The 68,425-nt window shown below is 38.0% G+C and overlaps 3 protein-coding genes and 2 long non-coding RNA genes across 6 annotated transcripts; 3 read left to right on the forward strand and 2 right to left on the reverse strand.

The window, feature by feature from the left end:
• Window positions 1–166: 166 nt before the first annotated feature.
• Window positions 167–3,975, forward strand: LOC131330106 (uncharacterized). 2 transcript variants are annotated; one of them, XR_009200957.1, is made up of 5 exons: window positions 167–581; window positions 1,374–1,663; window positions 2,175–2,211; window positions 2,476–2,593; window positions 2,737–3,975. It is a non-coding gene; the product is annotated as an uncharacterized LOC131330106 (long non-coding RNA). The 2 variants fall into 2 exon arrangements; XR_009200956.1 differs by having other exon boundaries at window positions 2,476–2,521; window positions 2,659–3,975.
• A 15,231-nt stretch (window positions 3,976–19,206) lies between these two features.
• On the reverse strand, window positions 19,207–23,546 carry LOC131330110 (uncharacterized). The gene is made up of 2 exons (XR_009200965.1): window positions 23,296–23,546; window positions 19,207–21,817 (listed from the first exon to the last, which is right to left on the reverse strand). It is a non-coding gene; the product is annotated as an uncharacterized LOC131330110 (long non-coding RNA).
• A 1,203-nt stretch (window positions 23,547–24,749) lies between these two features.
• Window positions 24,750–28,702, forward strand: LOC131330081 (ras-related protein YPT3). Its single transcript, XM_058363583.1, has 2 exons — window positions 24,750–25,221; window positions 27,927–28,702. The coding sequence occupies exons 1-2, from the start codon at window positions 25,001–25,003 to the stop codon at window positions 28,360–28,362; spliced, it is 657 nt and encodes a 218-aa protein (XP_058219566.1). The 5' UTR covers window positions 24,750–25,000; the 3' UTR covers window positions 28,363–28,702.
• Window positions 28,703–29,020: 318 nt separating this feature from the next.
• Window positions 29,021–35,702, reverse strand: LOC131330070 (chaperone protein dnaJ C76, chloroplastic). The gene is made up of 9 exons (XM_058363564.1): window positions 35,282–35,702; window positions 34,304–34,432; window positions 34,075–34,204; window positions 33,612–33,732; window positions 32,594–32,675; window positions 32,034–32,087; window positions 31,372–31,410; window positions 30,240–30,339; window positions 29,021–29,348 (listed from the first exon to the last, which is right to left on the reverse strand). Exons 1-9 carry the CDS (start codon window positions 35,507–35,509, stop codon window positions 29,218–29,220), a joined length of 1,014 nt encoding a protein of 337 aa, XP_058219547.1. The 5' UTR covers window positions 35,510–35,702; the 3' UTR covers window positions 29,021–29,217.
• Window positions 35,703–46,142: 10,440 nt separating this feature from the next.
• Window positions 46,143–57,297, forward strand: LOC131330063 (uncharacterized). The gene is made up of 5 exons (XM_058363550.1): window positions 46,143–46,380; window positions 48,106–49,975; window positions 50,112–51,802; window positions 53,528–53,589; window positions 54,998–57,297. The coding sequence occupies exon 5, from the start codon at window positions 55,008–55,010 to the stop codon at window positions 56,136–56,138; it is 1,131 nt and encodes a 376-aa protein (XP_058219533.1). The 5' UTR covers window positions 46,143–46,380; window positions 48,106–49,975; window positions 50,112–51,802; window positions 53,528–53,589; window positions 54,998–55,007; the 3' UTR covers window positions 56,139–57,297.
• Window positions 57,298–68,425: the final 11,128 nt, after the last annotated feature.

A 68,425-nucleotide genomic window follows, 5' to 3' on the forward strand; every position in this document is an offset into this window, starting at 1 on the left:
TAGTGTCTAAAATCGTAATTTCCCATGGGCTTGGGGGTAGTGGAGCACATGCTGCCACGTAGCCAGCTTCCCCGCCCTCTTTTTTCTCTCCCACACAATCCACGCGCACATACATACGCGGATTCAACGGAGAGAGAGAGAGAGTGAGAGAGGAGGCCGGGATGAGGAAGAGTAACGATCGCCAACCACCACCGAGCCTTCCACCGACGGCGACGACCACCACCGCTACTGGCCCACCACCACCACAGGCGACCACCGGCGCACCCCTCCCCTTTCGCCCACGTCTCTGTTTTTTGCCCCCACACAACACCCACAACCCAGTCGTCGTCGTCGTCCAACACCCACAACCCAAATCCGTTTCAGTCTACGTTCACGATTTGTGGTGGGTTTTCCGATTTCAGTGGGTTTATTGAGTTGTATTTGGTCGAGTTGTATTTGTCGACTGATTTTCAAACCCTAAAGTCTCGTCTCTTCAGATTCTTAGCTTAATATCGGTTTTGTTGCGCTATGGTTATGTAGAAAAGCTGGCTTGATTCGGAGTTCCTTCATTTCAATTTGATCTCTTCGTATTTCTGCTCAAGGTAATTATTTTGTTCATTGCTAATTTTCAGTTCATGGCCTTGAGATATCAAGCTAGCTCTTTTCGGTGGATCTTGAAGCTTCGATCATTCTGAACCGTTACAAACTCTACTTTTTTATGCTTAGGTTTTGTTTTTCTGCTTTAACTTTTGAGATTTAAGCTGATTCATTTAGATTTAGATGTTAAACTTGACTATTTAAGAGCCTCAGATCCAGAGCAGGGCCGTCCCTCAGGGAAGACGAGCGCCTCGGGCCCCCAAATTTCTTTTTAAATTAGGGCTCCATTTCATAGGTTGTTATACTAGGTATATAACACAAAATCCCATTATGTTAGTGCAATTACTATTTTGTCGCTGATGATGTAAGAAAATTCATATTTAAGTGATACTTTGCATTCTTGTAATGATCAATCCTTTCGAAAACTTAATCTACCTGATTATAAGTTTTCCTTATTTCAAATTGATTTATTGTTTATTTTGTTTGCTCATAAAAGTACATAAGGGGCCCCAACCTTCAAGTTCGCTTAGGGCCCCCAAAATGTCAAGGATGGCCCTGCAAAGATCTTCTGTTGTTTCTCGCCAGTGTAGAGCTTGAACAACGATTCTTTCTTCTAAATGTTGTTTCTATTTTACTGATTTAATTTGATTGGATTTTGTAATTTGCCATTTTTTTTAATGCACATGTACACCTATAAACTCACATAATTATACATAGAGTTAGCAATTGAAATACTTGTATGTGATTATCTGGGTCAACACAGAACAAACCAATAATTTTTGGGCACAATTTTTCAGGGAATTCTCGGCATATACTCCTCCGATGAGGAACACGGATGGGTGTCATCAGTTCTCAGTCTTTGCGTTCTGAGCCTCTGTGGTGCATTTAGTTTCAGCTGCAAATTATGTGCCAGCTGAAGATATCCTACTTAACTGCGGGGCTTCTTTGCAAGCTAAAGATACCGATAATCGCCAATGGACTTCAGATATTGGGTCAAACATTTTTTCTGCAGTTGGGAGTTCATCTGTTTCTACTGTTGCTACCCAAGTCCCTCCGGTTCCTCAATATGCCCCTGGGCTTCATCAAGGTTCGATTTCTAGCCCCATCGATTGACACCTACTATAGCATCGATTTTTGCCTGCCCGTTAGCCTAAAAATTAGATCTTTATATAGCTTAATAAAACCTCAAATCATACCATCTATAAATTCAGTTCTATTGTGGGTGTATCTCCAAACTTGGAGGGATAAAGTTTTCTATTTCTATTTTGTTTATTGATCTAATACTAATTGATGTGAACAAGACAAATCATACAAAGTGAACTTAGGCCTGATACGACACGCGGCAAGATAGAATCAGTTGCGAGAGCCAACTCAGCCTAAGAGGCTTTATGATGGACCGGAGGTTTGTAATCGTCGCACCGGCTAAGAGAGCTAGAGACGAGGAGTAAGACTGTAGGAAGACGTCGCTTTTAGAGCTCTTTAAGAAACCAATTGCTAAAAGTAAAAATCAAAAATTCGGTCTGCCGACACTTTTTGGCTACCAATTTTTTTCCCTTAACCTCTTTCTCTAACTATATCTCTACTTCTTTCTATCTCAGATATGGGAATTCTACTCCATGGTCAGGTTTCGTTGACGTAAGATCTCTAATTTTTCCTTTTTATTCAGCTTCTTGAATTTCTAGAGTTCTCATAAATCTGATTCATTTGGGGGCTATATATGACACTCCTACTATTCAGGCTTATCTGTTCGTATAATACCAAGATTAAATGTAAAGCTGATGTTGCTAAGGTTGTAGCATTTTGGTTGGAGCTTGGCAAGGATAAGAAGTGGGGAGAGTTTGAAATTGGGGGAATTGAGGGCTTATCACCCGGTAATGCTTTCGTATTTGTCTCCTGCAGGTTTCAAGGAACAACAAAAGAGCCATACCATGTGAACTGAATAAAGGTTAGAAAATACCTATTGTAATTAATTGGTTGTTCCTTGTGTCAATGTTGCTTTATTTGTTTTGGAAGAAAAGTACTACTTGGCTACCATACATAATTGCTTAAGATGACCTTATTTGGCAATATTTATTGCAGCAGAAAGATGGACTCAATGTTAGAGCACATGTGGAACATTCAATGAATTCAAGAAAAAAATTTCCCAAGGGCTAATATAAGGTATTACTTCTGGTTTGGCTAACAAGAAAAAAACTTCACTTTGGAATTACTTCCTAGCAAATAAACATTTATGTCATTGCAATTGCGGTCCATTCATGGGTGAGCAGATTATTTGGGGTATTGTATGTTATGTTGTTTGTCATGTTCTATTTCACTCCACCCCTTTCATTTACATGTTGAGTATTTCATATTTGAGAATAGGTTTGATGGGGGAAAAAACTAAGATAATTTTTGGTGATAGGGCTCCATTGGATGGTACAAATGCTTGGCATAATCATAGTCCTAGAGAGCTTCTTTAGTACTAACTCATTTAGGGCTCGGCATAGGAATGTTAGTAAGGATAATTGCACGATTCATATTTGACAATAGGTCTGATGGGGGAAAAAATTAAGATAATTTTTGGTGATAGGGCTCCATTGGATGGTACAAATGCTTGGCATAATCATAGTCCTAGAGAGCTCCTTTAGTACTGACTCATTTAGGGCTCGGCATAGGAATGTTAGTAAGGATAATTGCACGATAGTGCAGAATTGAACTTGTTTACAAGTTCGAGTATGTGAGTGCAATTGCTACTTATGTTAAAATTATTACCATTGTGCAAGGCATTAGTCCTGGATTGAAATGATTTTTTTTTAAACTTAAACATGGTGGTTTAAGGTAGGAGGACAAGAAACGCATCCAGGGAAAAGAGTTGAACATCTGCTCTCATACTTGTAGAAGCTGCAAACAACCAATAGTTATTTCATTTTATTTGCTTCTCTTTTTCTTGTTCAATATTTTTGCTATTTCCTGGTATCCCCTCTATGGAATGGATGCTGATTGTAGTTGTATGAGTTGATTTTACAGCGATTTAGTAGAATGAAGAAAATTCTGACCAACCATCTCGAATTGGCCTCGAAAGACTTTTTCATAGACTGAATTCTGTCGGCATCATTACTTTTAAATTAGGAAATTTTCGGTCTACCTAATTTTTGGCTTCCTAAAATCTTCAACTAAAAAAAGCTAATATTGTGAATGTGAAGGACTACAACTTTGGAATGATTATCTAGGGGGAGTTTTTCCTTTTTCTTTCTTCTAGCCCATCTTTCCTTGATTTACATCATGTTGCTTGTGCTATTTGTAAGAAATTGGTAGATAATTAGAAGTATGTTGATGTGTGTTGAATGAGTCTGTCTTTTGTTTTAAATATGAGGACTTGAGGAGTCAATTGTTAATATTTTGGCTATCAGTATTCTAGAACCTAAGAAAATATCATTATGTATCGAATTGCATAAGGTCAACTACCATGCTACACATACTGCTTTATATATGGGTCACAAGAATTAATTTAGGTATCTGAGCTCAATGGTGGTGATGTTGATGTCAAAAGTCAAGGTGTTCAGCCATCTAATCTCAGTTATCATGTAACACATACGATTGTCACAAGGAATGAAGACCTATTCTCTAGGTGCATGTACATAACCTTGAGCTAGAAATTGCAGAAATGCTAAGTTCAGAGGAGACGATTGACATGTATATTTAATGTGGAAGCAAATTTTACTTCCAAGTCTAGACAAACTAGGATTAGTTTTAGGGTTTCAATTTTATGCTTACGGACTGTATTTTGACTATTTATATGCGTAATTTTCAATTTTTGGACTAGATTCAAATTTTTGCTCACAAACTTTGATTTCTTGGTCAAGGTTTTTTGCTCGCAGAGTTTGATTTCCAGATTCAGAATTTTTGGATTAGGGTTTTGATCAGGCTTTGATTTTTAGTTAGGGTTTTGATTTTTGGTTTTAGTTTTTAATTTTTGGTTATTATTTTTACTGTATTTATGTGCATGCATGTCTAGATTAGTAGTTGAATGGCATATATTGTTGGCTACTATTGGCTATGATGTGAATTTCAATTTTTTTTTCGCTGTGATGTTTAAAAATCTGAGCCAAAAGGCATAGAGTGCAATTTGAATGCAGTTTGTAATGCAATTTGATGAATGCAATTTTTAGTAGACTTTGAATGCAGTTTTAGTGCACATTGTTATGGAAATACAACTGTTGCTGTGTGTGTGGGTGTCCAAACTGCAGTTTTATTGGAGATCTTAGGCTGTTGCTGTGTGTGTGAGTGTTCAAACTGCAGTCTCTGTCGCAATAATGATTGTCTGAGCTCGCAAATGGGCTACTTCCAGTTTTTAACTATATTTCTATGTGTGTTGAGTTTGGCAACTATGTGCAATGTTGGACACAATTTTTTTCCCTCCCAAAAAGAGGTCCCTTTTTTTTAAAAATTGGCCTTGAGAATGGACCCTTACTCAAGGATAGATAGAAGTATTGATTTTGAAAGATGGGTGCATTGGAAATCCTGTGAGGGTCAGTTAAGGAATGGTACGAAGTTGGAGATAAATTAAAAGACATATCTAGCCTATATCAAAACTCTCTTAAACGGACATGCATTCGTGCTGTGCACGAAGGTGCACCTAGTATATATATATAGGAACCGAATTTTGGGATGAAACCTTAATAGTTAACAGTTCAATCCCGAAAATTCCTCCCCCAATCCTTCCCCCATAAATTCCCTCCTCCCCATCATCTTGTTCCACGAAAAACCCCTCTCCCTGCCACACCCAGATCCAATCCTACCTCGGCATCCGATCATGTCCGTCCCTTAGCACTGGACTGTCATCTTCATCCTCTCCGACGGTCCCGGCGCTATCGCCGGCGTTCCTCTTCCTCGGCATCTTCAGAAGTCATGAAAAGCAGCAACCACATAAGCCAAGAACCATCCAGAAAATTAATATCGCAGCATCAACAAGGCGTGGCGTTGAAAACTTATTTGATGGAGGCGAGGTCCGGAGTTTTGGGAAATCTGCAACACAGTAACGCTTTTGATGGGGGATTTTGATAGTTGGAGCATTGGCGGCGCGGACGAAAACAGTGTACGCCGAAATGAGAACAATGGTTTTGTTTAAATGGTTCTGGCCGAGATTTGATCCAAACCCAGTTATGGTGGATTAAAAACATGGGCTATTCATGTTTTTCATGTTTTTTTTAATTAATTTTTTCATTGTTTATCAATTAATTTAACCATGTGTGTTCATGAATAACAAAATGGTGTATTCATGAAAAATATGATTGATTAATGTAGTCATGTTTTTTATGGTTGATTAAAAACATGGTGTATTCATGTTTTTATGTTTTTTTTTATTAATTTAGTCATATTTTCATGGTTTATCGATTAATTTAACCATGTGTTTTCATGAATAAAACATAGTGTATTCATGTTTACAAAAAATGAAGGATTTGAAAATTCACGAAATTAAAGAGAGAAAAATGGTTTAGAATATATTCATTAAGAAATTGAAATTTTCAAAATTTTTCCATTCATGTCCATTAATCATCCCATAATTTTAGGTAACATAATTACTATAATCCCACTAATTTAGGAAGAAAATATATACCTACATATGAATATCTTATTAAAAGGGTAATATAGGTAATTCACCATCTGAAAGGATAAAAACATAAATGCTCAAAAAGGGCGGGATGAATTCTAACATGATATGGATAAAGAGGATGAATATTTAAATATCAATTTATGGAATTTTGTTTAGAATTTTCCATAACATTATTTTATTCTCTCTTATTGGGGTAATTTTAAAATTGTGATAGTTCAAGGGACAAGATGTTATTAAGCCTTTCAATTGCTACTCGGAATAGTGACCGGCCATTTAAATATCGTGATTAAATTCTAGGTTGCTTGCCTATTATGCATGCAATTTGTGGAAATTTGTAAATGTCGCAACTAACAAATACTATTTACATTCATTTTTTTTGATAGGCTACTATTTACATTCATGAGAAGTTTTAGTTTATATCTTTTGTAAATGTCGTGCTTATTTACTTATTGTCGCACTCTGCACGATAAGTCATGTCCGTTGGTTTTCAAGTGAAAAGAAATTGTGGGGTTTTCAGCTGGCATGTGTAACAAGCTCCATCAGTTCATTAAACAAAACCCATTAGCAAATTATTCTAAAGTAAATGTGGCAAATGGGCGGGTTTGAGCGGGTTGAAACGGGTCACGGGTCGAATATGGGCGGATCAAATACAAGTCAAGTCAAACCCGAACTGACCCGTTTTCCATAAAAAAAAAAAAAAAAGAAGCCGAGTTGGCTTGAAAATGTCAAAATTCGTAAAAAATATATACTCCTATATACTAGTAGGAGATAAGGTTAACCTCAAAGAATCCTAATCAATTTTTCTTGTATCTATTAAATTTTTTTTAATTTGTTTGTTTTGCGTTAAATTGTTGTGACTTATTGATTCGTCTCGTCTGGAGGAATCAGAAAAGTAAAAAATAATGATCGAAACTCATAATTTTTTTGAATAAAGCCAAAAAAATTATGAGTTTCGATCAAATTTTTTTTCACTTTTTCGATTCCTCTTGATAAGACAAATTAATAAAAACTGAACGAATTGATCAAGTCCATATCGATATCCGAGTGAGTTGATTTTTCAATAAGAATTTCTTACAAATATGTTTTAAACAAATTAAACAACTCCGATTATTAGTGTATTTGGGTCAAATTTTGTGTCTAAAACTCTGTCCAATTATTCACGTAATTAACTTGCTTGTGGTTTTCCAAATCAATTGAGAGAGAGAGAGAGAGAGAGAGAGAGAGAGAGAGAGAGAGAGTAATTAACTTGCTTGTGGTTTTTCAAATCAATTGAGAGAGAGAGAGAGAGAGAGAGAGAGAGAGAGAGAGAGAGAGAGAGAGAGAGAGAGAGAGAGAGAGAGAGAGAGGGTGAGTGTGTCGTTGACATGGGTTTTTTAATTGGGGTGCTGTTAAATACAACTGCAAATTTATTACATGTAGCCAATTCATAATAGGAAATTTTTGAATTTCCCTTTATGAATTGGCTACATGTAGTAAATTCGCAGTTGTATTTAGCCGGACCTTTTAATTGAGAGAGTGTGTCACTGACAAATTTTCGGAAAACAAGTTACGGGATTTTAGGAGTAAAACACATAATGGGTTTTTTAATTCAACTCATATTGAACCCATTTTCAAACTCATCTAAACCCATGTAAATATGGGTTTATATTAGTTGAACCCATATCAACCCGTTATGTAATATGGGCGGATTAGGTTGGATTATAGATGGGCGGATTGGACAGGTTAGAAAAATATGGATTGAAATTGCCACCTCTATTCTAAAGTAACGTCCAACTGAAGATGCACGCATCTCTGCCATGAATCTTACAGAATACAAAGGCATAATATCCAAATGCTGAAGAAAGGAATACATATGTTTCACCAATACAAGGATCCACTGTAAGACAATTAGACAAAGACGCAGCGGAGATTGGACTACCAACCTCCGGCCACTGTTGTTCAAGTGTAACACACACTCTAGATTTAGGTGTCTTCTAACCTATGCATGACTTGAGCACCTAGATTTGATGGAGATCATAGGCTTATATAGATGCTAGGTTAGAGACCCTATATCTCCTTAAGACCTTCAAGTTTCCTTCCATCAAAGAAACTAATAAACAAGTACAATAATGAAAGTGGGAAAGCCAAAAGCTTCTTTAAACCACCACTATATCTATAATGTAAGTGAGTACTTTCATTAATCACAATGTGACCAAGTGGGCCCTTTAAAATATTTCTTACATTCTCCCACTGGCCCACGAGACACTTGTATATTGCATTAGGCAATAAATACTTTATATGGCCATACAACTGAAAAACGCCTATAACTTAAAATTTTGAAATTCTTTTACTCCATTAGAAAATATCATACATGAATCGTAGCGGTAGTGTCATAACTAATAGACATTCCCTTCCATGTATTACATTGTATGATATTTCCCAACGAGTACCAGATAAGATATACTTTATAAATGGCTAACTAATAGTCATTTTGGGTCCTCTTTATTCATCCCGACGGATAAACTTTATACGTACTTTTTACCTTATGTGCACATGTACATTTTTATTCTCTAAGAACACTTATAGCGTGACAAAACCCAAATTGAGCAAGAAATGAGAGAAAACGTCATAAAATGAGCTAACATGTCATATTTTCACAACATGACATACACTGTTTTGCCGGCAAGAATTAGCTCAATACTTTATACTCAATGGTCACAAAAAGTGTTTTTCGAACTCTGTTTCCCTTAATGAGCTACTTTATGTCGATATACTCTATTCGGCTTTTTACTTTATATTAGAGAAGAAAATTGTAGCCGTAGTGAACTCAGTAATGGTCTCACCCTAACATCGACAACTTGAGACCCTTATTACATGGTATCTAGTTTCATGCATAGCTCCCACTAATTTCTACATTCATAGAAAATAGCAACTTATATAAGACATGATCGAGATGCATGTAAATCAACTTAAAAATTCTCGGTTCTTTATAAGTACCTCATAACCTTTATTTGTAGCCTTCTAGTACTTCATATCATGCTCACTTGGATATCGATCTAGTAAATCCTTAACCAATATCCATATAGCCCAGAAAAATGTATATGCATGCTCCCACTAACCTTATGGAGTATACTTTTTCTCTATTTATAAGCAAAATGACTATTACTACTACTTTTTTTTTCTTTCTCTTGGGCAGAACTCTTTTCTTGATGTTATCCAAGCCAAAACTATACTGGATCTTCAAAGGGTCCTTAAACCAGTAGTATAGAGAAAGAACTCCAAATGGATATTACTTTAAACATTAATCTTAAAGGGTTAAACTTCTCCCACTATTAATGTTCTAATTTTATTTTGCGCACTTGATTATGTGACTATAGATGCTTCATTCACATAGCGCAAAATCATGACCCCTGCATCGGAGAAAAGTGAATTTCTAGATAGTTAATATAAATCCTGCAACTTTTTAGCAGAATACGAGAAGCAACTTTATAAGCAGTATGGATGGCTACAACAACCAAGAAATAATGATTTTCAATTTATATGTAAACTCTAACCTTCCTGTGGGTAGAGGTGCATCATGCATGAATTTACATCACTTTATGAATAAGATAAATGATCAAAATAGTAAGAACGAATTCTCCATAGCTGTGGGCATAGGAAAAGTTTATTCTCAACTTTCAAATGATTATCTTACTCAACCTAAATCACAAAAATAACAACCTCCTCGCAAGAGTTATTTTCATGAATTAATTAACTTCAACTTTTATGCTAATCTTTATCTTAAATAAAGTAAATTCAAACCTCCCTGTGGGCAAAGGCTGCAACACACACTGAATCTACTTTACTGCAACAACATGACTAGCAAACTTCGAACATCAACACAAAATGCATAATAACGGGAGAAATTTTTGCTTTTATATGGAATTTTCCATTTGTCCCAAACAAATTAATAAAATTAATTATTCTCTTGTGGGTAAAAATAATTAATCTTACCAATTCAAGCTTAATGGTAGATGCCATATAACACCAACATAAAAAGTCTAATGGCGCCTATTCGGTCACTCTTAATATGAACACCATAATATTTTAAGATGTTGTGGCTAATCTCAAAATATTATGACATCCAAGTCACCTCAAAAGCATCAACCAAACTTTAATGGGATAAACTCACATATTCCATAATATTATCCAGTGTTTCTGCAAAAAAGCCGTGCACGTTGCGTACAGAATAAGGCTTAACATTACTCACGGTAATTCCAATAGCCCAGAATCATTTCTAAATTAGCCTTCACATAATGTACAGAAACATGGCAAACACTGCAGACAAACTTAACCTTATGTTCATGTTCCTTGTTCTCGTTCTGACACCTAAATCAGTGCATATACTAATATATTCACCAAGAACAAGAATTGTATTTCAATGGAGTCGATCATTATAATTAGTAAATTCATGCAATCAACTGATATATAGCACACATATACCGGAGAATTAATAAATAGATGATCAAACTCTTCATACTGTGGTGAATAAAATGCACTAAATTCTTTGATCTATGACATGTATGCAAAAGATCAAACTTCTGGTTGTCCACTATGCACTAACTATACCACGTGGGCACTCATCAGATTCATTATGTGCAGTACTGCATGTGATCAACACAGATCCAAGCATTATGTATAAAGCAAAAATAATACTCCCAGCCAAAATGATCACGGGCTCATGAGATGTTTTACCGATCAAAGATGCGAAACTTGTTTTCACCCGATCATGATCTATAATCTTTATGCATGAATTCTAATGTCTCCGTACTGAACAACATGAATTAGAGGGTTGCTCTTATACCACACTGTAAGACAATTAGACAAAGACGCAGCGGAGATTGGACTACCAACCTCCGGCCACTGTTGTTCAAGTGTAACACACACTCTAGATTTAGGTGTCTTCTAACCTATGCATGACTTGAGCACCTAGATTTGATGGAGATCATAGGCTTATATAGATGCTAGGTTAGGGACCCTATATCTCCTTAAGACCTTCAAGTTTCCTTCCATCAAAGAAACTAATAAACAAGTACAATAATGAAAGTGGGAAAGCCAAAAGCTTCTTTAAACCACCACTATATCTATAATGTAAGTGAGTACTTTCATTAATCACAATGTGACCAAGTGGGCCTTTTAAAATATTTCTTACATCCACAACTTGAAGTTCAACTTCAACAATTTGTAACTTCGGTTAATAATTTTCTATTTTTCATTTTGGAAGCATTGCTTAACAATTGAGCTCCTAAAATATCATACCATAACGAAAGGAGGAATGCTCAAGACAAATTCAAGGCTAACAGCTTCCGAACAACGCATCACAATAAGCTAAAGCATGTTGCACATAAATAATTTTGCAGCAAAAAGATATCAGATAGGGTGCTGTAGAGCCGTCATAAAAAAAACCTCTAGTCTTAGGGTAAAAAAGAAAAAGCTAAATAAATAAAAGAGCTTGCACTAACTGAAGTCAAAAGTTGAAGAAGCTGGAAAACGCAGTTCACAGGCCTATTTCATCTTTTATTGCCTTCTCCTATGTCTACATCTGGAAGCTGAATAGTTAAAAAAGAGCAGCAAACAGAATGGTGTATGGCATATAGAAAACCATAAAAACTGTCCCCAAACGCCATTAGTGTTCTACATAATTCATTTGACACATGCCATTAGCAGGGAAATCATAACAAAGACTTCTTATTACTGCCCACTCATTTAAGGAAACTGACACAAAAAATTCTAGTTGAGCATTGAAAACCTATTGTTCAATAGTTTCAGTGATATTCCTTTCATCAACATACTTCGGTCCACCTCGAATCCAAGTCATTTATTCAAATGGCCCAGTTACCTGTAACAAAACCATTCAGGATTACATTTGTACTCAAAGTTATAAAAGAAGAACTTCAAATTCAAGATGAGAGCAATTAGTAGACAAGTCAATGCAAAAAAATTGATTTGACTCCAAGCAGATTTGTAACACCCCAACTTTTATAAACAAATAAGACGCTAAAAAGAATTAGAAAAAAAAAAGAACAAAAACAAATAATGAGCTAACTTTTGGTGGGCCGCTTACCATTAGGATTTAAGGAGTATATCGATCGTGACTCAGGGTTTATTAAAGATTAAGGTATCTTTTTAGGTGGCAATTTTTATTAAACTCTACAAATGTCTCCCCGACCCTGTTAACAACAACGCGGTATGTTTTCTTGCAAGGCGTAAGGAATATTCCGGAAAAAATCGGATAAGATACTCAATAGATATAATAGTTGGATTTTTTTAGATTTAGTCTAGATATTATTGGATATTCCTAGATATCACTAGATAATAAAAGATTTGTTTAGATTTTATTAGATATTACTAGATAATAAAAGATTTGTTTGGATAAGATTAGAACATACTAGATCTCTTTACTTGCCTAGTATAAATAGGCATACTCCCTTCACATTCATTCCACACCACAAGCACGCACATCACACACACGGCACTAGCAAAGAAAGAAACAAAAGAGAGAGAGAAAAAAAAGAAAAGAAAGAAAGAGAGGGAGGAGGAGAAGAAATTGGTGAGTGCTCACACTCCTTTTTGTTTTTTTTTTTTTCCGGCAAGCTCACACTCCTCTTTCTCACCAAACTGTCATACACACACTTGCACTTGTAATATAAAAAGGGAAGGGGTGGGGGGGGGGGGGGGGGGTGGTAAAAATTAAGGAGAATGGGATTGGAAAACAATATATGTGTATATGCTACATATATATATGTACCACCTTATCTTTCATTCTCTTTCCTCCTAATTTGTTTCTATCTTATTCTTTCTTCTTTTTCCTTCGGCACCACCAGCAAGCACCACAAGCCGCCACGCCACCGCCGCACCACGGCACTTGCATGAGAGAGCTACTATAGTTTGTTTCCCATAGCTCTCGGCTCACTCACTCTCACACTCCTTCTCCCTCATACTACCACAATCACCCAAACCGCACCGTAAACCACCACTTCACGGGCTCATGTTTCGGCCGCCAAGAAATTGCCGTCGCCGCATCATGGCTTAGCCATGCACGGCAGCAGCAGCCGTAGCTGCTGTTCTTGTTTTTGTTGTCTTCTTCAATAGGAATATATAATATAATAATACAACAACAATAATTATGTTAATATGTAACTAGTAGCGATATAAAAAAATGTCTAGAGGGTAAAGAATAAAGAACTAAGTTGATAGCCAATTAACTAACGTTATATAACGCCTCGATTTTCGAAAGCAATATAAAATAATTTCTGAAGAAAATTTTGCTAAATAAATATAATTTTTCCAAAATAAAGGTTTAGCTATTACAACACAAGATAAATTTACTGATTAAAAAATACATTAACTTCAGAGCTGACTCTAGACTTGATACAAATCCCAAGCATACTCGATCTTCGTTTCTGATATTCTTTCATGTCGAACTGCACCATCATTAAATTTCTTTCCATTGAATCCTGCGCCCTCTGGCAAATTGATCACCAAAGCAACCGATTTACCAGGATACAGACGTATCCGTGAGTGATAAATCACCCAGTAGAATAATCCAACCCAACTATCCCTCTTACTTTACAGTTAGCAAGCAAAATATAATAATGATGCAATGAAGTAAAACAGAGAGTTTTCATAAACCAGTTATTACTATCCATTAACCCTACGTGAAATCTAAGATCTCATCCGCGAGATCTCTTCCTCCCATATCCACTAACTATGACCGTGTTATGGAAAATCCCCCCTTGCTTGTCCTGCACACGGGGTCCTAAATGAATTCACCTAGGTTATGTACCTCGCATGAATTCATTTAAGACCATAGCAGGGGGCATGATTACCCTTTGGAACGTTCCATGGCGTACCATACACGATTGGCGCCCTTTGGAACGTTCCATGTCGTACCATACTTAAGTTACTAACTATGACCGTGTCATGGGACAATCCCCCTTGCTGGCCTTGCAAGGCACAATTATCCTTTGGAACGTCCCATGGCGTACCATACGTTAGGGTCACCACAATAACATCACCGAGCCCCGCAGGTCACCCGTAGCCATGGCCAAATCACAATTCCACAATCTCACAACTTCAACACTTTACCATTTTTCCATCAACTTATCATCGTTTAGATGAAATCTATTTGCATACCACCACATGTCTCTAGGGTCCAATTTAGCATTCAAATAAAATATCGGTGCAATATAATAATCAAAACAATAACAAGCAATGGTATCGATGCAATATACAATTAATCAAATAATAATTAAAACATATAACAAGCAATGCAATCACATAACTTTTTATGAGTGGGCCGTTGCCCTTAGTCTTGTATGGCCAAGAAGTTAATAATCATGTAAGAAACTTTTATCGGAAGAAAGTTTTTATAAAAAATAATAATAATAAGTCTAGGCTTGTATTATTTTTATTTAAGAATTTAAAATAGATAAATAACCATAATAAATACAAAAAAAAAAAAAAACAGATGATAATATTAAAGGAAGTAGCATGGCCTAAAACGAATCCTACAGTCCTATACAATATGTTTTGAGTATCAAAAGTTAGATCCGGAGGGTCGCAGAAGTATTTAACGAAAGTTGCCGAAACTAAAATAAATAGATAATAAATAATCTAATAAACAAAATATGTTGAGATTAACAAAGTTTCATCTTAAGAATGTAAAGAGTCTAAAAAAAATTATTCGGGCATTAATAACATGATTTATAAGGTCACATAGTAATTTAGATTAGAAACTTTTAAAAATAAATAAATAAATAGATAATAAAAAAATATATATGAAATTAACAAGATATCATCTTGGAGGTGCAAGGAATCTAGGAAAAATAGTTTGGGTGTTAAAAACATTCTTGGGAAGGTTGCAAGGATTTTTCATTTGTAAACTTTGAATGAAAATAAGTAAAAAATATAATAAATAGAGAATAAAATAAAAAAAAATATGATATTAACAAGTTATGATCTTTGAGGGGTGAAAAGTCTAGGAAAAATAGTTCGAGTGTCAAAAATGATGTTCGGAAGGTCAAAAAGTGGTTTCGAAACAAAACAGTGAAAACCGCAAGGTTGGACCGAGTTGACCTTGCGGTCCGCAAGGTCAGAGACCTAGTTCTTGCGGCTAGAGCAACCCGAAGGTTGCGGCCGCAAGGTCGCGATTGGAATTTTTTTTTTTGTTCGTTTGGCTTCGGTTTCGAGCATGGGTTCGCATGGACTATATCTAAGGCCTAAAAATACATAATTATACATAGAGGAGTGGTTGGAATGGATTATAATACCTCGGGTTGATCAAATTGGATTGAAAACCGAAACTTTGAATTTGAAGAAGATGACTTCGGGTTTGGTCGAGGGGGGACCTTGGGGCCGAATTGGATGATGTTTAGGGATGCTTGGAGTTGTAGGAAGTGTTTGGAACGGGGGAATTGGATTTCGGTTGAACGTAGCTATGAAGCCCACTTTTCTCACTCTAACTTTCTCTCTCTAAAACTCCATAGATTGGAGCTTGGTTTTCTTCTGTTTTTCTCTTCTATTCGGACTGGTGGAGTGTGGGGAGTATTGTGGTGTGCCCGTGGGTCAAAGGAGTGAGGTATTTATAGGTGAATTTTGGTGGAGTGGGAAAGGATCGAATTTAATGGAGTTGGGTTCATGGAACTTGGCATGGACGAATTGGAACTGTTTTTGGGGCTAGAGAGGAAGTAAGGAATGGATATGAATGAATTGAATTTCGGATTTTGCTTAGTTATGAAAAAATTTCGGTTTTGGGAAATGGGGGATGAATTTGGTTTTTCTTGGAGGGTAAGGAAGAGAGAGAGAGAGTTAAGGCTGGAGAGAGAGAGAGTTGTGGGAGGGAGGGAGAGAGGTTGCAGGAGAGAGTGAGGTGAAGGAGAGAGAATGCATGCATGCTGCGTAGGAAAAAAATAATGCATGTATGTAGGAAAAAAATAAATAAATGCATGCATAAAAAAAAATTAATAGCATTAAGAAAATACTCCTAATAATATTATTAAAAAAATTGGGTCAAAAATTCGGGTCGTTACACGTTATCACATAATTATGTGGCCTAACAGGTTCCGCTAATTAATCAGTGTACGCGCGATACATTGTGTGCTTCACTGTTAAGGTGAGTTACGAATATACTCTGGCTACATATTGTTTTTCTAAATCTTGTTTTGATTGTTTTATTAAATCTTATGTTGAATAAAAATAAATTATATAAGTATATAGTTGTCACACCCTCGATTTTTAACATAAATATAAATGATTTCCATAAATAAAATCTCGCCATAATCTGTACGATAACCAAAATGAAGTAGCGTTCCCAAAATATTACATCTTTGGCTCCGAGGCCCAAATTGACGCAAGTACTGAATATTCAAGAGTTAAAGGTTACAATATTCCATAGTCAAAAGATTTACTATAAAGTTACAAATACATCTTCAAAAGAGATTTACAAAGATGCCTAAGTAACTCCTCAATCGATAGCTTTCAAAATAATGGTCACATCCAAGCATTCCAAGCATGCACGCTATTGTCCTGTGTTAGTACCTGAAAATGATAATAGGCTTGAGCTACACTAGCCCAGTAGGAAATTCTACGCTAACATTATATGCAAGAGAAATGCAAGGATGATCACAAGGAAGAACGGGATACAGACCACACAATAGGCAATAACCAAAGCTTAACAATCCAACAAACTCGGTATGAAATTTGGTATACACCTCAATCTTTAACCATTTCACTTTCCATGTGTCCAACATCGCTTCACGTTAAGTGTCATGAGCCGAAGCTCCTGCCGGGCTAATTATGGGACCCCGATATCCCCTGCCAAGCGCCCACCGAGAAGGTTGGGCCTTGAATGTTCAATATGAGCATTAGCTCCTGTCGGGCTGATTATGGGACTCCGAAATCCCCTGTCAGGCACCCACCCGTTGATGGGCCCCAAACGTTCTCGTTGTGTCGATAAGTGTCCAAGAATCTCGTACTCACATAACGTGTCATTTCAATTTAATCATAGTCCATATGGAATTCAATGTCCAATTATACCAAACAAGGGGCGAGGGTTGCAAAGATACACAACGAACTCAACGAATATGAGCAATAATGTTATGGAGTGATTTGGTGATGTTTGGAGCAAGTTAGAAGCGATCGGGGGTCAAGACAATGGAGTCGAAACAAAGAACAAAACTTGGCCTTAAGGCATTGAAGTATAGATACTGCGAATTTCAGTATCTATACAACTGGCCTTAAAAAGTTCTAGAGACCGATTGTATCGATACTGATTAATTCAGTATCGATACTTCAACAACTAAGGTCGTTCCAGAGATTTTTGTATCGATACTGAATAGAGCAGTATCGATACAAAGGGGTGTTCGAGCAGATTTTCTGCAGATTTCAAGGAATCTAACCACAACAACAACAACAACAACAACAATAGACACGATTTCAAGCAAGGAGAGCACTTCTATCACATATATTGAGAGGTAGAATCCCTACCTCGAGGCCGAAGAATGAAACCCACAAGAATTTCGAGCCCTAGCTTCCGAAAATCGAAACCGAGAGCGATACGACTCCACCGAGCTCCAACCGGTGAAATACGGACCACAATACGCGTAGAGGATGAATGTTTGAAGGTTGTGTTGAGTGGGTTTTGGGTTATTGGAGTGAAATTTGGTGAGAGAGCAAGAGAGAGGGAGAGAGCCGAGAGAGGGAGAGAGAGCCGGTGAGGGAGTAAGAGGGAAAAAAATGATTCCACGCTCTCCCACCCTCCTATATATACTCCTAAATTCACAAATCACACCTTAAATCCTTCCACAATCAATTCTATCACTTTGACCCCAAATCACATAAACACCATTATTCCTTACTTCTTTCCCAATAAACATTTAAAGTTAATTAAAATAAATACGGGTCTCTACAATAATTATGAAAAGAAAAAGATTTTTATAAAAAGACATGGGATTGATTTTCTTAAAAGGAAGTTTAATGGATATTGGTGTAACATCTAAGCGAAGAACTCTGACGAGCTATGTTTGAATTAGCGCCTATGGATTGTGAAAAGGATATGGCCGGGTATCCATTGAATTGATATCAATTCCATTGTTTTGCTGGGGTCGCTCCCCGGGCTATCAAATTACCGCCTATGATGGTCAAGATGATGGTCAAGATGATAATATGATGATTATGATAATGATTGATATATCTCTCTTTGTCTAACTTGTGGTAATTGCAACTTGAATATGATTGTTCTCTCTCTTACCATTTTGCAAGCTGATGGATTATTATGCTATGTTTTTATCCTACTTAATCCCATGTTTATTATGTGGCCTTAGTATATCGTAACTTATTGAATTGGTTTTGTGTTTAATGAAACCCTTTCAGGGAATCAAGAATAAAGAAGGTTTACTCATTGCATGTGGAAGATTGCAGTGGATATATATGGCTAAATAAAATAAAGAGTGATAATAAGTGGCACTTGTGTGTGCGAGCCAAATGATGCAATTTTAAAGTTGTTAGACAAAGTTTGTATTTGGTATTCGCTAGATAGCTCTGATTGTAATATATTTTATTTTACGGACCTGGGAGTTTCTAAATAAATATAAATTACAAATAAATAAATTTGGTTGTATGAGGTGATTTTTAATCACTGGCCATGTCACGATTTTTACCTTTTAATTTTGGGTCGTGACATGAATACTCCAGCTCAGAAATAGTCACAGAAGCAAGGTATAAGAGTACCACCAATCATTTCCTATTTCTCCAAAATGGGAACATCAGTTCCTCCAATGGATCGATAATTTATTTTCAAACTACGAAATGGAGAATCGGGTTTTAATTAGTCTCCAAAACCACTTTTCTGATAAAATACGTTGGTTTGGACCTCTCCAAAATGAAGAATTTGGGTGCAGTTGCTCAAGCCAAACTTAATAAACTTATGCATTCTTTTACATAGCACAAGTGACAAGAGTACAAGACAAAGAAAGACTTGCAACGAACCCCATTCATATAAGTTCAATTCTATAGGCATATAAACAAATTTTTTTTTTTTTTTGATAAGTAAATTTCATTAGAAAAGCTCAATACTCATACATAAAGGGGCATACCCCAGTAAACAAGAGAAAAACACCTCCCAAAATGCTAACACAGCGCAATGCCTAGGCATAAACTTGAAAATAGAAAACAGCAAGCCCAGAACAAGGCATCAGATCAACAAGAAAAAAACTAAGAGAAAATACAAGTAGGCAATCTCCAACCAACTCCTAACACATTATTAAGAGCCGTGGGTTTAACCCCCCTTCTAGTACTCAAAGAGTCCCTAATAGCATTCACTAATAGAGCAGAAACTTGGTCCACTGCAGAGGCGTGGCCTTGAAAGATCCGAAGATTCCTTTCTCTCCAAATCACATAAATTGCTGCAGCAAGAGTACTCTCATGATTAGGCACTCAAGACCCTTTCCTTTTACATTCCCAGTGAACCATTCCACCACATCTTCCAGACTACTCAGGACACCAAAAGTTGGAATCTTACCCCACACTTCATTCCAAACAATAGAAGAAAAAGAGCATCGAAAAAACAAATGGTTATGGGACTCTATATCATTCCTGCAAAGCACACATGAATCCTCCACATTCATTTCCCAGTTGCGGAGTCTATCCCTAGTACTTAGCTTGTATTGTACTGCCATCCAGAGGAGAAACGACCATTTCGGCACAATCTTACTTCCTCATACTATGTTAACCCAAGTACGAGAGGGAAATCGGTGTCGGATAGCTTCCCAAGTTGACTTTGCAGAGAAACGACCATTAGACTGAGGCAGCCACATTATGGAATCCTCCCTTGTTACATCTGATTTAAGATCAGAGGGGGTGTGATTAATAATAGCCTGAGCAACTCTATTTCTAGTTCGAGGCCGTCTCCATTCCCCTAGGAAAATGATGGACGAAACCCTGGCTCGCAAAGATCTTCCAAGATTGAAAACCACCTCACTGCCAAATCTATCATAAAGGGGTCCCATTGGATGCCAATTGTTGAGCCAAAGGAATGTCCCTTGCCCATTTCCAACCTTATACTTAATCAGCGGCTGCCCTAGCTTTCTAATACTGAATAACTTTCGAATTGTCCAGGATGCATATCATGGGGTATCCATAGACCATAAGTTTCGCCATTTAATGTAGGAATGGACCCATTTTACCCATAACGTATCTGCCTTCAAACATAAAGCCCAAAGATGTCGCATCATAGAAGCTTTATTCCAATATTTTATTTTCCTGAAGCCTAACCCTCCTTCTTTAGGACAACAAATACGCTCCTATTTGACTTTAGCAGCTGAATGCTTAAGATCAGAACCAGACCATAGAAAGGCCATTAAAGTGGCCTTAATCTCCTTCACAACTTTACTAGGGAGAATAAAGATGGAGCTCCAATATACCTGGATACTGTATAAAACTGACTGAATCAATTGAACCATTCCACCATAAGACAGTAATTTTTCAGACCCATGAATTCTATGCAAAATTTTCTCCTTGCGCACCAAACAATCACTAGATTTACTTCTTTAGGGGTGTTTTCGTCTTCTCACCTTTCCGCACCTGACAAGTTCACGCATTTTCTCTGGCAATGATTGAGACAGAGGTGTATACGTCTTCCCCTTTCTTCTTCTTCTTCTTCTTCTTCTTCTTCTCTCTCTCTCTTTCTCTCTCTCTCTCTCTTCCATCTTCGACGATTTGTATCTCTCTTTTCATCTTCAGGATTTGTACAACGTTTCCCTCTGTATTTTTCGATCGTTTGAAAGCTCGCAAAGCATCTCCAACTGCCTTAGCAATTGGAGGTTATAGCTCCTCAACAATTGGAGGTTTTAGCTCTCATAATTAGCTGAAGCACAGAAAATGAATACCCATCAAACTCGTTCAAGGTCGCGGAATAGCATGGTGCTATAGTACCTCGTTGGTCTTGGCAAGGTACTTTAGCCTCGATTGGGTCGATTTCCCCCTTCTCGACGAACTAGGTTTACTCGCACCAACAGCAGATGCAAGTAACGAAAATTCCTTGTCCAGATCCATAACTGAAAGCAGAAAAGAAGAAAGAAAAACACACCAAAAACGAGTCGAAAAAAGGTGTCGTGTGTCGTCGTGTTGTTCGCTCTGGCAAAAACAAGAGCCATTGTGTCGTCACCTTTGTTGGGTAAGTTATTCAATTTTTTTCGCATTTGTCAGGTTTACGTCAATTTTTTTTATGGATCATTGGTTCATCTCCACGAAATTAAGCCACTTGGCTTTTTTTTTTTTTGTCTTTATTTAAATTTTTTTTGCCTTGTTAGTTTTGCATCAAATGTTTGTTGATTATTGATTTGTCACGCCCTCGATTTTTAACGTAAATAAAAATAGTTTTTCATAAATAAAACTCCTTACATTATCTTACATAATACCCCAAAAAGAGTTTACCATTTCCTGGTCATTAAAGTACATATCCAACTCAAAGAGTTTGAATATATTACATCATTAAAAGAAATTGAGTTAAGGTTCTATTACATCCCAAGACATGATTTACCAAAATGTCCATGAGTCACTTATATCACATCTTTCAAAAATATGCACTTGGATGCATGCACTTTACTTCATGCTACTGCTCCGGAATCACACCTGAAAAATGAATGGTTGAGCTATACTAGCCCAGTAGAGAAATCTATACAACCATTATGTGCAAATGAGATGACCAGTAGAAAGAATAAAGGAGGCAGAATACGGTATCTGGTATCTCAAACGTGAAACCAAGCATGACTAGAAAATATCTCATTGTCGATTACGGAAGTAAAGCACATGGGCTACGCACCAAGATTCTAGTCAACCTTGATGGTCTATTATCCATACATTTTACTCACGACTACCATTGCCTCCCATCCAATCCCGAGATACCTATCCGACATTCTGACTTCACAATATACATAACAACAAACTTAAAGTGTACAAGTATATCTCTACGGTATCATGTCCGAACAACCAATCACTCCACTCAAGGATTCATTCCACTTAACCTTTCTTTTTGTTTATATGTCACCTTAGCAAACTAATATCACACATCATGAGCGAATGATCTTTCCGGGCTATTCTTGGAGTCCCGTTACTCCCCACAAGAACCTCTTTCAATGGTGGTGCTAATCCATGTCACACAGTATAGGTCTTCGTTACCACTTTCCCCTTAATACACTTCATGACTCTACCATTCGTCTCAAATACAAATAAGAGATCTCTAAACAAAACTCACGTTCACATGGAAGTAGTAAAGAAATTTCATTTCAAACAACTCACAAAATCATTATACTATCGGTTTCCCATATCGTTATACATGTGTTCACGTAATCACTAACTAACTTACTCATAACGATTCCTATCTCCCATCCTTTAGCTCATTAGATCGTACAAACTACGCTAGGGATTTATTATGCCTAGAACAAAAGGAAATGTCTCTCATGCCCACTCCTAGCACGGTCAAACCTAGAGGTGTGTCCTACATGTCTGTTTCTCGTATCGCATGGCAACACATGTTGCTTCTGTCCATCTCAATTCATTACGTTCTCTAAATTCTCGTTTCAACATCATTTAACCCTCATGGAACCCGACAACCACCTCCAAGGCCTAAACATACCAATATGCTCCCGAGCCCAAGAGCATACTTAAACAAAACCCCACAGTCGACTTGAAACCATTCCACGAACCTATCTTATTTTAGCTACAACATCGTATCGGTTTAGAATTAGGCTATGCGACCACCATCGTTAGAAAGTAGACTTTTCGTACATCAATTTTGATATATAATATGCCCCAAATGGAGTCCGGATGATAAAGTTATGTTCGTCCGAAGTTTTCCAAAAATGCAGTTTTTTCAATTCCTACCGGTAGAGAACCAAATTTTCAGGTCCCATCGGTAGAGAACCAAAACGGACCCGCCACAAGATTTCGCCTACTAGTAGGACTAAAATCCCTACCGGTAGAACTTAGGTTTTTCAGCGTGCGATTTCTAGTTTCAACAGATTTTATCCAACAACAAAAATGGAAGTTCAAACACCCTTAAACACACCAAATCAACACATAACCACATAAAGGAGGTGAGAAATCCCTACCGAATGTGTTTTGAGCATAACCTCTAAATGCCATGCGAGCCCTAACTTCGAGAACCTTGAAATCGACCGAATACTCCTCTCCGAACTCCAATCAACCGGGTACGAGCTCAAGAACACAATTTATAGGTGAAGAGGTGGGTGATCTTCATGGGTTTCAAGTTCTCGGGTGTGATTTGAGTGAGGGTGAGAAAGAGATGGCGAGAACCGTAAGAGAGGAGAGGAGTCAGGAGAGTAGAGAGAGAAATGAGTTGGGTTTTTACTCATCTACACACACACATATATATACTAACACAAACATGAATTGCACTTGCACCCCTCTACTAACAATCTCATCACATTAACTTCAAATCAAATAATCACATCATATTTCACCCATTTTTCCTCAACTTCTAACATTTATAAAACTTTTAAATAATTACGGATCTCTACATGATTCATCTCGATAAGAGAAATTGAAAAAGTAAAAATTATTGTCCAAATTTTAAATTTTTTGAATAAAGACAAAAATCAACAAAAAAAAACCCAAAATTTTCGACTTTATTATAAAAGAATTTGAGTTTGGATCATAACTTATTACTTTTTCAGTTCCTCTCATTGATACGAAACAATAATCTATAAAAATTTGATGCGAAACTAACTGATGCGATTTATTTTGTGAATAAAGACAAAATAATAAGCAAGTGACTTATTTAGCCAAAACACACTTAATCTAAAATGTAAAAATATTATGATTAAAATATTTAAAATTTTCAGATAAAATAATCCCAAATAGATAGATTTTTTGTGATTATCTTTGCTTTTATTCAAAATTCATAATTTTTAACTTTTAAATTCTACTCGTCGAGACGAGTTAGTAATTTATAAATTTCTTTTTACACAAAACTAAATACTCCTCAATAGGCTTGGCAATCGGACTCACCCCCACACCGTCCCTTGTAAGGGCGGGTTTTTCACCTCATTTTCGGGTATTGGATTGAGATCAGGGTTAAATTATTAAAACCCAACAGAGTTCGAGGTGAAAGCACCCCGCCCCCAAACCTGCCCGAATCAGCCTCGATATTACCTACACTGAAATATATTTATATATAAAATTATACTTTTATCCGAATCCATTTCTTTCGGGGAAATTTTTTTATCATTATACTTAAAATTTTATATTCTTACCCTAATATTATTATCATTATACTAAAAAAAACTTATATTTTTACCTTTATATTTTCACATCACCATTATACTAAACTAACACTTTATTTATAATTATTTTTATTTTACTTTTAGATTAAATTTTTTTTTAATTTCTTACGAAGCGGACGAGCACGGATAAACCCGTTTCTCGATCAGAACGGGAACAGAGATAGCCAAAAAATACCCACCCAGAGTTAGGGCCGTGTAATAATTTTTTGGTCGAAATCAGAGTATGCCAAATCCCACCCCACCCCACCCCACCCCATCCCGTCCCGTTACCATTCCTACTCCTTTACTGTTTATCAGGCCAAACTGGGCCAGAGTGGGTCCACAAGAGTCGCAGACATTTGACGTAAAATACTTCTAAGGCCGTTTAATCGGAAGCCGAAGAGAAACACGAAAGAATCGTGTCCCTTTAGAAAGCTCCCCAATCCAAGAATCTAGCCAACCTGACAAACAGTCGCCTAGTCCCACTACATTCACAAAAGTGAGAGAGAGAGAGAGAGAGAGAGAGAGAGAGATGTCAGGTTACAGAGGTGAAGATGAATACGATTACTTGTTCAAGTTGGTGTTGATCGGTGATTCAGGTGTGGGTAAATCGAACCTGCTGTCCAGGTTTACAAAGAACGAGTTCAATCTTGAGTCCAAGTCCACTATTGGTGTCGAGTTCGCTACCAAAAGCCACAAGCTTGATGGCAAGGTCATCAAAGCTCAAATTTGGGACACCGCTGGTCAAGAAAGGTCTCTCTCTCTCTCTCTCTCTCTCTCTCTCTCTCTCTCTCTCTCTCTCTCTCTATGAAATATTTCCTTTTTCTTATGTGGGTATCTCTATGTGTGCCTGTTTGGTTATGTTTCCATCGTGGGTTTTTTTTTGGGTACATATGTGGGTTTTTGAGGTTACCCTTAATTTTATCTTCTTCTTTTTTCCTTTAATCACTTGAATTATAGTTTTTTTGGGGGGTAAAATATGTCACTTGAATTATAGTTGTTTGGTTTGGATCGATCAGGAAACTATAAATGATGGTCTTGAAAGTTTTGACAAGCTGTAGGTTTCGATGGTCACTGAATTGTTTTCGATTTAGATTTTTGCCTTATTACTACGAGAAGGTCTGTCATTTAGTGAATCCGGTTGAAGGAATGAACTTTCAAGAAACTTGTTATTTGACTGAAGTGAATGAATATGTGTCCAATACCAATTCATCATCTTTACAACGATCGAGTAACTTGCAGGTTGTATTGAAGTTATGCCACAAGGTAAGCAACTTCCCTGCTTCCTTTTACGATAACATACTTCTTAAATTCATAGGGAACTTTTTAAGTGAGCATGAGTCTTTGTTTTATGTTTTGAAGTTCTATCGGGGAAATGATATACACAGGAAGGGTCGCTGTAGTTTTTGATTGTTGCATCGTGCATGAGGAAAAAATGTCTATAAGCACTATTGTCGACGAATGTAAACTTATGAGTGTCTGCCCATTTAGCACTATTGTTTATAGGGGTAGACTGTCAATTTGTAGGTAAGTTACACCATGGAAGGCCTTTGTTACATACCTTGCAGAACATGACTGTAACTCTATGTCATGGTAACTTTGTAGGGTTGCACTCGAACTGAGCCTGCTTAATCTTGCTTTGAGTTTGGATTGTTCTCTTCATTAGCTTAGTTCAATAAACTTCGAACTGAGCGGAGTTTGGATTGTTTTCTGTAGGCACGGCTTATTGAACTTTTGTGTGTCTCTGCCACCCTTTTTCTATTTTTCTTTGGGCAAGGACAAACAGGCAGACATTTTAGAGGAAATGTTTTCAAAATGTCTGTTCTGAACTAAGCTTACCGCATAAAGCTTGGCTAGATTTTGGACCCATGGTGATCACTCAACCAAGAAAGCAGCGTAGTAGATGTAAAGCAATTAACATACCAAGTGCCGTGAGACTCCATTGCAAGCGTTAGAGTAACGCAATAATATGCGAAGTCAAGAACAGAAAGGGGGAAACAATTTGTAGACTTCTATGCCAAAATGATTCCTTGGCCTTGAACAGGGTTAAATATAAGCTGGGTTTTTCCCTATTGAACCATGTTGTTTACTGTTTCAGTAGTGTAGCAAAGCTGAGCTTATTGGTTTTGGGTTTAAAGTTTAAACTGTGACGAAGGGGTAAGACCAGTCATGGTAAAGAGCTTGGCTTGAGGTAGTCTTATAGGATTGCTTCAGAGTTCAGAGTGGTCGTTCCATAAACATGCTAGTGGATAACCTTATAATTTTCCAGCTTGCCCCTGCCACCACCACTGCCACTCGTCCACCATGGCTGCCACCTCAGCTCCGCTAAGTCATATTTTGAATGAAAGATTGTGTTTAATAATAGGTTTGTGCCTAATTTTCCGCGTGATCCAAGGAGTGGAAAACTTTTCCGGCACATTTTTAGATCTGCAGCGAATGCTGCAAAACAGAAGAAACCGAGCCATGTTTCTGGAAAATGTGTTTTTTTTTTTGGAAATACGTTTTCACCAAAAAGACACAAATAGTGTGAAACTTTGGTTGTCTAAGGTTCTAGCCTTAGTAATCTTGGTGAGTTGGTGACAGTTTTTCACTCTCTGCCCCTTGAGGCCCTTTACCATGTTTTGGAGTCTTATACCAAGGAGTTAAGTTTGTTTTATTGCATGTCATCAGTATTGCTATTCTTTTGTATGAGAGACAGGAGGAACTCGTGCACATTTTTGTGATTTTGATGTTTCATCATCCTGTCAGTTTTTTTATGGTTGGACTTGATGCACGAAGAAAGAACTCTTCTTATTGCTACTTTAGAACCCCTTTTTTTTTAACGGCTTGCTACTTTAGAACCTATTGGCATACTTTAAGGTGTTTGGTGGATTGTGCTCCATGTTTTGGCTGAAACATTTTTTTTATCTCAGCAAAGAACCTATTATGTGCATGCACACGCGGTAGCTAGAGGAAAAGGACCTATTTTTTTTAGGATGACTGATCTTTTAATCCAGTCCATATATTGTCTTTTTCGGTAGCTAGCGTAAATGCGTCTCAGGTACATCAATTAGTAGGTATGAGAATATTAATGTTGCATCCCTGACAAATTGTTACTTTACCCATTCAAAGCAATTTACTTGAACATACTCTGTCACAGAGTATATAATCATCTGCGTTATTTCATCCACTTGGCCCTTTAATCGCTCAGAGGAAATGATTGATCAAGGCCCCCTTTGCAAGATGGAATTTGTCCAGGGCAAGACTAGAGCGATAGTCAAAACTCCTGGGCATATTCAATTCAACCTTCGCATGAGAAAACAGACTTCAAAGTTCTCCATTCTACATGCACAAAGCCTGAAGAGCCTGTAGGCATATCTGTATGACAAGTAGCAGTAGTTAACTATCAATATCGTTCTTTTGATACTTGCATTGGAATTGTCTTTTTGTTCTCTTTCTCATCTTTATTGTTCCAATAGATATCGTGCCATTACAAGTGCTTACTATAGAGGAGCTGTTGGTGCGCTCCTTGTTTACGACGTCACTCGGCATTCCACATTCCAGAATGTTGAGAGGTGGTTGAAGGAGCTGAGGGACCACACTGACCCCAACATCGTAGTAATGCTCATCGGCAACAAATCAGATCTCCGACATCTTGTGGCCGTCTCAACTGATGATGGCAAAGCACTGGCTGAGAAAGAGTCGCTCTACTTCATGGAGACGTCTGCTTTGGAAGCAACCAACGTGGAAAAAGCGTTTACAGAAGTACTTACTCAAATATACCGGATTGTCAGCAAAAAACCTGTTGAGGCCGGTGACAAGGGCGGTGCATCGGGTATTCCGTCTCAAGGGGAGACAATCAATGTCAAAGGTGACACGTCAGCGTGGAAGAAAATCGGTTGCTGCTCAAGTTAGCGTGTTGGCGTGGATGATTGTCTCTGCTCCAGATACTTGTTTCTTGTACATTAAGGAAGACCTTGCTTTACCAATTTCAGATACGAGCACACATCCATCTACTTGTAGAATGCGAAGAAAAGGAGCTTGGATGTGTTACAAATATTGTCATGAATAATTGAAAGCAACAAAGTTGTGATTTTAAGATATAATGATGGGTAATTGATCGTTCTACCCAGTATTGTTTCTTTTGCTTGAATAATTGGTCAGTATTTTTTTTTTGTGGTTGCAAAACTTACCCAGTTGAACTGCAGCTTGGCTTGTAAATATGGCGAAATTGAGGACTTCAGTTTTGTTCTAATTTGGCAGTTTTTTCTTCTTCTCAGAAACGTTTTTATGTTCTGTCAGTATATGACTGATGGAAGCCCCATATGAGAAATCATCCTACATGTTGTTTACGCTATAAAAGTTGGGAACATAATAACTCTGCTAAATATAACAACGTTTCTTTGCAATTAGATCACTGACTCATGCGTCTGGCCATGTTTAATCCTGATTCTTAGCACCCAACCAAACAAAGCATTTCCCCACTTTCTTTGGAAGAATGTACAGGTCCTATAATATAGGCTTTGTCGTCGACAAATGGAAACAATATGTACACGTGTAACAAGCCAAAGGATAGCTTCTATGTAAGTCATATTTCATTTCTTGATTCCAAAACTCGGACTAATCTCGGTTACACAATTATGAATTTATTAAGACATGCAGCTATAATATGTTGCATTCCAATAAATAATGGCCCGTCTTTAGTAAAGAGTCTTTATATACATGATATGCGCTTGATAATGGAAAACGGAGAGTCTCGGAATTTAAGCTTCAGTTTTCCTTGTCTGACACAGCCTCTGGAAGTTTAAAGGTGGGAGCTTTATCAGCACCCCGTCTTGAGTATTCTCTCCATCTTCGAGCTGCTGCTGCAGCTTTTCGCGCTCTCTCTTTCACGTCCTCCTCTGCAATCACCGTGTAAAGTTTTAGTCGAATATCGTGGAAAATTTCAAGCCACGTGTTTTAGATTTTCAGGCAGCATACTTCTTGACCCACTTAACCTTTCAGATTTTCCTAAGCTTTCTCTTGCCTTTGAAATCCCTTCTTCAGTTCAGAACTTGTTTTTCTGGTTCACTTCACGGAAAGACACAAAAAAAGAAAGCAGAAGACAGACTTGGTTGATTGTTTTCAAAACTTGTTTTCTAAGTATTTTTTTTCCTAATCCGAGTCAGCAGAGAGGGATCCCAGGACGTCAAGAATGTGCGTTTTGCCCTTTTGAAGTTCATTTTGTACTGTCGTTCTCACAACCTAAGGCATAAACGAACTTTGTGTGAAAAAGAACCCATTTCCACAAGAAACTGAATGAGCTATGAAAGTGTCATTGGTTTGTCTTTGAAACAGATCATGAAGAGTGTTCTGCAAAACCGACTCAAAACTTCAACAAAATATCAAGTATTAACCTTCAGTTTTCACTACCATCCTAACTTTGACCAAATTCAACCCTAATCAATCTTTCAAACCTCAACTTCTCCTAAACCTGTTAACAACCAAACTAAAGAATTCTTGGAAACAAATACGAGAGACAACAGAGCAAATAATTATGCTTGAAGAGAAAACCGATGTAATCACATCTAAGAAAAATGCGCACAGGAGACCCTTCCATCACAATTTGTCGAACATCAAGATAAATAAAGGGGAGTGATTTTGCCACTCCCCTTTTTGTTAATGCCACTCCCCTTTGTATCTATATAAGATGATTTGTTTCGTGAGAGAAGGGGAGTGACATTAACAAAGAGGGGAGTGGCAAAATCAATTCCCTAAATAAACTAGCATTTTATCTTTCAAACCCCTCGTACCTGTATTTTGGTACTCTCTGGGCCTGCCCCATATGTTGCTCCAATATGATTCAGTGTCATCAGAACCTTTCTGCTTCATCATCCTCAGTTTGGCTTTTTCCTGGACACGGTATAGAAGCCATCAATTTACACAGATTAGATTGACAGACCCGTCTCACAACAAGCAGCATTAAAAAATGGAAACATGATATAGACAACATCCCAAGATAGAAACTCCTTGGCGTAGGGTATGTATCTCAACTGGAATGCCATCATTTTCTTGACTTTCCTGGTTTATCCCACTTTCAGGAAATATTTCCTCTGTTAACTCAAACTTTTGGTGCTATTTACATCAGTTATCAAGCAACTTGGGCCAAGTTCCGGGATCATTGTTTTCACAGTTCCATCTCCAATGCTCTTCTTTGTCTCTTAGCAGTTGAGATTTAGTTAAATTTTGATATGTGCAACGTTTCATTTAAGAGTGGCACAATGGGTTTTAGACATCGTCTACACAAAAACAATGAAAGAAACTAAACACCATCTCATGCTGCTAGGGTATTCATCAGTCAGGCATTTTAAGAGAGAATATTTTTATCTCAGCTTTCTGTAACATTATTCAACTTAGGGAGTCCCTTCGTCTTTTTGGTTTCATTATATTTCAAGATTCTAGGTTCTGTAGATAATTACTAATATGACACTACTGTAGAATATAACTTTTCAAATTAAGCCAAAGGTGATGTATTTAAGAATAGAAAAATGCTAAAGACACAAACATAAGTGCACACACTCTCACATGGAGTGAGGGACCCATACAATCCATGTGTGTGTGTGCAAGTGTGTAATTTTTGGGCGTCTCTAGCATAGTTACGATTCTTATGAATGTACCAGTTTGGTGTGAAATAGTTTCAAGTGCTTATTTTCTTCAATTAAAATTGTCCTTTGTCATGATGATCACGTCATGAATGTTCACATTTATTGGTCAAGCATGATAAATCGGGTCATTGATTGACCAAATAAGAAGCTTGGTCAAGCAGATCAGCAGATAGACACCACAATAGACGAAAGTCCAATGAGAAGTACTCACAGATCATAAAAAAGAACTGAAATAAAATGAGGCGTAGAAGAAGATGAACGAAAATACCGAAGTCCTTACCAAGATTTTAGATTGTCTCTTTTGCCATCGAGAGCTTGCCTGCGACATTCAGAGTTGATTGATGGGAAATGATAACCAAATACAGAAAAAATGAAAAACTAAGTAACAGGTTAACCATTTGGTCTGATAGATCTTAAAACCTAAAGTAAAAAAGATTTTCATAAGAAACAAGGTATCCTGACATAAGTTTTTCCATAATTTTGCCAAGGAATGACAGCAATTACGCATGAAAAGAATTAGCACCGGCACATAATTAACTGCTACTAAAGATCTGCAGCTAGCAAACAGTCAACTAATACATTGAATTGCAGAAAGCTGTCTAGTCGAAATAGTTTTCATTGGATTGAAAACTATCATCTTGTAAAGGTCTTTTGTAGGAAGTTGTTCTACCCGAATACTTGAACCCAGTTCACTCAACCACTCAGGGCAATACAGCAACAGCATTTTTCTAGGCTCTTTATGTAAATATCAAATTTTCATACAACAAAATTCATTTTCACCACCCAAAAAGAAGAAGAAGAAGAAGAAGAAACCATTATAAGTTATAACCTTGAAATCAGAACTTCTCAGGGGAAGTAAGGCAACATGATCACACCACTCAAGTCCGAGGGTAATAATTGTCTACGCAAAAGTTCAAGTAACATCGGAGTTTGAGTGGTTACCATTCGGAAAACATCCACCGAAGCAGATCCCATGCCTGAAAGCATCAGTGCAACCTGATTGTCATTAATGGAAACCATTAAGTTTTAGCTCTATTAGTCTTAACTTGAATAAACCTGACAAACCAACAAAGCTACTAAGCACAATATTGGGGGCAACCTTTTTGTGTTTAATATATAAGAAAAACAGTCAACATACATCAGGAGAAGTTTTGAATGGTTACTTGTCCATTTTAAGTCATCGTGAAGATTTTATCTCCACAGTGGAATATCAAGCAGGAAAACTAGTACCTAATATCACAATATATAACCTGTAAAAGAAATTTCTAAGTCTATGTTAAAACTAGGGCTACCCCAATACTATCAAGCCTAATATGCATTTTGTGCCGTCGAAGTTCATTGTTTAGGAGCAATCTGGAAGATGAACCCTGAATCAGATAAATACAAGGCGACAAGTCGTGAGTTCTCTAAGCGATTAAGCAATTCACTTGGTGATTTCAGGAAAAAAAAACAAAACAATTGAAGAACATATTACAGTCCAATAGTATAGCTGTGTGCCTTACATTTACTCTTTCTACCCTTCGCATTTCATCTTCGAGCAAAGACAATTGTGGGGCAGAAGTCCAATGGATGCAATCTACTGGGCTGAAATAAAGAAGAACTAATTGTCTAAGGACATCCACTCCACAAATTTTACCAACATGCAAAAAATTCAATGGTTACTAGTTCTTCGGAAAATATAACAATCTGAAAAACATAAACCAGCTGGTGTCGTAAGCAACATAAAAACAAATGATAGAGTCAAAGAAAGATATTAAGGTATCTAAGTAATAGAGGGACCTTAGAGCCAGCACGACTATCATCTTGAATCATATCCAACGTGAATCTCAACTGCCTCTAAGGCAGCATTGCTTTGAAGATTAGGCATTTTAAGTCACAAATATGCAATAGATAACTAAGTATATTACTTAAAGATGGTACAATGACTCAGCATCCTCAAACTGATCCTCTAGCACCCTAGCATTGCACTCCAGCCAAGCAATCAAATAAGTATGTTAATACACAAATGCACAACATGTTTACTTTCTTGTCACCATCAAAACCCTAGAAGTTGATCAAAAACATTTGGGAACAAGAAGAAGGAGCCACCTAACAAATATTCTCCGCTCAAAACAGCCGGTCCTAAGGACCAAGCTAAAGGACAATGCAAAAAGAGGTGATCCAAACACTCTTCATTCCTTCTACCAAAAAATATTGAGGACAAAAATTGTAGTTAGGCCTTCTTTCAAAAGGTAGCATTAGTTGTGATTTATGAGACTATCATATGCCAAGAACCACGTAAGCACATTAACTGAAGAAGCCCAAATAATTCCAAATCCTTTTATGAGGAAGAAAAGGAGGCACAAGGTTTATCATTGGTGATTTTATTATAGAACAGCTTACAAGAGAGCTCCCTGAAGAGAAAATCCTAGAAGACTATAGTTTGATTTCCGCCCAGCTAAATACAGTATAAATCTTCTACTTCATCTAAAAAATCCTGAATACCATGACATACAACATAACGATAGACTCAGAACATACCAACTATCAATTGCTTGTTGAACTAGTTCAGGTCGCCCAGACTGACTATACACTCTGGCTCTTCCGAAGTCTTCCTCAATGCCAAATACATCTGGGGCTACACTGGCACAATTCTTACAGCCTATAGAAAAAAGCAATGATCTATTACAAATCAAAGGTACCAGATAGTTTGCTACGGAGGATGCCACTGAGGAAGATAAATTAACCGAAAAGACATAAGTAGCAAAAGAACGATCTATACAAAAATAGGGAAGATAATTAATCCCAAAAGGCGTATTCACTGGAGGCTTCTTAATATCTTAAGAAAGCTCAGTGGTAGCTCATGTGAGAATTTGTGCCTTCCCGAAAGTCATACTTTTGGCATCTAAAATGAAGATTCCTAATGATTAGATCCTAGAAGTGCTAAAAGAAACGAGTTCGAGAACATGAGTGGGGTATGAGAATAGAGGCTACTGAAACGTACCTATGCAGCTAAACTCGTCAACAAATGCATGATCCTTAGGGCAGGAATCATCCAAGAAAGGATTGATTGCAGTCAAAGCAAAACCATGAATCTCATCATAAACCATGCGCTGCACAGGATCACTGAGAACCTACACTGCTATAGTCCAGTTACCAAAGAAGCACAAGAAAGAGAACACAGATTTCGATACACAGATTTTCAAGCACTTTATTTCGAGGTGGCTTCTCACCTCATAAACATCATTGATGAACATACAGAAATTTGTGGTGTCTGGATCATTACCACTCAAGTCTGGATGGCAAGCTTTCATGCAATTGTAATAAGCTTTCTTTATCTGCTCTGGTGTGGCATCCGGAAGCTGGTAATGTTGGCCAAGCAAAGTGTAAACTTTGACAAAGATACAAGTACAGCGCAAAATCAGACATGGAAAATATGGAGACATATATACGGCTGTGCTTGGATATTGACTTGGATATGTTTGAACAGATTTTCCCACACCTTTTGTAATCCCCACATAATTCTAAGATCCAAACACAGCCTAACATCAGTAGCTAACTTGTTATATGGTCCTTTTTCTCTAGTCTCAAATCCTTACTTTCACAGTTTCCAGAGTTTCAAGGTCAAAACATCTCTAGTCACAAGATAGAGCATGAAATTTATTCACCTCACCGAATAACACCTCTCTTTCGAACCCAACATCATGACAAGGACGGGAAAGCCCTAATAATACTCCATTCTCATTCAAATACCCTCACAACCAATCCCCAACTGAAACATAAAGAAGAAGACCAATTCTAACTTTTCTTTTTCACTACTTGGTATCCAGCTAAGTGGACCAACTAATCCAAAATCAATCTCATCATCCACTAGCGGGGCTCAATTAAAGCTGGGGCAAAGTACCGTACAGATTGGCCCAACATAGGAATTGATAGCATGCAACTAGATCAAACCCCAGGGCCAGACCAAAGACCAATTCTAACTCGATTGTTGATTTATGAGGATCTCACATGCAATTTCCACCAACAAACACTAACTGGTGTATATGTTTATTCCGTGCACAAGCATGTCAGTGGCTGCTCCAGAAATTTATGATTGTGCGACAGTGTGAAGATGATTGATGGATCACATGTGGACTGTGATTACAAAATAAACCAAGAACATACAGTTTGACAAATATAGAGCTTATAAGAAAAGTTTGATACAGTACCAGACCCAAAACCGAATAGTAATCATCGGCAACCGCCTCGGACGTCCGCGAGTCCCCCGTCGCAACCCGGACTCTGCCAAAACCCTTTCGCTGGCCGCCATGACCCGTCATGCCCCAACCGACACTGGTGCTGGCTAGCATGCGCCATCTACTTCTTGAGCATAAATTCTGAAATGGGTTTTGGAATCTGAGAGCGTCCGTGCACACCGGATACAGCAACTGAGCCATTGCAGCAAATAAGATGAAGAATGGCAAGCAGAGTGATTTTCAGATTTTGTAGTCAATGGAAATATAATTGAAAGGGTGGAAAAAATTTGATTTTTTGTGGGGTTTAATGAGAATAAAATGAAATTTTTGGAAGGAGGAGAGAGGAAATGCCGAGATGGCAAGGTGTGGACCATGTGCTCTCCAAGAATCCAGATGAACCTTGAGTGAATCTCTGAGTTTTAAGCTTACGGGGCACGTGTCTACTCGTGGATTATTGCTGCTTGCACGCTTCATGCAGAGTCCTGTTTGTGCACACCCAAGTTTTCTTGTAGTTTTCTTGGAGGTGTAAGACACTGCTCCGAGAAAGAAATGTGAATAAGAGTCGGATATATTATAAGTTCCAATTGGATGCTGTTTTAGGAAGGTGAATAAGAGTTGGATATGTTATAAATTTCGATTGGATGCTATATTAGAAAGGGGTATGAGTTCATCTGTCCGGATGAGGCCTTGAGGCTTGATGGGACAAGTTTGGCCGGACAATTCGCACCCGGATGAGCTCATCTCCCTCCGCTCACCTTATCCCTTCATTTTACCTACATTATATAATATACTATACATTTATACCCTAATTTTTTCTTGGACCCGAGGATCATGTAGGGGAAATCTTCTGAAAAAGTTTCATTTGAATTTAGACCGTAAAAAACACTTATGGACGGCTGTGATATGCCCTATACGCTCTGTAGTGCACCCAGCACTACAAGGTTTCCGGTTCTGCTTTTCTTGGAGTAGTAAGACACTAATGAACCATTTGTCGGATGTATAAGGTTTTGGATAAATAAGGGGGAAAATTTCAAAATAGCACCTGAGCTTTCACACAAATTACACACAGACACCTGACCTTTTAAAATTATCAAAAAAACACTTGACCTATTTAAAAACTCATCAATTTTTCACCCGCCGTTAACTTCCCATCCAAAACAGACAGAAATGCTGAAAATGTGCATTTTGGCACGAATATTGGCAACACAAGATTAAGGCTTATTTTGGCAAAACACAATATTATACTCATAAACAAGATTAAGGCTCGATTTGGCTTTAAAAGTCAATTAATAACTTAATTTTTGTTTTTATTCAAAAGAAAAAAAGAGCAATTGTTAGTTTTGGGTCAAGACGAATCAATAAGTCACAAAAATTACTTAACTTTTCAATCCAAACCCACCCTAAATAAGGAATCAAGCTTAATTTAGTAATTAAATATCCATAACTATGTAGCCAAATAAGATTACTCTGTATTAAACAAAGGAAAAGGCAAAAACAAAAAACATAGAATAGTCATGGGTGGGTAGAAAAGTGATTGAGTTAAGTAATTTTTGTGACTTATTGATTTGTCTTGACCCAAAACTAACAAATGCGTTTTTTTTTAGTAAAGAAAGACAAATTTTAAGTTATTAATTGACTTTTAAAGCTAAATCGAGCCTTAATCTTGTTTATGAGTATAATATTGTGTTTTACCAAAATGAGCCTTAATCTTGTTTTGCCAATATTCGTGTCAAAATGCAAATTTTCAACATTTCCGTCTGTTTTGGATGGAAAGTTAACGGTGGATGAAAAATTGATGGGTTTTTAAATAGGTCAGGTGTCTGTGTGTGATTTGTGTGAAAGGTCAGGTGCTATTTTGAAATTTTCTCTAAAAAAGGATGAAAGGTGGATAAAAGGTGGACATATAAGGTCACGATTGGATGTTGCATTAGGAAGGGGTATGAGTGCATCTGCTCGAATGAGGTCTTGATGGGACAGGTTTGGTTTGGTTTGGCTAGGCAATTCGCACCCAGATGAGCTCACCACCCAACCCCCCCCCCCCCCGTCTCCATTTTATCTCCCCTTTGCAGATTCGAGGCCAAAAAATCTGAACTGCTTTTGAGGTGGGCATAAATAATACCCCCTTCTCCCTCCATTTTAACTACAAAATAATTTTATTCTCCCATTTTATCTATCATCCAAACCAAGTACTATTTTTCCTTATTAAAATCAAATCAACTATTTTTTATTCACCCTCCATAAAAAGTCACATCAATGTAGGGCTATCCTCCATAAATAAGTAGTACTCCATGCTACTTTATCCACTCCATAAATAATACCTCCAAAACTCATCTCGCATCCAATCGAGGCCTAAGGATTATTTAAGGATAGAGACTACCTAAAATACTTGATTTGGGTAATAGTTGATATGAATGGATAATGTGATAAATTACTTAGTTGCCCTCATTTAATCATTTCATCGAGAATACAAAATTATTTAAGGGGTAATTTGATCATTTTTTCCAGCCGGATAAGCTAATCTTAAGATCAGGGCCAGTCCCAACATTTGGGTTGCCCAAGCTCAACCTCAAACTTAGTTGCCCGTTTATTATTATGCCATAAAATTATTAGAAAAACATATAAGTAAAAAAACAAAATTAAGGTTTTATTGCGCTTTTAGTTTAAATTACATCAAAAAATCAAAATTAAAATGAAACTCTGGTTACAGTGCTTTATGATTAGCACGATCCTTTTTTTTTAAAAAAAACATCTTATTAAGCAAATTCTTCAAATCACACTACAAGAAAATTGACCTACATTGACATGCAAAAATTGTCACTAAACTATAATAGTGACAAAAAATTATGAGTAGTGATAATGTCAAAACTCCATAGCATAAAAGATTTGTACACTAGATATGGTGCAAACCTTTAATGCATTAAAATTTTTACACCAACAAAAACAATTTTGGCATTATCATTTCCCAAAATTATTAGTGTCACAAAAACATCATTCCAAAAGTGTAGCTAAAGATTTTAGTGACATATGTAAAGTTATTAAGCATTCCCATTGTAATAAGCAAATGAGTGTGGATAAGTAAATTTAATAACAACTAGTGTTTGTCCGTGCCTACGGCACTACGCATTCCAGTTGAAATTGCCTGTACCTATAGCACTTGCTAGTTAGTGGCTCAAATACTAAATCGATTCATTAGTGTGTAATCTGTGATTCTCTTCTTAGTGGCACGAAAGAGAATTACCCGTGTTTACAGCACTCTTCCAACTATACATTTAAGCTAGCTACAAAGAACTATCAATTTGCTCATAGAGTTCGTACCAATTTCTTTTACTCCACCAGAAAAGATTAAAGAAGTATGCCGAGTTGGGCTTAATGAAGCAAATAAATACATCCAGCAATTTTGTAACTTGAGGGCAATTTTCAATTTTTACTAAAAGTGCTAAACACGGATCTCTTCACATATATCAACTACTTTGAGCATTGTTAACTTAGCACTTTAGGGAAAAAAAAGATCCGGGGGGGGGGGGGGGGGTGGTGTTGGCGCGGTAAGCTCCTCCTTTGTCGTGATCCAAAATTCAATACTGAAACTAATTATTGATCCAAGGCTAATACATTCGGAGGATTTTTTTACTAAACAAAATATACGAAATTGCCACCAAAGTTGTTTCTTTTTCTCTTCAAATTCAACAATTCTATATACTGTATGCATAAGAGATAATCCATATGGGAGCCTCTGAGATGTTGCCGGCTGATGGCGTCAATTGGGTTTCCAGAGAGAGAGAGAGAGAGGAGAAGGGGAGAGTGAGAGACTACGAGAGAATGAGTATAGTAAGCCACGTGGGTAAGTGGGTTTCAAATTTTGAAAGTAGACCTTTTTTCTTTCAAATTATAAGCCCACGATTGCACATTATTTACGAAACATGCCATCCAGAACTTAATTTGTGAGAATGAAGAGGGAGAAATCTGAGCCGTTAGATTTGTTTGTATGAGTAGATAAAATTTGTGTTTGAGATTAATCTGAACCATTGAGAGAGAATATTTTGTTAGGAATATTCCTAAAGACCCTCCTGTTTTATAAGATAGATGTTCAAAAAACACTACACATTGTAATAAGCAAAGTTACAAGTCTTTTAGCAAATAACCAAATTTCACTCATTCCATAACCAAACTTAACAACTTTTACCAATAACTAAAACTCAATAACTCAAAACACCCAAAATTGGAATCGTCTAATCGAGATGAATAATTTGGTGTGGTCGGGTGCGTGATTGAAACTCATTTGCGATTGGACAAATGTGCATTGTGTATTGTGGGTTTTTTTTTATTAGGGATGCAAAAATAACCAATGTGGAGCTAGAGATTGTTAAGTTTGATAATAGACTAAATGGATAATCAAGTGCTGACGTGACATATTTTGGTTATTGGTTTTGATTATCCATGTAGAGGTTGTCAAAGTTAGTAATGTCAAGTCTCATATTGGTTATTTTTTGCTCATAATCAAAATCAATGGGTCCATTGCTTCCTTCCCTGAGTTCCCTCCAAACTTTTCCCTTTCATTTCACATATATTTTTTGAAAAACTAGTTTATGATAAAAACAGTTTCATTACAAAAAAAAAAATCTGTTTTTGGAAAAAATAGTTTACTAAACATTTTTTGGGGAAAAAAAACAATTTAAGTTAAAAACAGTAGTATAAAAAATAGTTTATGAAAAAAAATTGTGTAAAAAAAACAGTTTTGTGTAAATACAATTTTTTTAAAAATAGTTTTTTTAAAAATTTAAAAAACAGTTTTTTTAAATAAAAAAGTTCATAAAAACAATTTTTTTAAAAAAGTTTCTGAAAAAAATAGTTTTTTAAAATTATTTTTTGAAAACGTTGTTAAGAGAGAGAAGATTTTTAAGTAATGATAGATATACTTGATTGAGAAAATGTGGGGATCATTAGTTATTGGCAAAAGGTTGCTAGTTTTGATTATTCAAAAGCCAAAATTTGATGAGTTACTAAGTGGTGGTTAAATTTGATTATTCCAATGTGAACACTTTTTTAAGCAAACATTGGTAACTTTAGCAACCTTTTGATTTTGCTTATTTCACTGTGGATGCTCTTTCTGTGTGTAGAAAGAAGTGGAAAAAAAAATTCCTTGTTTGGTTCTTAAAACAAAGGAGAAAAATTTTCAAATCTCAATATAACTTTCTTTCCAATTTTTCTTTCAAGTTTTCTCAAATTTCCTTCTCAATTATTTCTATTCTTTCCCTAAGTTCTAAACAGAGTTAGTTTCAGTGAGAAGGTAAAAAAAAGACCTTCCAATGTTGGGCAAAAGAGTTAAACCTGCATTCCTCAATCCTTAAGCATATGTTGTTGACCAATATAATATCTTTCTCAAAAAGTATATATACCTACATATTCTAAAAAGAATATACCTACATATCCTAATCCTAAAAAGAAAAAAGAAAAATTGAACATACTTCACAGAAGTCAATCTCAAGCCCACCTGCTTCTATTACACGCTGCTGACCAACAAATCTAAAATGTCTTTTATGCAATTTCTTTGGCAAAAAAAGAGTGTGTATATATACACACATATACAGTCTCCTTCTAATGAGGGATTCCTCATTTTGTTAAAATGTAAACCTCTCTTTTTTCGATCAAATTTTGATAATTCCAATTGTTCAATGCGACCAAAACGTGACTGTAAAGACCCGGTATTTTTTAATATATGATAATAATTTCCAAAACAAAAAAATAATATTTTGCTCATTATTTTATTTAATGCGAAAAATTATTCATGTCATCACGCCAATTTTATTTCCGTAATCGATTGTGCGCACACGTATCCAACGAGTAATTTTCTTAATGTGTGCATGAATGGCACTGGATCATTTTTTCCCAACCCAAACCAATACTCCATAACCCTCTCCCTCTGCTAGATTCGGCAGCCCCACTCCCCGCCATACCTCCTGTCCAATCCAACAACTTCAACACTCCACCTCTCACTCCACTTTTCTTTTTCTTGTTCCTATTATTTACATACATACACTTATACATAACTCACACACACATACACGAGACAGAGAGAAAGGCAGCCATCTCCACCAACTTCGGCCAATCCCCTCCCCACCACCGGACTCCACCATAACCACCGCCCCACCTCTCCGCCACTTCCATTTTCCGTAGACCACCGAGCACCAACCGGGCCACTACCTCTATCGCCACCCGAGCATCACCACCGTAGTCCATCTCTTCACCACCGGAATCCCACCGCCACCGTACATCATCATCTCCATCAACCGGGTCACCATCGACCGAGCTCCGCCGTGGCTCCGACCCGCCACCGAACCTCTTCATAAATTGTCTCGCCGGACGAGAGGTAGTCCGGAACTCACCTCCCTAAGTATATATCGTGTTTATATGATGATTTTAAAGCTTTGACATGATAATAATCGAATCCGATGTCGTCGGTCGGAATCTGGCCGAAACTCCCCTGTTTTTGTTCTTTTCTTCGCGGACTGTTCCAGTGACTGAAAATATTGAAATGGTTTTGGTATAAACACAGTTTAGTCACTGATTTATGGTTAGTTTGTAAATTTACCTAGCGTACTAAGAAATAATATTTTAAGTCCCGATCGAGTCCGGACAAAAACCCACGGCTTGGTTCGAACTCCATTAAACCCACTGTTCCGTTTTTCCAAAATATATGGCAGCTACTGTAATGTGAAACCTTAGTTAGAAAAATCACATTTTGGCTCCTTGATGGTTGAATAGCTTTCGAAACCACCCTAAGGAATAAGTACTAACATTATAAGTCCTATGGTTAATAAATTTCTAGTTTAATCTTAGTTTAATCGCATGATTAACTCGATGACATGATAAATTTTAATCGTATGATTAGTTTTATTGCATGATAAATTTTATCGCATGTTTACGTGTTGTTAGCATGTTAGTATATTATTTTTTAGTTGAAATGTTAAATCGTGTGATATTTTATTGTGATGGTAGAATGGACAAATACGTTCTTGGGATGGTTGCGATCTATGAAGCACCGACACCTCTAGAAGTCGAAGAATCGCAGTGTCAGGACACGGGGACACGGGGACACCGCGGGACACCTTGGAGATACGTACGGGACACGCCACGTGGCGTGTCCCATATTTTAATATTAAATTTTGAGGGGGACACGGCTGGGGACACGGCGGGACACCGCTGGGGACACGGCGGGGACACCGATGGGGACACGGCAGGGGCCAAACTGCAATTTTAAAAAAAAATTGGGGGCCAAACTGTAATTTTTGAAAAAATTGGGGGTCAAACTGTAATTTTTTAAAAAAAAAATTGGGGCCAAATTATTATTATTTTTAAATTTCTGGGTGCTAAACTATAATTAATTAATTATTTATATATAAATAAATAAATAAATATACACGTGGCGTGTCCCCCGCCATGTCCGTGTCCCCGTTTTTTTAGAATTTCCGTGTCCCGGTGTCGGTTTCGGTGTCCGTATCCGTGTCCGTGTCCGTGTCGGTGCATCATAGGTTGCGATGTGCGGACTTATCATCTTAGACGTTGAAATATGGTTAACGGAAAATTGAATAAAGTGAGACTGTGATTGGGATTCCGAACAAGGAATCCGGGGATTGAATTGTTGGAGGTTGATTGGTGGTGATCTGTTGAAAGCATGGATTTACGAACCTTGGCTACGGCATGGTGGTGATCGGCTCTCGGATGTTTGGGACGGGACATAAGGGTGGTATTGTGCTTGTGTCACAACCCGGGCTTGAATGTGCTCGCGTGCGCATCCGGTGAAGTTTTATCCGAACTTATGGTCGCGGATAGGATACCGGGTATATAACTTAGGTATTTTTCATCCGGATCTGGAAAAGGGGAGTCGGACCACACCAGTGCCTTACGCCAGAGGTTATGGGTAGGAACAGATCTGTGGATAAGATTCGAGATCTCACATAGGTTAAATGATAGAAATGAAAGAAAAGTTGATTGCCCTCTTTTAATGTTATTTTTAATGCGTACCGATTATATTCCTATTGCTTGTAAGTTATGGGTTCGGGTGGATTTTGGCTATTGAGCGTCATCGCTCACGGTACTATGTTGCCCTGGTAACTCGAACGCCAGGTACCAAAGATGGAACAGAAGTGTCGTACGATTCGGAGGAGTTCAATCCTATTGAGGAAGAAGCTGAAAACCTTGGTTTCCGTGCGAATAGTCGCTCTGATTAATCTAAGTCGACTTTATTTTGGAAGCTTCTAAGTTTATTTGGAAATTGTAATATTTTGATTTATTCGAAACGGCTGTAATATAATGACATATGCTTTTGAAATGGCGACGTAGTAAATCTATGAAATCCTTTTGTAAAAATAATCTTTGAAATGTTTTTTAATGTCTCCGAATTTTCGGGGCGTTACAGTGACTTTAAGGATCCCCCAAAAAATAAGCAAAAAATATGACTGGGAAGTGGTGCATCCGAGCAGTTTTTATTGAACGGTTCAATAAAAAACTGCTCAAATCAAGTTCTTTCCGGTCATATTTTTAACCAATTTCTTGCTGGGATCTTTAAAATCATGTTCTGGACATATTGAACGGCTCAGATCATCAAAATTTGATCGGAAAAGAAGAGGTCCGCAACTTAGCAAGTTAAGGGATCCCTCATTAGAAGCTTTCTGTATATATTGAGGGATCCCAGATTTTATGCTTTGTGCTGACCATCTCTCCCAGCGTTGGATTTGAACTAACGGCCATGACGAGAAAATGCAACACGCGGGGGTTAAATAAGGGGTTGGGTCGGGTAAAATCATCTTGTAGCTCACGAGTCAAGCACAAATGGATCCCTTTCCCTTTCTTTTCGTTTCACGCTGAGAGAGAGAGGGGACGACGACGACGACGACGACGACTACGACGATAGATGGAGAAGAAGAAGAAGATCTAGAGAAGAAGAAGAACCCTAAGGAACAAGGTGCATATCTCTCTCTCTCTCTCTCTCTCTCTCTCTCTCTCTCTCTCTCTCTGAGTTGTGAACGCGTGAAATGGAAGGGGTTAGGGCAAAACAGGGTTAAGGTAAATCTGGTAAATCGAGAGTTGTGAACGCGTGAAATGGAAGGGGTTAGGGCAAAACAGGGTTAAGGTAAATCTGGTAAATCGAGAGAGAGAGAGAGAGAGAGAGAGAGAGGCAGACACGAAGACGAATAAGAAGAACATCAAAGCCAGAAGAAGAAGAAGACCGAAAATCACCTCACCACAAGGTCTCTCTCCCTATTTGAACTTGAAAGCCCTGGAATCTCCATCTTCAAACCCCCAAAAATTTCTGGATTCAAAAAATTGGGGAAAGTGCATATTTTTGTGTTCTCTCCCTATCTCTCTCTCTTTTGTTCGATCTTACAGAAATTAGGGTTCGATTTCTATGTGAAACCCAGAATTTAGGGTTAGTGTATCAAAACTTTGCTTGCGATTAGGGTTCGATTTATGTGCATTCCGAATACAGTTCAATTTCTATGCGAAGGAGATTTTTCCTAACTTGAAAATAGTTATGCTGCTAATTTTCATAAACCATTTCAACAGCAAGAGTGAGGGAAAAAATCTATGAAACTTGTTGATGTTAGGTTGAATTGTAATAGCTTTCTTCTTTCATTATTGGTATCAACAATCACAACTATTGCTCCTTGGCAAAATATCCTGTGGTTTGTTGAAGTAAAATTTAGCTTGAATCCCATCTTAGCAAGTATATAAGATCTTAATACATCTACAGATTTTTTGTAGTTTAGAATGTCCCATGTTCTAATTGTTAATTGGGTCACCACATGGAAGTTGCTTCTTGTTTATACAGTGTAACCAAAAGAATTACATGAAAAATAAAAATACAAACTGCAGTCTGTAATTTTTAGTACGTACTTTGATATGGAACTATTTTCAAGTTTGTAACTAATGTCCTTTTTTTCTTATGCAGCAACCTAATGGATGTGGTTTCTTCTTTTGGATTGATCCCCAAAGGAAAATGGTAAAAGATGTTGGCAGCTGACAACGAGAATATCCAGAGGGAAATTTCAGTCTTGACAAGAGAGAATCAAGTCTTGATCAAGGAGGTGGAAGAAATTACAAGGGAGAATAAAGTGCTGACAAAAAAGGAGAAGCTGAGAAAAAAATTACAAGAAGCCGAAGCAAATGTGTGTTTAACTACTGTTGAAAAATGTATGCATTATAATTTGTGAAAATTTATATGCATCTCTATTAATTATTTTGATGATTAATTCAATGATATTTTTATTCGGCAAATACAAAATTATCGAAAAGTCGATTCCCGAATTAAATATTTTCGTGACCTTGAAATATAGCATAAAGTCTCTTGGATTCATGATTTATATTTACAAAGACTTTATTGAGCTCAATACATGCTTTAACGGTTTATTTAGATGAAATTGTGAGCCACAGGTTGACGAACCGGCTGACAAGCCGGCTGTCTGAACAGAAAGCTGTGACAACCGGATGACCACTCTTTCAAACGGCTAGTTTCCAACGGCTAGTTTCAAACGGCTAGTTTCCAACGGCTATTCAAACGGCTAGTTTCCAACGGCTAGTTTCCAACGGCTAGTTCCAACGGCTAGTTTCCAACGGCTAGGAAGCATATGGATGGCTATTGTAGAGACCCATATTTTTTTGGACCGTATTTTTCTTTTGCAATCGTATGACTTGTCGAGATAGACGGTATGGATTTACGGTGTGGCGTGTTCGTGAAAGAATATAATGGTAATTATGTGAGAGGTGCACGTGTGTGTGTGGTGCGAGAAGCGGGGGATTCCTCCCCCACCTTTATCTTTTTCCCGGGGAGAATAATTCTCCCATTTCTCACCCTCACTCTTCGGCTCACTGTCTCTCTCTCCTCTCCTCCGAAATTTTTTCTCCTCTCTTCTCTCTTCGATTTCATCCACCTAGGGTGAGATTCCGGACAAGGCCCGAGTATTAAAGTTGTTCTACGGAGCGCGGGCTTTCCGAATATCCAAGAAAAATTACGATCGGGCCACGTGAGAACTCGGTTGACTTGGTCAACGGATTGGGTTTTGCTCAAAACCCATGAGGTAGGGATTTCTTACGCTTGTTATGCGTTTGTATGTTGATTATGTTGATAGATCGTGCTTAAAATCGTTGTTTGAGACTATCCCTTTCATTTCCGAAATTCTGCAGAACAGGGTCTTCGTTGTTGGGGTTTTCTGCCGCCTTAAGCTCATAATTGAATTTTGGTTCCTTCGTATGAAATAGAGTACACTTAAAGCCCGTTCTAATGCCGCTGGAATCACTCGAAACCGTTGAGAATTGAATTTATGGTGATATCTAGAATACTGGTCTGCAATCTGTCTCGTTTTCTTTGTTTCAGCCCACTTCGAACGACCATAACTTCCTCGTCCGATGTTCGTTTTATGCAAACTTTATATCGGTTCGAAGACCTCGAAGTCAGCTTTCATTCGCCACTGGAATCGTCTTAAAACTCTTAGTACACAAAAAGTTATGATCGATTGAGTGGAGGTATGTCAATCTGTCAGGCAGATTCATGTAGCCTCGGTAAACCCCTGTTTAACCACCCTTGGAGTGCAGATTTGATAAGGGTTCCTTCGTGACTTTTAAGCTTCGTTTAATCGCACAACTATTGAGACTGGAATCACTCAAAAATATTAAGAACTCGATTTATAGTGATTTGTAGAAGATTGCCTTGTAATCTGAAAATCTGGGCAGCTCACTGAGCAGTGTTCTTCATTGATTAGCTATGGTTAAACGACCCTATTGGTTATGGGTCCTTGTAGGTTTTAAAGATGGGTAAGTTGGTGATGTTTTGGCGTTGGAATCGTTGAAAGTTATTGAGTATGCTATTTTTAATAAATTTTTGAACACGGACTACTCTGCTGAAAATTAGAATATTTGACAATCATTCCTAAGCTTGAAAGATCGTATCGTACGACTCGTCGAACGTATCTGGGCCATTGGTTTTTCGTTAGCATAGTTGGAGTATCGTCGTAAAGGCTATAGTAGCGTGAAGGAGTCCGTGAACGTCGTAGACTATAAGAAATGTTGTGACGTGCTTAATTGGTAGAGGAGTACTTGTTTGATTAAATTGATTAAATGACTTTTGGATTCGATTGAATGATTTGATGTTTGTGGAACGCGGAATGAACGTGATGACAAATAGTCACAAAGAGATCTTTCAGGGCTCTTAAATGAGTAAATGCCTGGCAGGAGCTATATGCTCAAATCGTATAATTTCAGGGCTCTTAAATGAGTAAATGCCTGGCAGGAGCTATATGCTCAAATCGTATAATTTCAGGGCTCTTAAATGAGTAAATGCCTGGCAGGAGCTGTATGCTCAAATCGTATGCTTTCAGGGCTCGTTATCGAGTAAGTGCCTGGCAGGAGCTTAGGCTCAGACACATGACATGAAATTGGTTTATGAAGTTGATGAAAGAGATTCTGGCGACTGATGATAATGAGAAATGGGATTTGGTGATGAAATGTGGAATGTGAAAGATTGTGAAATTGTACGAGATGTAATGTACGGTACTAAGGCTGTTGTTTATTTACTTAGAATGATGTAGGAATATTGATGGTCCTTGTTTGACATATGAGCAGATAGATCCTTCATATAGGTCGCCTAGAATCCCTGATCATAGTGTGCTACTGTTGACAGTCTTGTGTACTTGGGCTTATCTGTCGTTACACTCTCACTCTAGATGCATAACTCATCATATTTTCCTATAACTTGCGTATAGATTTCTCTACTGGGCACGTGTATGCTCAAACCCTATCATTTTCAGGTACAAAAATAAGGAAGTTGGCATGGCGTGCATATCGTGCTTATTGATCATGTCTTTCAAAGGTATAAAAGAGGCGATTATTTGCATTTGATTCGAAAGGAGTATTTTTGGAAAGACATTTGTTAGAACTGTAATATTATTTTCTTCGGACATTGGTATTTCGATAACTTAGGGCCTCGAGCCAGGGATGTACTCATTGAATTTTATTTGAGAACAGTGAACAGAAAGGTCTTTTGGGGTATTATTTGTATTACAGTGAGGACTTTATTTATTAAAAGTGTTTATTATTTATGTCAAAAATCGAGGGCGTGACAACTTGGTATCAGAGCATATGTTTAGAATACCTAGAGACCGTGGGGAGACTTTTAGTGTCATGGGTTCAAAATTCGTTGCATATTTTTTTTCAAAACACAAGTATGCTTGCATGAATGAGTCGGTACATTATTGAGGTGTCGCATTTTGTATTATGGTAGAGTGACATTGAGTTGTTGACCTGCATTGGTAAGTTGGAGGCTTGGACCTCATTGTAGTGATTGTGGCTATATTGACGTGTGAAGCAAAATATAAGATAGCATGTGATAAAAGGGATGGAATGTTGATATGACTTATGAGATGAGTGTTAAATGTGTTTTTAATTGAATTGTTTGGATTATGTGTTAAGTTTCAAATGTGTTCAGTTAAGCCTATGTGAGATAAACTGTGTAAGGTACAAGTATAAGGTGAATAATATATGCATTGGGAATTGAGTTAGTGCGTGTCTTGAATGTGTTTGGAAGGTAAAGTCGTGTTGTGGTGATAACTGTGGTTGGTTACTGTAGTGGTAGTTATTGAGACAGTTAATATAAGCATAGGTAGGGCAAGTCGAACCTACATACGAGATATAAGTATCTAAAGTTGAGATAAGAATATGAGGGTTATAGGTAGGGTGTCTAGATACAGTATGTGTCTCCTGGACACCCAGGCGACTACCGATGAGATCCGATTGGAAGAGGCGCTTGATCACCGCTCCTTCTAGATGGAAGTCTCGGAAAGTCAATTGGACACTAGGATTGTGTATAGGTGTTAGATCTCTAGGCTTGAGATAGATGACTCTACGTAGGAATTTCGTAGAAAAATGATGTGCTATGGTGTCGTAGTCTTCATTGTTGAGGTGAATGTCGTGGTGGTGTCGTTTTGATAGGATGGTAAAAAAAAAAAAAAAAGGGAAGAAGACTTGAGGTGATAGATTTGAGAGGGACTAATGTTTAAATAGTGGTAGTGATAGCAGTGATGGTGATGAGAATAGTGCGGTTGATATTATTGAGGTTGAGTACAATTGTGGTAAATATCTTTGAGGAAAATTGATGTCGTTATGACTACTTAGTTGAAAGAAGAAATTTGTGAGCTGTGAAACTTGTGGTGAGCGGAACTGTTAAAAGATATTGGTGTGAGAGAATTGATTCTTAGGTGAGAAGTAGTTGGAATCTTAGAGTGTGATGAGAAGTATAGACATGCTGTTTGCAACCCTCTAGTCTTGTTGGTATTTAGGAAGGAGTTTGTAAATTTGTTTGTGCTTGTATTGGTGTTTAAATTTTGGTATCGAGATAATCAATAGTTTTGGAAGTTCGTTAGTGCAACTATTGCGCACATTGTGTAGGTATTTGGGTGATGAAATGCCATGTGATTGTAAAGTTGATAGAGAAATGATTAATATTGATGTTGTGTATTTGTTATGTGATATTTGAGATTGTGAAAATGGGAAACATGTGACTTGAGTAGACTAATTGACGAGAGTATTTGAGATTGATGGGTGAACAGAACATGTGAAAGGTATGATGAAGTTGAAAAGAACGAGATTACCATTGGGCTTTCTAGAGCCATGAAATGTGAAGTATTGGATACTTTGCGAGTCCGTGGATACTTGGTGAATCCGTTGGATACTTTGTGAGTCCGTGGATAGTTGGTGAATCCGTTGGATACTTTGTGAGTCTGTGGATACTTGGTGAATCTGTTGGATACTTTGTGAGTCTGTGGATACTTTGTGAGTTGGTGAGTCTGCTGGATACTGAGTGAGTCTATTAATGCGTGGATGTGTTTGGTGTTGTGTAAGCTACTAAATTGTACCGTGGGTTGTTGAAATATTTCGTGAATGAAATGTGCTGTTGTTTAGCTTTAACCTACATGTTTGATTTATTATGTAATCTCAATGCGAGAAATTTGCTTTTAGTATACGATGTAGAATAAACAGTGATGCTTATGTAGGTAGTTGCTACGAGTGTATGCCTTTCCTGAGTAGCAGTAACGATGTTTGGAGAATTGGGTTTAAGGAAAATAGTGGATTGATATTTTACTAGAACGGTTTTAATGTGTGTTGTGAAAAGTTATGTAGAAGGGACGCATTACCATAGAAGTGAGTTTAAGTTTCCGAAAATAGAAACCAGTGGTGATTCTCAGCGGGCTAGGGAATGTGGAGTATTGCTAGACTATTGGTTATGTTGGAATGTTGAATGGACGAAAAAGTAGATGGGGTTTAAGCCGAGTTGGTAAAAGAGTTATATGGGTAGCCAGAGGTGTGAGTTGGTGATTGTGGCTAGCGGTTTTGTTTATATGTGTTTGGTTGTGTTGACAATTATTAGCAGAATCAATAGAATTGAATAAGTTGTGAGGTGTGTTTATTCTTAAAGTCGAGAGAAAGATCAATAGATTGAAGTATGGGCAGTTTGACCATTATGAGTGGATGTTTATAGCTGAGCAATGGGTGATGAGTTATTATGTGGTTTAGAATTCGAGGCTGATTAGTTTTATTCCAATGGAGATTATTTGAGGTTCTTTGGATTGGTGAGTAAAGGTTTGATTCATTGATTGATGTTGATTGAAAAAGATAGAACTTGGAGTTTAGAATTCGAGTTTTTCTGAGCAGCTTAATTTGTCCTTCTAGAAATTTCGAGAAATACTTAGAGAACGTAAGGAGATTGTTTGTTGGATTTTGATGTGATTGTCATGTTGGTAAGTGGAGTCTAAGAATTTTGTACAGATGTGAAGACTTGAGGATTTGATAAAATGATAGTGGTTTGCGATTGAGTGTTGAGTGGTAGAACCATAATAATAGTGAGGATTTCGTGGAGTAATCAGAAAAAAAAAAAAGAGGGTCTACATAGAAAGGAGAGGATGATGTGATTATTATGAGATGGCAGTATGAGGTTTGGTATTGTGGTTTGTGACTTGGTTGGACTTGGATGAGCAAATTTCGAGGACGAAATTATTTTTAAGGAGGGTAGGATGTAGAGACCCATATTTTTTTGGACCGTATTTTTCTTTTGCAATCGTATGACTTGTCGAGATAGACGGTATGGATTTACGGTGTGGCGTGTTCGTGAAAGAATATAATGGTAATTATGTGAGAGGTGCACGTGTGTGTGTGGTGCGAGAAGCGGGGGATTCCTCCCCCACCTTTATCTTTTTCCCGGGGAGAATAATTCTCCCATTTCTCACCCTCACTCTTCGGCTCACTGTCTCTCTCTCCTCTCCTCCGAAATTTTTTCTCCTCTCTTCTCTCTTCGATTTCATCCACCTAGGGTGAGATTCCGGACAAGGCCCGAGTATTAAAGTTGTTCTACGGAGCGCGGGCTTTCCGAATATCCAAGAAAAATTACGATCGGGCCACGTGAGAACTCGGTTGACTTGGTCAACGGATTGGGTTTTGCTCAAAACCCATGAGGTAGGGATTTCTTACGCTTGTTATGCGTTTGTATGTTGATTATGTTGATAGATCGTGCTTAAAATCGTTGTTTGAGACTATCCCTTTCATTTCCGAAATTCTGCAGAACAGGGTCTTCGTTGTTGGGGTTTTCTGCCGCCTTAAGCTCATAATTGAATTTTGGTTCCTTCGTATGAAATAGAGTACACTTAAAGCCCGTTCTAATGCCGCTGGAATCACTCGAAACCGTTGAGAATTGAATTTATGGTGATATCTAGAATACTGGTCTGCAATCTGTCTCGTTTTCTTTGTTTCAGCCCACTTCGAACGACCATAACTTCCTCGTCCGATGTTCGTTTTATGCAAACTTTATATCGGTTCGAAGACCTCGAAGTCAGCTTTCATTCGCCACTGGAATCGTCTTAAAACTCTTAGTACACAAAAAGTTATGATCGATTGAGTGGAGGTATGTCAATCTGTCAGGCAGATTCATGTAGCCTCGGTAAACCCCTGTTTAACCACCCTTGGAGTGCAGATTTGATAAGGGTTCCTTCGTGACTTTTAAGCTTCGTTTAATCGCACAACTATTGAGACTGGAATCACTCAAAAATATTAAGAACTCGATTTATAGTGATTTGTAGAAGATTGCCTTGTAATCTGAAAATCTGGGCAGCTCACTGAGCAGTGTTCTTCATTGATTAGCTATGGTTAAACGACCCTATTGGTTATGGGTCCTTGTAGGTTTTAAAGATGGGTAAGTTGGTGATGTTTTGGCGTTGGAATCGTTGAAAGTTATTGAGTATGCTATTTTTAATAAATTTTTGAACACGGACTACTCTGCTGAAAATTAGAATATTTGACAATCATTCCTAAGCTTGAAAGATCGTATCGTACGACTCGTCGAACGTATCTGGGCCATTGGTTTTTCGTTAGCATAGTTGGAGTATCGTCGTAAAGGCTATAGTAGCGTGAAGGAGTCCGTGAACGTCGTAGACTATAAGAAATGTTGTGACGTGCTTAATTGGTAGAGGAGTACTTGTTTGATTAAATTGATTAAATGACTTTTGGATTCGATTGAATGATTTGATGTTTGTGGAACGCGGAATGAACGTGATGACAAATAGTCACAAAGAGATCTTTCAGGGCTCTTAAATGAGTAAATGCCTGGCAGGAGCTATATGCTCAAATCGTATAATTTCAGGGCTCTTAAATGAGTAAATGCCTGGCAGGAGCTATATGCTCAAATCGTATAATTTCAGGGCTCTTAAATGAGTAAATGCCTGGCAGGAGCTGTATGCTCAAATCGTATGCTTTCAGGGCTCGTTATCGAGTAAGTGCCTGGCAGGAGCTTAGGCTCAGACACATGACATGAAATTGGTTTATGAAGTTGATGAAAGAGATTCTGGCGACTGATGATAATGAGAAATGGGATTTGGTGATGAAATGTGGAATGTGAAAGATTGTGAAATTGTACGAGATGTAATGTACGGTACTAAGGCTGTTGTTTATTTACTTAGAATGATGTAGGAATATTGATGGTCCTTGTTTGACATATGAGCAGATAGATCCTTCATATAGGTCGCCTAGAATCCCTGATCATAGTGTGCTACTGTTGACAGTCTTGTGTACTTGGGCTTATCTGTCGTTACACTCTCACTCTAGATGCATAACTCATCATATTTTCCTATAACTTGCGTATAGATTTCTCTACTGGGCACGTGTATGCTCAAACCCTATCATTTTCAGGTACAAAAATAAGGAAGTTGGCATGGCGTGCATATCGTGCTTATTGATCATGTCTTTCAAAGGTATAAAAGAGGCGATTATTTGCATTTGATTCGAAAGGAGTATTTTTGGAAAGACATTTGTTAGAACTGTAATATTATTTTCTTCGGACATTGGTATTTCGATAACTTAGGGCCTCGAGCCAGGGATGTACTCATTGAATTTTATTTGAGAACAGTGAACAGAAAGGTCTTTTGGGGTATTATTTGTATTACAGTGAGGACTTTATTTATTAAAAGTGTTTATTATTTATGTCAAAAATCGAGGGCGTGACAGCTATATAAGGCATCAAGAACTCATTAATGAGAACACACACAAGCTACAACATTCCATATTATTGCAAGAGCAAATTCTCAAAAGATCAAAGCCAAAAATTCTCATTGTTCTTCCACTTTCATATTATTCTTGAGAGAAAATTTGTACAAGTCGTGAGCGATAATTTTCATACCTTCTTCACATACTTGTATTTCCTAAGTGAGTGTTTGAGTCAAACACTTGAAAGCTTAGAAGACCAAATTCGGGTTGGAATTTGGGTGTTATTGTTTTTGAGAAGTTTTCGGAGAAAATTCTTGCGGTTGTGCTAGCTCCTCGGGAAAGCTAGAGGCATTCGGTTCTTGTAAGCACCCGCAAGACTTACAAGTTGTAATCTTTTAAAGATTAGTCTAACCTTCAAGTAATTGCTTGAGGAGAAGTGGAGTAGGGCCGGACCGTGGACAAATCCGGACCGAACCACTATAAACGGGTTCTATCTCTCTATTTTGATTGCATACTTATTGTTTGCATATATTGTTAGAGATAAATTTTTATTGGTAATTATTACTAGCAATCCTATTCACCCCCCCTCTAGGTTGCATAATTTGGGTAACAATTGGTATCAGAGCCTCGGCTCTTGTTTGTAGATTTAACCATCTAAGAGTTAAGATCCATGGCAACCACTAGTAATGTTTCTTGTATCGAAGGTCAATCGTCCAATAGACCTCCCTTGTTCACCGGAGAAAATTACTCTCATTGGAAAAATAGAATGATGATCTTTATTCAATCCACGGATTATGATCTATGGAAAATTATCAAAAATGGTCCCATTATTCCTACTAAGAAAGTTGGAGAAGAGACTATGCCTAAACCAGATTATGAGTGGAGTCATTTGGAAAAGGCTTCAATAGAAAAGAACTATAGAGCTATGAACCTTCTTTTTTGTGCTATTACTCCCAATGAATATGATTGTGTTTCCGCATGTGAATCGGCTAAAGAAATATGGGATAAGTTAGATATATCACATGAAGGAGATAGTCAAGTTAAGGAGTCCAAAATTGATATTCTTGTGCATAGCTATGAGCTCTTCAAAATGAAACCGGATGAATCTATATCTCAAATGTTTGCTAGATTTGCTAGTATTACTAACGGTTTAAAAGCTCTTGGAAAGATTTACAGTCAATCCGAAATGACAAGGAAGGTGCTCCGTTCCATGCCAACCAATTGGGACACTACCACCTCCATCATCCTACAATCCAAAGATTTCTCAACATACACGATGGACAAGCTCATGGGATCTCTCATGACGGAGGAAATGCATCACAACCTCAAGGGTGAAAAAGAGAAGAAAGTTAAGGATCTTGCCTTCAAAAGTACAACAAGCAAATCAAAAAGCAAGGAGGATTCAAGCAACGAAAGTGAGGATGATGAAATGGCGCTCATCACAAAAACGTTCAAGAAACTCCTCAAAAATAGAGCATCTCACAAAGGCAGAGGATTTTCAAGAAAAGATGGAGGCAAAGAAGAAAATAGTAAAAAGGATCCAATCATTTGCTACGAGTGCAAGAAGCCCGGCCACATCAAAAGTGAATGTCCATATGCAAAAAAATATTCAAAGAAGGACAAAAAGAGAGCTATGATGGCCGCATGGGACAATAGTGACGATAGTAGCTCCGATGAGGACGATGAGCAACAAGAGGTCGCTAACTTGTGTTTCATGGCCATCGAAGAAAACGAGGTAGATCTCGACTCATCCTATTCCTTTGATGAATTATTTATTGCCTATAAAGAGTTGAAAGTAGAATTTGAAAAGGTTGTTTCTAAAAACAAATTTCTTAAAAAGGTTGCTAAAGATCTTTCACTAGAAATAGATGATTTAATTGAAGAGAAAGATATTTTGGAGGAAGAAAATGAAAGTTTAAGAACCTCTTTGGAAAAAGAAAAAGAGTATTTGAAGGATATTTCCAAAAACGAATCTTTAGAAAAACAAATTGATGATTTAACTAATTCTCTTTCAAAACTCACTAATGGAAAAGAAAGTTTAGACATTCTTCTTGGAAAACAAATGGTTTCTTTTCACAAGGCCGGAATTGGTTATAATCCCACTCAACACAAAAATCTTTTTGGAAAAGATGTTCCTCCTTCTAGCCATTCTAAATTGACATGTCATTATTGTGGTAAAATTGGTCATATTTCTCCTACTTGTCCTATGAAAGGATACTCATCTTCTAATGCAAAAAAGGTCTGGGTTCCTAAGAACCGTATCAATGCTAACCTTCAAGGACCCAAGATGATTTGGGTACCAAAAGTCAAGAATTGATGTGCTATTGTAGGTATGCTTCAAAAGTTCTCTCAAGGAAGGAAGTTGGTACCTTGATAGTGGATGTTCAAGACACATGACCGGTGACAAGAGGGCTTTCAATTCTCTTTCGCCTAAAGATGGTGGACATGTCACATTTGGAGACAACAACAAAGGCAAAATCATAGGAATCGGTGATATAGGTAATTCTCCTATTATTGAAGATGTTTTACTTGTTAGTGGTTTAAAACACAATCTTCTTAGCATAAGTCAATTATGTGATAGAGGAAATCGTGTTATCTTTGAAAAATCCAAATGTATCATTGAAAATGTCAAAAGCAACAAGACACTCTTCGTTGGACAAAGACTTGAAAATGTATATGTTTTTAATCTCAATGATTTAAGTAATTGTGATATAAAATGTTTTTCCGCTTTGAGTGAAAATAGTTGGCTTTGGCATAGGCGCCTAGGACATGCAAGTATGGATGCTATTTCAAAACTCTCTAGAAAAAATTTGGTAAAAGGTCTTCCTAAAATCAAATTTGAAAAAGATAGACTTTGTGGTCCTTGCCAACAAGGAAAACAAACCAAGGCTTCTTTTAAGTCCAAAAATGTTGTTTCAACTACTAGACCTTTGCAATTACTTCATATGGATTTGTTTGGACCAACTCGCTCTCCAAGTCTTTGTGGAAACTATTATTGTCTTGTTGTTGTTGATGATTTCTCTAGATATGCATGGGTGATGTTCCTAGCTCATAAGAATGAGGCTTATCCTAATTTCACTAAACTTTGTAGAAGAGTTCAAAATGAAAAAGGCTTTGTTATTTCTAACATTCGTACGGATCATGGAAAAGAACTTGACAATTCTTTATATGAAAAGTTTTGTGATGAACATGGTATTGGTCATAACTTTTCCGTACCTCGTACTCCTCAACAAAATGGAGTAGTAGAGAGAAAAAATCGTACTCTGGAAGAAATGGCCCGCACTATGCTTTGTGAAAACTCTTTGCCAAAATATTTTTGGGCGGAAGCCGTTAATACCTCATGCTATATTTTGAATCGAGTTTTAATTAGGCCTATCCTCAAGAAAACTCCTTATGAGCTTTGGAATGGTAGAATACCCAACATTAATTACTTTCATGCCTTCGGTTGTAAATGTTATGTATTAAACAATGGAAAAGATAACTTGGGTAAATTTGATTCAAAATCGGATGAAGGCATCTTTATTGGTTACTCTCTTACTAGCAAAGCATATAGAATTTATAATAAGCGCACTAATCTTGTTGAAGAATCTATTCACGTTTCCTTTGATGAATCTAATCCTTGTGCTACTAAGGATGTTGTTGATAATGATGACTTAGAGATTACACATAAGATTCATGACTTGACAATTCAAGAAAAAGTTGATGGTGATACTCAAGTAGAAAGCTCTCAAATCAAAGAAGATGAAGTTATTAATCAACCTCAAGATGCCATGGGAGACAACCAAGATCTTTCCAAGGATTGGAGATTCGTGCAAAACCATCCAAAGGACTTGATTCTTGGAGAAGTTTCGAAAGGGGTAACCACTCGCTCGTCTCATAGAAATTTTTGTGAAAATCAAGCTTTTGTTTCTCAAATTGAGCCTAAAAACTTTCCGGAAGCTCAAGATGATGAAAATTGGATTTTGGCCATGCAAGATGAGTTAAATCAATTTGAAAGGAATAAAGTTTGGGCATTAGTACCTAAGCCTCTTGATCACACTATTATAGGTACTAAATGGGTTTTTCGTAACAAGCTAGATGAATCCGGAAATATTGTTAGGAATAAAGCTAGACTTGTTGCTCAAGGTTATAATCAAGAAGAAGGTATTGATTTTGAAGAAACTTTTGCACCAGTAGCTAGATTAGAGGCTATTCGCATATTACTTGCCTTTGCATCTTTCAAAAATTTCAAGCTTTATCAAATGGATGTGAAAAGTGCATTTTTGAATGGGTTCATAAATGAAGAAGTTTATGTCAAACAACCTCCCGGCTTTGAAGATCATGTATACCCCGATCATGTTTTTAAACTCTCAAAAGCTTTATATGGTTTGAAGCAAGCACCACGTGCATGGTATGATAGACTTAGTTCATTCTTGCTTGACAATGGCTTTACTCGTGGAAAAATTGATACTACTCTTTTCATTAAAGCCAAAGGTAAAGATATGCTCATTATTCAAATATATGTTGATGATATTGTCTTTGGTGCCACTAATGATAATATGTGCAAAGAGTTTGCTAAGTGTATGCAAGGTGAATTTGAAATGAGTATGATGGGGGAGCTTAACTTCTTCCTCGGACTTCAAATCAAGCAAACTAATGAGGGGATCCTAATCAACCAAGCCAAGTATGCGAAAGAACTTATTAAGAAGTTTGGCATGGAAGGATCAAAGCCAACGAGCACACCAATGAGCACATCAACTAAGCTAGACAAAGATGAGAATGGTAAGGCCGTCAATGAAAAGATGTATCGAGGTATGATCGGCTCATTACTTTATCTCACTGCAAGTAGACCGGATATAATGTTTAGTGTTTGCATGTGTGCTAGATTTCAATCATGTCCTAAAGAATCGCATTTAAAAGCTATTAAACGTATCTTTAAATATGTTGGCGGTTCTCATGACTTAGGATTGTTTTATCCACGTGGAGTTGCATTTGATTTAATTGGTTATTCGGATGCGGATTTTGGAGGTTTCAAAGTTGATCGTAAAAGTACAAGTGGGACTTGCCAATTTCTAGGGCACTCTCTAGTGTCTTGGCATAGCAAGAAACAAAATTCCGTAGCTCTATCTACCGCCGAGGCGGAATATGTAGCGGCCGGAAGTTGTTGTGCCCAAATATTGTGGATCAAACAACAAATGGAGGATTTCAATTTGCAATATGATCATATTCCTATTAAATGTGATAATACTAGTGCAATTAGCTTAACCAAGAATCCAATTCAACATTCTCGAACAAAACATATTGAGATTAGACATCATTTTATAAGAGATCATGTTCAAAAAGGGGATATTGAACTTAACTTTATTAGTACCGACAAGCAATTGGCGGACATTTTCACAAAACCCCTTGGTGAAGAACAATTTTGTTTCATTCGACGAGAACTCGGCATGTCTAATCATTTATGAAAAAGTTGTGTTCTTGATGTCAAAAGTTTTTTTTTGGATTCAATGTTGAGTTGATTGAATTCGTAAATATCATACTTGATGGAAAGTACAAATGATCTTGATAAAGAAATCACCCTTCAAACATTTTATCATATGTTTCATTTTCCTGTGTTTGGTATGCAGAAAAACAGTTTTATGGTCTTTAATGCTACTCCTCTTAAACGTTTTCTGGTCTTAACCTGCATTTGTCAGCCGGATGTCCGAACACAATTTTCAACAACACAATCTCTATCCGAACACAATTTTCTTCCCCTATTCTTGTCCTAATCGGCGCCGCATCCCCTATCCTCAATCTCAAATTTCAAACAATTCGGCCGCATCCCCTATTCTTATCTCTTTCGGCGCCGCATCTCTACCGCCACCCCTATCCTATCTCTATCTCTTCATCTATCTCTCTTTCGGCGCAGCATTTCAAACAATTCGGCAATCTCATACTCTATAAATTCAACAACACAATCTCTATCTCTTCATCTATCTATCTTTCCTTCTCTCTCGGCCTAAATCTCTCATCAAGCAATGGCAAACATACCGCAAGGGTTACCGTTTGAGTTTTACGAAAGAGATGCCGAACGAGCAGAGTTCAGGTTGTTTATCCAAACCATTTGGATGCAACTCTTTATCTTCATTCTGCTGTGTGCGTTACTTACCATGAGAATACCACCATGGTTCGGATGGAATGTAAATGTGGATACTCTGTGGTATTGGATTGGCATTATAGCTGCCGTTGTAGCAGCCATTATTCGAGAATACGAAAATCAAGGACGCCAAGCTCTCAATGAACGAAGATAGAGTGCTACAGGGCAAGAGCGGCATGGTGCTGGAACCATGGCCCTATTGTTTTTCTCTTTTTAGTTTTTTTTTTTATGATGTCACAGGGGGAGAAAAAGCCAAGTTTTAATTGATCTATCTTGCCATTTTGGGCAAATTTAAAAAATTGCTTGCTATGATCTGATGATTATTGCTATTACTCGTTGATCATAGATAACTGCTTTGGTGCATGTATTAAGGGGGAGATTGGCATAACTCCTTCTTGAATAAAAACTATCATTTTGTGTCATCATCAAAAAGGGGGAGATTGTTGAAAAATGTATGCATTATAATTTGTGAAAATTTATATGCATCTCTATTAATTATTTTGATGATTAATTCAATGATATTTTTATTCGGCAAATACAAAATTATCGAAAAGTCGATTCCCGAATTAAATATTTTCGTGACCTTGAAATATAGCATAAAGTCTCTTGGATTCATGATTTATATTTACAAAGACTTTATTGAGCTCAATACATGCTTTAACGGTTTATTTAGATGAAATTGTGAGCCACAGGTTGACGAACCGGCTGACAAGCCGGCTGTCTGAACAGAAAGCTGTGACAACCGGACGACCACCCGGATGACCACTCTTTCAAACGGCTAGTTTCCAACGGCTAGTTTCAAACGGCTAGTTTCCAACGGCTAGTTTCCAACGGCTAGTTCCAACGGCTAGTTTCCAACGGCTAGGAAGCATATGGATGGCTATATAAGGCATCAAGAACTCATTAATGAGAACACACACAAGCTACAACATTCCATATTATTGCAAGAGCAAATTCTCAAAAGATCAAAGCCAAAAATTCTCATTGTTCTTCCACTTTCATATTATTCTTGAGAGAAAATTTGTACAAGTCGTGAGCGATAATTTTCATACCTTCTTCACATACTTGTATTTCCTAAGTGAGTGTTTGAGTCAAACACTTGAAAGCTTAGAAGACCAAATTCGGGTTGGAATTTGGGTGTTATTGTTTTTGAGAAGTTTTCGGAGAAAATTCTTGCGGTTGTGCTAGCTCCTCGGGAAAGCTAGAGGCATTCGGTTCTTGTAAGCACCCGCAAGACTTACAAGTTGTAATCTTTTAAAGATTAGTCTAACCTTCAAGTAATTGCTTGAGGAGAAGTGGAGTAGGGCCGGACCGTGGACAAATCCGGACCGAACCACTATAAACGGGTTCTATCTCTCTATTTTGATTGCATACTTATTGTTTGCATATATTGTTAGAGATAAATTTTTATTGGTAATTATTACTAGCAATCCTATTCACCCCCCCTCTAGGTTGCATAATTTGGGTAACAACTACAAAATCATGTGATTGATTATGTTAGCTTTTTGCATTGTTGTGTGGTTCACGAAGAACAATGTAACTGTTCCGAACATGAGGATCACGAAATACCTGCCTTAGTTAATGTGTAGAAACCATTGCTGTATGTGTCTCCAGCTATGTTTACCGCTGTTGTGGATGGTCTGAAGACTCTGAAGTTAGTCTTTTGATCTTTGATTATTAAGAAGATGTACATGCTGCACTTTGGAGTCATTTTTTACCAGCTGAAGTGTGTAGTACAATGAAGGTAACAGGTTAAGTAGAAGGCCAGAACATGTGGGACTGTTAACTAGAAGTCTTTGGAATGATATAGATTCGATATCAAAGTGTGAAAAAACTTATTTTACCTAACGACTAAACAAACAGAGAATTTGATGCACCGCAATGTTCAGCTTCAACTTGCAATTTTCCAGAGTGAAAACGAAGGACTCAAGCATGCTCACTCAAGATAACATTTGTATCCATTTCTCTCCAGTTTGAAATGGGAGATACATATAACCAAGAGTTAAATGAGGAGATGGAAAACAAGTAAATTGTGCGTCAAGTTTGTATCAAAGACGGACATCCTTAACTGCTCAATATCCTCGTACCCATGCCTTAAGACTCTTAACTACTTAACTGCTTCACTCTATACAACTTGAATAGATCAGGAGCTTCTTCAAAAAATTACTCCCTCCGTCCTAATTTAATTGTCCTTTTTGGGAGATCATGCCACTTTTCAATTGATTATATCTTCTAATTTATAATGTTTTATGTGATTTCGAAAATATTGTATTATAGAACTAATCGAGATTTATCAAACAAGATCCATATTTGATATGAAATTCATTACGGATTTAAAGATATAACTCATTTTTAAGCCGGTTAGAATAGAACGTGGGACAATTAAATTGGGACGAAGGGAGTACATAAACTACTACAGATGTTGAAGACACAATTTACATAAACCAAGTCCAAATATAAGACAAAAAAATCACAAGATCTTCCAAATCCTCACTACCTCTATATCCGCACATCATCATCTTCGCACGAGTCTTTTCCCCATCGTGAAACACGAATAGGTACATTAATATGAAGAAAAGAACTAAAATTTAAACGATTAAATAATCTATGTTGCATAGAATTTGGTGGGAGTTTGGAATCTAGATAGCAAACCCGAGCGAAGAAGGCCTCCACATTGGAAATAGATTGAAATGAGTAACCCATGGGCCCCAATCACCATGAAATCTGCATTTCTCTTGAAGCAAACAAATTCCAGCAAACTATACCATATGCCACAAAGCACAATTTTCTTTTCACACAAACAAATTGACTAGATTAATGAGTATTTCAGCCTTCAAAAAGAAAAAAGAGATCAATCAAATGCTAAAAGTAATCAAAAGAGACAAAAAAAATAAAATAAACTGGTATACTAAATGAAAATAAGAATTGGAGTTCCAAATGAATTTAATTTCCTTCAAAAGACTCTTCACATTTCAACCAATTTGTTCAAGAAACAAAGAAGAATTACCATTAGCAAAACTACAACTCAATTCTACAGATGAAATTCCTCTCCAAATCTCAATCAGCGGCCTAAACAAAACAAAAACCCTCCTTCGAATGTGTTGTGAGAACAAGAAAAAAAAAAGAGTTTTGACAGCATGTGAAAAATAGAAGTTTAGAGGGGTCAACCAATTTGCAAATGATATCTAATAATATATATATATATATATATATATATATATATATAGAGAGAGAGAGAGAGAGAGAGAGAGAGAGATACCTTGGTGGTGGTGGTCGAAACAAGGGAGTTGGATCGATGCTTCGATCTTGTTCTTCCATTTCTTCTTCGTCATTCGTTCTTCTCTCTCTCTCTCTCTCTCTCTCTCTCTCTCTCTCTCTCTCTCTCTCTCGTGAATGAAAGGGGAAAATTAAAATTAGTGCATTCAAACCCTAATCGAAATCGGAATTAGAGAAAAAGTATATTAATTTTCTTCGTCGTGGATGTGGTTTCTTCCACCCCAATCGAGTAAAAGAAAAAAAACCCCTAATTTTTGAGCTTTCGAATTCAAAACAGAGAGATAGAGATTCGAGATCGAGAGATTAGATATATATATATATATATATATATATATATATATATATATATACCTTGTTCCTTAGGGTTCTTCTTCTTCGTCGTTGTCGTCGTCGTCGTCGTCTCTCTCTCTCTCTCTCTCTCTCTCTCTCTCTCTCTCTCTCTCTCAACGTGAAATAAAAAGAAAGGGAAAGGGATCCGTTTGTGCTTAACCCATGACTAGGGCTGTAAATGAACTGAGCCATTCGCAAACTGTTCGAGGCTCAGTTCGGTAAGAGCTCGTTCGAGTTCGATTCGTCTGCTAAACGAACTGAACCTGAACCTCAATTCTAGGCTCGTTCCGTAAATGAGCCGAACCTGAGCCTAACGGTATTCGGCTCGGTTAGGTTCGTGAACCTATACTTAAATTTAATTAATAATTCAATAGGGGTCTATTTGTAAATGTAAAAAATTTTAAGGTTGAATATATAATTCAATACTTATTTTTCTCCCAAATTCTATACGATCAATGAGAGAGTTCGGGTTCGCTTGAGTTTAATGAGCTGACGAGCTCAATTCGAGCTTAGATTCGGCTCGGCTCGATTCATTTGAGTTAAACGAGCCAAACTCGAGTCAAGATGTTCAAGTTCGAATCGAACCCGAGCCAAATCCGAGCCGAACTCGAGCCAGACTAGTATCTTACCGAACCCAACCGAGCCGAACCCGAGCCTTGAAAAATTTTAACGAGCCGAACTCGAGCCAAGTTTTTCAGGCTCGAATCGAACTCGAGCCGAACCCGAGCCGAACTCATACCTTAACGAATCCGAGCCAAACTTAACAGGGTTCGGCTCGATTCAGTTCGTTTACAGTCCTACCCATGACCCACGAGATGATTTTACCCGACCCAACCCCTTATTTAACCCGCGTGTTGCCCTTTTCTTTTTGTGGCCGTTGGATCAAATCCAATGGCAAGGAGAGATGGTCCAAACAAAGCATAAATCCAGGATCCTTCATGGGAACCTCTGTGTGTGTGTGTGTGTATATATAGCTAGCTCAGTATTTGAATCTTATATACATAGTTATAAATCTAGACCCTTCATTTCTAAATCCTACAATTAGTAAGTGTTAAGAATTTCTACAAATCTATACCATCAATGTTTTGTTAGCAACGGCTATGATTAATTTCCCAAACACTTACTTATCTAAAAGGAATGATTTTGGACTGATTTTATTTGTTATAGAAGTAGAACTTATATATGGTAGTTGACACAACCATATTGATTTTATATGTTATGGAAGTAAAAGTCATATATGGTACCCATATAAACATGAGCACCTCTACAGCCATTGGATCAGAATTTTAATAATTTACGGCCATTGGATTGAATCAATGATTCCAACCTATTTCACTCATGCCTGTCTACCCAGCAGTTTTCCTCTTCTCCATCTTGTTTCCTCTCTTCCTCCATAGTTAGTTACTCTCTCTCTCTCCACAAAACCCACTCCTTGGTGTACAAAGAAGAGCTCAGCGCCCACTAATCAGCCGAAGAAACTCATGGCTGCATACTTGATATGTTGGCTGCTGTGGGCATGCATGCCCGTTTTCGGAATTTTTGGATTCCGAGACGCGAGGCAAGGGGGCCCGGGTCGAGGGAGCGCGAGCGGGGAAGCAAGCGCTCGCAAAATACAGAGTCGCCACTCGGGTTTTAAAGGTTCGACACCCGAGGAACCGTATTTCGAAGCACTTGCCGCGCTGTTTGATTTGAAAAAGTTAAGGAACTGATCCGTCATAACCATATCTGGGTTCGGGAGCCAGGTTACGAGAGGGGAAGGGTTTTATGGCACCCCTCTCGCCCAATCCGGAGATCGGTCTCTACTTAGGCATTTGCGAAAGATGTTTGTTTGCGATTCTGTTTCATTAATCAATTTTTAGCCATTTAGGGCGGGGGAACAGTTTAAGGGGATTAAAACTGTAACATGTTTGCAGGATGTGATAAGATATGGCATGGGTTAGTGAGATGACAAGCAATAAATGGAATGAAGTTCAAAACGTTGATCATATATCAAAACAGCGCTGTGTATGATTTTGGCACAAACGAACAGCCAGCTTGCATGCGTGAGTTCATCCGCATGCAAGCAAACCATCGCGCGACATAACCATATACTCGCGCGAGTATTGACGCTTTACCAATAGTTTGAATTTCACCCCCTTCTGGGCTCTGGAAGGACCAGTGCTCACCCAGGTGCAAACCAAGCAGTTTATGGGTACTTGAAAGTAAACAATATTACAGCCAACGGATGAAAATATTATGAAAATGCAACCCCTAAACAGTGGGGGTGTCTAAACAGAGGTCAAGGCCAGGTTGCTCATGCAAGGGCAGTCCCTGAAAGACAGAGAACCATCGCGCGACAGAGTGAGACAGCCGCGCGATTGTTCAGACTGGACTTCCAGGAATTGCTTTGCATACTTAGGGCTCTGAGACACGTTCAGGGGCATCCTAAGAGCATTCCAAACCAAAAGGAGCTTTAAACTAAGCTAAAGAATGATTTTCAACATGCAAAACAGTGAGCTGATACTTTTTGAAAGACTTGAAAAATGAACAAAAAACACAACAAGTAACTCAAAGACCAGGATCCCTTCCCCACGTGGTCCAATCTCACGCAGACAGAATTGTCGCGCGAGCATACGGGACCATCGCGCGAGGGTTTCCCAGCTAACAGTTCTTGAAACTCTGCCGGCTTTAGGGCCAGAACTGGTATCGATTACCAGCCTTGACCCTGCCAGCCCCCCTCAGGGGTTCGAACAGTGAGCAGAAAGATATTATACCTTTGCTTGAGTGTCTTGGAGATGGCTTGAATGATGAGATGGTGAGATTTGGAGGGTGATTATGTGGGAGTGAGTGGTGTGAGATGTTTGTGCTTGAGTTTGCCTTCTTCTTTCTTGGAGAGAGCTTGGTAACCCTTTGCAAGGATGCATGGGGGGGGGGGGGTATTTATAGAAAGAAGGGGTTAGTGGATGGCTAACCAAGGCCTTGTAACCAGCCGACAATGCTGGTTACAAATGCTTGGTGGAGGAGTGGGTGGCAAAGGTGATGGGAGAATGGGGGGTGAGGTGGTGCAAGGGGAGCCCCCCCAGAACGTTGTTCAGCCGAGAAAACGGGGTCACATAGGCCTGTAGCCCCCTGACCACCACGCAATCTGGGTGAAAATGACAGGTGTTGACCATCGCGCGATGAAGTGAGAGCATCGCGCGAGGGTCCAGCCAACCCCACGATGGTCAATGGTCAAAGCTTTGACTTTGACCACCACCTGGCAAATGAACCATCGCGCGAGGGTTCCAGTATGTCGCGCGACATTCAAACCAAGGTCCAGGTTCTGATTAAAGGTTTTAGGGCTAAGGATGGGTTCCTCACATGCCAAACTCAAGCCATTCCAAGTTCTCGAGACTGTTTTCGACCTGATTCATCATCGGGGAATCAAGAAACCGAAGAACAAAGTAAAACGATCGGAAAGACAGATCGGGGTGTCTACAGTAGTCCCTCTTTGACGGCACGCGGAGCACCATTGGCTGGTACGGGTAACGTCAAAGATTTCTAGACACCCATCTAATCCACCCAAAAGCCGATTTAAACGAAAAGTGCTAGTAAGTATATACAAATACCGTGCACCAACGGATTGGGGAGCAGATTGATTGCTGATCCGAATTTGGACGGATAGATCGTCGTTGATTCGAAATTGGACGGATGGATCGTCTCTGATTTGATAATTGGACGGATGGATCGTCGCTGATTTGATAATTGGACGGATGGATCGTCGCTGATTGAAAATCGGACGGATGGATCGTCGCTGATTGAAAATCGGACGGATGGATCGTCGCTGATTGAAATTCGGACGGATGGATCGTCGCTGATTGATAATGGGACGGATGGATCGTCACTGATCGATAATTGGACGGATGGATCGTCGCTGATCGATAATTGGACGGATGGATCGTCGCTGATTGAAATTGGACGGATGGATCGTCGCTGATTGATAATTGGACGGATAGATCGTCGCTGATTGAAATTCGGACGGATGGATCGTCGCTGATTGATAATGGGACGGATGGATCGTCGCTGATCGATAATTGGACGGATGGATCGTCGCTGATCGATAATTGGACGGATGGATCGTCGCTGATTGATAATCGGACGGATGGATCGTCGCTGATTGAAAATCGGACGGATGGATCGTCGCTGATTGAAATCAGACGGATGGATCGTCGCTGATTGATAATCGGACGGATGGATCGTCGCTGATTGAAAATCGGACGGATGGATCGTCGCTGATTGATAATTGGACAGATGGATCGTCGCTGATTGAAATTGGACGGATGGATCGTCGCTGATTGAAAATTGGACGGATGGATCGTCGCTGATTTGATAATTGGACGGATGGATCGTCGCTGATTGATAATTGGACAGATGGATCGTCGCTGATTTGATAATTGGACGGATGGATCGTCGCTGATTGAAAATCGGACGGATGGATCGTCGCTGATTTTGGTGCGGGCGGACCACTGCTGGGGATATATAAATGTGTTTCGGGTTTTAAAAAGACATTGACTCGTGATAATCCTCAAAATCGTTGTGGGGCCTAGGCGAAAACCCGTGTGCTTTGAACGGACGGATAAACAGGATCGGGCTTGTCCAGAAGTTGGATTAGGCCTAAGGCCCACTTGAATCATCGCGCAACAGAGCCAGACCATCGCGCGATGGTCGCGTGCCAGGACTTCGGTCTAGGAATGGCCCAAACCCGGCCCAAACTGTTCCACGCTTTTAAACTTCCCGGGGACGTTACAGAAGCAGTTCTCAGTGGTTTCGAAATCCTACAACCCCTCACCACTCTCAAACTTCTCCAAGCCCTCAACTCAAAACCTTTGATTCCTTGACCAAAAACCGACAAACCCACGCCC

The sequence above is a fragment of the Rhododendron vialii genome, chromosome 6a, assembly GCF_030253575.1.
Source record: "Rhododendron vialii isolate Sample 1 chromosome 6a, ASM3025357v1".
In the NCBI taxonomy this organism is placed as follows: domain Eukaryota; kingdom Viridiplantae; phylum Streptophyta; class Magnoliopsida; order Ericales; family Ericaceae; genus Rhododendron; species Rhododendron vialii.

Excerpts from the sequence above, each read along its gene's own strand:
- LOC131330070 (XM_058363564.1), bottom strand. The coding sequence starts at position 35,509 with ATGGCTCAGTTGCTGTATCCGGTGTGCACGGACGCTCTCAGATTCCAA. Across the intron at positions 33,733-34,074 it reads TGACGAGTTTAGCTGCATAG|GCTGTAAGAATTGTGCCAGT; the intron begins GTACGTTTCAGT and ends TTTTTTCTATAG. Across the intron at positions 31,411-32,033 it reads CGGTGGATGTTTTCCGAATG|GCAAGCTCTCGATGGCAAAA; the intron begins GTAACCACTCAA and ends TGAATGTCGCAG.
- LOC131330063 (XM_058363550.1), top strand. The coding sequence starts at position 55,008 with ATGACAAGGAAGGTGCTCCGTTCCATGCCAACCAATTGGGACACTACC.
- LOC131330081 (XM_058363583.1), top strand. The coding sequence starts at position 25,001 with ATGTCAGGTTACAGAGGTGAAGATGAATACGATTACTTGTTCAAGTTG. Across the intron at positions 25,222-27,926 it reads GACACCGCTGGTCAAGAAAG|ATATCGTGCCATTACAAGTG; the intron begins GTCTCTCTCTCT and ends TTGTTCCAATAG.